Genomic DNA, 72,089 nt, shown 5'->3' with positions numbered 1-72,089 from the left:
TCTAGAAAATTCGCTAATATAAGTTTTCTTTATAGATTATATTCTAATAAACTTTAATTAAAAGAAATATATAATCTTTATTAAATAGAGAGAGATAATATAAAAGACGTTAAAGCTAATATTTAATCTCTATATTCTATCGATAGAGATTATAAAAAAGCGGTATTAATTATAGTAGAAATATACTATTACGTATAAAATAGCTTCGAGTTATTAAAAAGAATTATACGTTATTTTTAATAGTTATAAAGTTTATAATAGTATTATTATTAATAATTACGTAAATTATAGCTTTATATATAACATTATCTAAGAGATAAAATATATTATTAATATATTAAAATAATTATTATTAATAAGTATTTATATTAGAAGATTTATAATTATATATATTAAAATAGATATTATTTATAGAAAAATATTTAAGAATAGAAAAGTAAATAAGAAAGTGTAATTAGAATAGTAATATTTGATAATAAATAATAGTTAACTTAGCGTTAATTATTAATAGAAAATTTATCTAATTCGAATAGAAATTATTAATAAAAACGTTATTTAGTTTAAATAGGATATTTAAATTAAATAAGTAATCGAATTTAGATAGAGATTCGACGTGTTTTAATTTAAATAAATTAAAAACGCGTTAATTAATAGCCCTTCTTTTCAAGTTAATAACTTTCTTTTATTCTTTTATTTTTTTATCTATTTAAATATATTTACTTTTATATTTTATTTATTATCGTTTTTAATATTTAATATTAATTTTATCTTAACTTCTAATAATAATAGAAGATTTATAATACTTTATATCTTACTAAATAAGTCTATTGCGTTTAAATTATAGAGATTATAGAGACTTTAAAATAGAACGCGAAAAAGAGAATAGCGATAAAGAGAGTTAAAAATGCTAGAAGAGAGAAGAAAGCTAAGAAGATAGAAAATATAAATTATAATCTACTTATTCGCGAAGATATTATTAATTATATATTAATAAAAAGTAAATAAAATAAAGAAGATTAATAAGAGGAAAAGACGCGTTAAAGAATATAGATAAATAAATCTTAAGTCGCCTAAACGCCGTAGAATATATAAGCTTAAGAAGAGTATATATATAATATCTAACTACGACGATAATAAATTTTTAAATAACTTTATTAATTTATAGAAGATAAAGAAGTTATTAATAATTATAATTATTATATATAATAAAACTCTTCTTAATATTAACGATATTCTCTTAATTTTATATATTATTATAAATATTAAAAAAGATTTCTCTTTTAAAATCGAAGATAAAGGCGAAAATTATAAACTCGATATATTTTTATTTAATTTATATCTTCTATTAAGTTAATATCTTAATAAAAAATAGTAGAAAGACTCTTATCTGAATCTCGATTAAGTATTAAAATTATTAAATCTAGAATAAAGAATAGTAATATTAATTACTAGTTAATTAGTTTTAGAGTTAAATAATATTAATATAAACTAATTAATATAAATTATAGAATTTAGAGTAATTCTTATTAGCGATAAAGAATTAGAATTAATAAAGCGAAGTAAGAATATATTATATAATTAAATATTTAGATTAATAAATATATACTAAATTAAGATAGAAAATAACTTATTAAGAGAAATCGTCTTTATAATAATAAAGCTAGAGTACTTTATATAAGGCTTTAATATAAGAATAAGTATATATTTTAAATATAGTAGAATAATAACTAAATCGCTATAGATAATTTAATATTAAAAAGTATTACGCTAAATAAAGTTATTAGACGTTATTATATTAAAGCCGCGTTATTAGTATATAGCTTATTTAAGCTTCTTATCGATACGCCTATTAAACAAAATAGGGAAATTTAAAGCTTTATTAATATCTTTAATAATATCGAATTATATATTATTAATAAATTAGAATAAAGAAAGATATATAGATTATATTTTATAAGATAACTCGAATAAAGATAATTATTAGATCGCGCTTTAGGATAATTTAATATAATAAGAAAAGCGCGATTATAATATTAAGAAAGAGTATTTTAATATATTTAAAACGATAAGAGTTATTTTATTTATAATAATTATAATTAATAAAGATTTTAAATATCTAAGTCTTTAAGAGCTAAGTCTCTAATTAAAGTATTATATTAACGCGCTTAATTAAGTAATAATTAAAATATAAAAAAATTAGAGATAATAACTCTATAAGAATATTTAATTTATGCGAAGTGTTAATAATTAATCTATAAATTTCGAGATAAGAAAGATATTAATATTCTTAACTAATTATTATTATTAATATTTTAAACTCTTTCTAATAAGAATATAGCTTTTTAATTATATAGGCGATTTTCGTTTAACTCTAATAAAGAAAATTCGAGATATTATTTAATCTTATCTTAAGATTTATATAACGTTATTATCTAAAGATCTAAAGACGATAGTTAGCGACTTATTAATCGATCTTTAATTTACGCGTTAAGATTTATAAAATAAATAAAATATAATATATTTTATAGAATTTAGATCGATTAACTTTTTTAACTAATAATCTCTAAAATAAAAAATACTTCTTATCTTAATTAATAGTTATATTATTATATAAAATTTTCTTCTATAATAAGAGAGTATTTCTTAAATTTAGATAAAGAAGTAAGTATTTTTAATTACTCTTATTTAGTAATATTATAATTTTTATAATAATCGTCTTTTATTATAATCTAAAGAATTATAATTTTAAATATTTTTATATTAAAAGATAGAATAATAAGAAAGTTAAAGATAAGCTTTTTATTATTATTTCACTACTCGTATAATTATAATACTTTTTAGAAATATATAAGTATATTAAGAAGTTTTAAAGAGATATAAAATAATAGAAAAGGCTTATTATATACTATATATTATAATAACGTATTTTAAAGATATACTCTAGATTAATAAAAAAGGTATAAGAATTCTCTAAATTAAATAACTTATATAAGAATTCGCTAGATAATATTATCGAGAAATCGAGCTTCGTAAGCGCTTTAAGAAAACTTATATTAAGATTTATTAATATTAAATTATTCGAGAGATTAGATTTAAGTCTAATTAAAGATAATAAGAAAATCTTATAGATTATTAAGAAATAATTAATATATAAAATAATTAAATAGAAAGAAATCGATTTAATAAATAATAATTAGAACTTAGATCTCTCTAAGCTTAAAGTATAAATACTTCGCGTCTTAATAAGTAGAGAGAATAAATAAAAAATATTAAACTTTAATATATCGTCTATAGCTCTATTATAGCGAATAAGAGAAGAGATAATCTATAAAGAGAATAAGTATTTATAAATTAGTAAAGTTATATTAAATAGAGAGGAAAAATATAAAGAATATATAGTGTAGTAGATAGAATAGAAAGAATTAGTCTCTTTATTTATTAAGCGAATTAAATAAGAATTAATAAAGAATTAAGTATCGCTATAGCGCTTAAAATTCTAATTATTTAAGAATCTATATTTTAGAGATTATAAATATTATTAATATTATAATAAGATATCGCGATAAATCTTAAATTGATAATTTTTATTAGATACTTAAGAGTATTAAATTCGATTTAAATTAAATATTTTAAAGACGTTATTATAATCGACGATATTATCTAATTTAAATACGCTATAAATATTAATATTACTAGCGAGACTAGTTAATCTAGAATTTTTATAAATATTATTATAATTAATAATACTATTTAGCTTAAATAGTCTTAAAAACCTCTCTAATATATATTTAATTAGTCGAATTAAACTTTTAATAGATATTATTATTATTAATAATATTATTTAACTCGAATAATCTAGATAATCTATCTTATATATAGTTTCTCGAATTTTTAGATATATACTATTAAATTAATAGCTTATAGTCGCTTTAAAATCTAATCGATCTAAATAAATACTATCTTAGCTTATTAAACGCGAAGTTTATTATATTTAATTATTAAATTAATAAAAAGAGTTAAATATAAATAAAGTCTACTTAATAGACTAAATCGTACTTATAATACGAACCCGGCGGAAATCGTACGAAAAGAAACTTTTTAGATTTATAGATGTATACTATATAAAGCTAGAAAGAACGACTTCGTAGAAAGTATCTTTCGACTTAGGCCGGGCGTTATTGTTAAAAGTAGAATATCTAATATATTAGAAAGAATAATTATAACTAAAAGACTAGTTATTAATTTATAAGATATATAAATATTTATATATATAAAATAGATAATTAATAGTAGCTAGTAATTACTAGCTCTGATAATAGGCGATATATTATACGATAGCCGAAGGGGCTAATATTGTAATAGTTATTTCGAGTGCTTCGAGTGCCGTGCGTGGTCTTGCTATCTATAAGTATCTGCAGAGTACGTTAATCGTAGTTCGACTATTCGCTCCGCTTATAGTAGTCCGTAACTCAAAGACGTACTAGTCTCAAAGACGCGTTTTTTCGCGATTTGATACCCTATATTATAATCTACTATTATTTTATTATATTATATCTATATTTTATTCTAAGTAAGAGAAACTCGTCTAAAAGACTATTAATAAGTATAAGAATAGTTATTTTTATAGCGCTATAGCGGCCGTAGAGTATTATAATCTTAAATCGCGATAAATATAAAGATAGCTTCGAGGATAAGCTTCTAGAAGTACTCGAATATTTACTTATATACGTCTTACTATAACTTAAAAATAGTTATTATATAACTATATTAATTATCTAAATAATATCGAGTATTTACTTCGATTAAATTATATTTAAAATATTATTAAGTATATTCTAAAAATCGCTTTAAATTTATATTATTCTCTTAAATTATTCGATAAAGATTAGACTATATAATTTATAAAATAATATTTTAAATATTATAAATAAAAGTAAAAATCTCTTAATATCGAGTATAAGAATATATATAATATTAAGAGTATACGCGTAGCGTATAAGAAATTTCGATAAGGCTATAAAGAGAAGAGTATATAATATTAGAATATTTAAAATATAAATAAGACTAACTTTCGAAATAATTATAAAATCGTCTATTATATTATTATTTTAAATAAAAGTAAATCTCTATAATTCGTAGATTTAGATAATTGTAATTATATTATATTCGTAAAATATATTAGCGTCGAAGACTAAAGTATATCTTTATTCGTAATTTTAAAAGATATTTATATTCTATATAAATGAGATAAAAACGACTTATCTTCGAATACTATATTAGTCGTTTTATTTATTAAATATTTAAATAATCGACTAATATACGACTAGCTATTATATTTTAATATATTTTCTTATCGTCGTTAAGTAAGAGAATAAAGAGTCTTAATTCTAAATAACTTCGAATCTTACTATATTTACGAATTTCATATATTTACCTAGTAATTAAAGATCGACTTATTTATACTTTTCTCGTATTCTATATATATTATATAGTTATTAGATATAAAATACTTTTAATTATTTAAATATTATTATATAAAGACTATAGATTCGACTATATATCTTAAGAGTAGCGACTTTAATAGGCTCGATTTTCTCGTAATATTCAATTAAATAAAAACTTAAACCTTTACGCCTAGTACTATATATTCGACCTTTTAAAAGATTAATTTCGTATTCTATAACTCTAAAGTAATATTTAAAAAAATTAGAAATCTAATACCTCGCGCTATAACTCTAGATGAATCTATATCTCTTATTTTTATTAGAACTTTTTATAAAGTCGAAGATGTTATTAAATATAATTAATAATTTAAAGTATTACTTATTACTTAGATTTTTATTATTTTAAAAAATATATAATAGCTATTAGCTTAATTTATAAAAGAATTTATTATTAATAGCTATTCGAGATAAATTATTAAGCGAGATATTAAAACTATTTATAAAGAGGCCGTAGTTAAGCGGATATATAAGATATTTTTAAAGATAATTATCTTAAAAGAAGAATAAATATTAGTAGATTAAATACGTAAATCTCTAACTGTAATAAAAGAAATAGTTATAGAAAAAACGAAGAAGGCTTTAAAGCGAGCTACTCGAGCTAAGGAAATTTAGTAAGAAAAGGTCGATAAGGCTATTAAGGCTTATATTCGAAAGCTAGATTATAGTCTATAAAAGCTAGTATATATATATTAGAATATATTTATTAGGATTCGAGTTATAGGTCGAGATCTATATAGAATTAGGAAGGAATAATGGATTTTCGCGTCTTTGAGACTAGTACGTCTTTGAGTTGAGGACTACTATAAGCGGAGCGAATAGTCGGACTACGATTACTCGTGGTCAGGATCCTCCCTTCCTTCGGGAGACCCCTCCTGTACGAACTCGCTCTTACACACGTTCGATGCGCTAAATTTGAAATAGAGTCGCCCTCCGGGAGTTAACCGTAAAGCTGATCGTGGAGACTACCCTTAAATGCAAAGTAGAGTGTATCGAGTCTAATTAACACCCTTCGTACCCGGAACCTCGGAAGCTATTCCCAGATATGACGGGAGGTGTCAATGTATCAAAATGGGGTGTACATGTATCACTTGCCTTTTGGAATACTTTTAGTTACTTCAGTCTTTATCTTCTTTCATTCTTTCAAACTTATATGCAATCATGAAGCAAAGATTCTCCTCTCTAGACGTCAAGGTGAGCCTCTAAAATGCCCATAATTTTCGTACTAGCGATGCTGAGTAGTCCAAGGTCATTGCTCAAGAACTGTCACACGCTCTCTGTACGCTGCGTCTTGCCAATGTCTATGATCTCTCATCCGTACGTGATTCTTCTGAGTTGGCCTACAGCTCGCGCTGATACAACATTACGAAGCGTATCTTCCTCCTGAAATTCGCCAAGCCGGACCAGCGTGAATCCTTGGTCATTGACTCAGGTTTCCGGTGTCATCTCACAAGCTTTACCAGGGCTACAGCTGCTGCCCCTTCGGCTTTTGTGGCACGGTTACGCAAGTTTCTGAGAACGCGAAGGGTTACTGCCGTTTCACAGGTCGGTGAGTTGTGTTCTCCAAGCCTGTTCTGCCTAGTCCATGCTACATCGAATTGCAAGACTTGTCGCGGGGTTTTGACACACCCAGCACCACCGGGACCTGTTTCATGATTTAAGTTTGGTGCCAAAAGATATATGCTGACGCTGGAACCATCTAGGTACTGACAGAATCATTGAAATTCAATTTAGCGATGGCCAATGTAAGCAACTTTTTTACAGTCAATGCAAGCCAAGTTGGACTGATATGCAATTGCGAATTATTCGGACTGTTGTTTAACTGGGGAACTTCTCATGGATCGACTTCAGATTCTAGAAGAGAGAATGCTAAGTGCTTGCACCTACAGATCGTCTGTTTCTCGAATTCTATGCTGGAGGCAACATCGTTCTCACAGACAAAGATCTGGGAATTATCAGCTTGCTTCGTGTAGTTGCAGAGGAGCAAGAACAGCTGCGTGTAGGCTTGAAGTATTCGCTGACGGATCGCCAAAATTACAATGGTGTTCCAGCTTTAACGTCAGAGAGGATCAGTGCAGGTTTGCAAAAGGCTGTTGATAAAGTAGGGGGAGAGATCACAGCGCATCAGAAGAAGTCGAAGAAAAAACCAGGTGATGCTCTGCGCAAAGCTCTGGCAAGTTCCATGGGCGAATTTCCACCAATGCTGATCGACCACGCGCTACGAGTAGCTGCATTTGACCCCAATACTCCTGTTGAGGACGTGCTAAAAGACTCGTCGTTGAGGGAAAGGCTTGTTGTAACCTTGAGGGAAGCGCAAAGGATTGTAGACACGAGTTCCGTGACGTGCAAAGGGTACATCATTGCAAAACCTGCAAAGACAGCATCCGCCGCGGTCCAAGACCCAGTCCTGAATGATGGGACAGCTACGGGACACAGTCTCATGTATGAGGAATTCCATCCCTTCCGACCTCAACAGTTCGAGGACAATTCCGAGATCACGATGCTCGAACTTGACGGCTATAACAAGACTGTCGACGAGTTCTTCTCCTCAATTGAGTCACAAAAGCTCGAGTCGCGTCTCACGGAAAGGGAAGAGAATGCGAAGAGGAAGCTTGAGACAGCAAGGCTGGATCATCAGAAACGTCTCGGAGGATTGCAGCAGGTTCAGGAGCTCAATATCCGGAAAGCGCAAGCTATAGAGGCCAACTTGCGGAAGGTACAAGAGGCTCTTGTAGCGGTCAATGCCCTGATAAGTCAGGGCATGGATTGGCAAGAAATGGCACGGTTGATAGAAATGGAACAGGAACGACACAACGTTGTAGCAGAAATGATCAAATTACCCCTGAAACTTTACGAGAACACTGCAACCTTACTCCTTTCAGAGGCAAACTATGAAGATGAAGACGATTATGATGGAGATGAAACCGGAAGCGATGTCTCAGTCTCAGACAGCGATGAAGATCTGCAAACCAAGACGAAGGTTCACAATGTCCCAAAGCCTGCTGACAAGCGTCTTGCTGTAGACATCGACCTGGCGCTTTCACCATGGTCAAATGCCCGGCAGTATTACGAACAAAAGAGGTCTGCTGCCGTAAAGGAGCAGAAGACACTCCAGTCGTCCGAGAAGGCTCTGAAGAGTACAGAGAAGAAGATCAGTGCTGACCTCAAGAAAGGTTTGAAGCAGGAGAAGGAGGTCATGCGTCCTCAGAGGAAGGCTATCTGGTTTGAGAAATTCGTATACTTCATTTCTTCTGAGGGTTACCTTGTACTGGGTGGGAAGGACGCCCAGCAAAACGAAATCCTGTATAAGAGGTACCTCAAAAAAGGAGATGTATACATTCATGCTGATTTGCATGGGGCCGCGTCTGTAATAGTCAAGAACAAGCTCGGAATGTCAGAAAGCCCTGTACCGCCCTCAACGCTCTCACAGGCAGGCACCCTGGCTGTAGCCACTTCGAGCGCTTGGGATTCCAAGGCGGTGATGTCTGCGTGGTGGGTGGATGCAAATCAAGTATCCAAAACAGCTCCCACGGGAGAATTCCTACCAACTGGTAGCTTCGTCATCCGAGGCCACAAGAACTTTCTTCCTCCAGCTCAACTGCTCCTTGGTTTTGGGATCATGTTCAGAGTCAGCGAAGGGAGCAAAGTACGGCATCTTAGGCATAGGGTTCAAGATCCCGTAGGTCCTACACCCTCAGAAGTTGGGAAAGATGTTGAAGATATAGGAGGCGACCAAGATGATGCGGATGGAATGGAAAGCCAAGCGGAAGATCAACAAATTGAGGCCGATGATGATGAAAACCAAGAACTTGGACATATCCAAGACGCAGACGGAGCTGAAAGCAACGGCGGAGATGACAGCGAGGTTGATGGAAACTCAGACCACGTGCGTGATAATCCGCTACAACCCACCGGCCGCCAGCAAAGCGCATTACATCCGCCAGACCACCCCAGTGATGTCCTAGCCAAAGACTCAGGCACTGAACCCGATCAGGCAACGTCGGGCGAGAGTAGTAATGAGGAAGATGAAAGTGAGCAGCGGGAACAGACTCCCAATTGTGAGAACTCGTTCGCAGATACTGATCAAAGGCGTCACCTTTATGCTAAAGAGCGCCGGCTATTACGCAAAGGTCCTCTACCCTCCACGATGGATCCCGCAGAGACAGCACCTACAAGCACGGACTCGGAAGGCAACGCAAACCCAGCGCAAATCTCGAATCCATCTACTCAGCCCGACACAAAATATCTGCCGCCTCGAGTCCGTGGAAAGCATGGCAAACGCCAAAAGCTCAAGACCAAGTACGCCAGTCAAGATGAAGAGGACCGTGCCCTCGCCATGCGTCTTCTTGGATCAGCTACCGCTCAAGAGAAGGCCACAGAGGACGCAGCTGCTAAGGCCGACAAGGAGAAGATGCTTGCGACACAGAAAGAGCGACGACGAGAACAACATGCTATGGCTGCTGAAAAGGGCAAAAAGGCTGAAGAGTTACGCAAACTGAATTTTGAAGAGGGCATCGAGACGTTGGATGACCATGAACTTGAAGGATCAGATGGCCTGGACGCGTTTGTTGGGAATCCGCTTCCAGGTGACGAACTCCTCGATGCGCTAGTCGTTTGTGGTCCTTGGGACGCGATTGGGGGAAGATACAAGTGGAGGGTAAAATTGCAGCCAGGGACTACGAAAAAGGGCAAAGCCGTACGAGAGATTCTTGGAAAGTGGAATGGCATGGTGACAGAGAGAGAAAAGAAGAAAAGACCAGGTAGTGGCGAAGGAGATGAAGCTATATCGGAGGAAGAGACGTTGAGGATGCGGGAGGCACAGTTGATCAAAGCTATCCGTGAGCCTGAGATTGTTGGTGTCGTCCCTGTGGGAAAAGTAAGGGTTGTCATGGGACCAGGAGAGGCAGGTGGTAAAGGAAAAGGTGGAGGAGGAGCAGGAAAAGGCAAGAGAGGGGGGAAAGGCAGTAAGAAGCAGAGGTAGCTTAGATCAGACCCAAAGCATGTCGACGTTTTGTTTAAACAATGATTTCTACTTCTGCAGCTTTCCGAAGTCTGTTCATCACTGCAGCTGCTGCAGCGCCCTCATTATCGTTTATGCCTTCTACGCAAATGATGTTGACACCTTTTTGATCGAGTTCTCGCAGGGCAGAGAATAAGCCTCGAGCTATGTCTGCCGTATCAGGACCCAGGCCAATAGTCCAGAGATCGGTCAAAAGTTGCTCGGGCTCATCACCCAGATGCACTTGAAAATGCTGCGCAGAAGAAACGGATGAAAGCGTGTTCTGCTGTCTCTGATCTTCGATTTCCGTTCTAGCTTCTAGGCTCTCCGTGGTCTGATGATCGTCTCCGTTACGAGAATGTGGATGACCGTTTGTTTCTGTTATTCCAGTGGCTTCGGAAGACTGCAGGTTCATCCGCAAAAGCCCTGCCTTCCACGTCTTTGTCCTCAGAACACCAATGCTTCCTCCCTTGAGGTATTTCTTCACGAGCGCGGCGTCTAACTGGCCATGAAACAGGAATAGTTTTGCATTTGGTGAATAATGTTTGTATTTCATTCCAGGCGCTCTTGGCACACCAGTCTCTGCTCCGTCTTTGTATGCGACCCTCACATCCTCCCAACCAGGGAAAGCTCTCAACATATCTATTGACACCCCTCCAGGCCTCAAGATCACTGGTGGACTTGTTAAGCCATCCACAACTGTGCTCTCCACACCAACAGTACAGGGGCCTCCATCAAGTATCAAGTCGATACGTCCGGAGAGGTCGTGCAGAACATGGGCAGCGGTGGTAGGAGAGGGTTTCGAAGAAGCGTTTGCAGATGGTGCTGCAAGAGGAACACCGACGAGTTGAATGAGAGCAAGGGCAAGTGGTGATGATGGCATGCGGACCGCGACTGTGGGGAGCGACGAGGTGACTTCTGATGCTAACGGTGACGGTGTACGCAAAGGCAGCAGTATGGTGAGTGGTCCGGGCCAGAAGCGAGAGATGAGAGGATGGTAGATCTGTGGAACCGGATCTTGGGGAGAGTTGGGAGAAGCAGCAGTAGAACTACTGGGGAGGAGAAGATTGCGAAGCTGGGAGAGTGAGCTGATGTGGATGATGAGAGGATTGTCAGATGGTCTCTGCTTCGCATTGTATATTCCGCGAACGGCGGAGCTGCGAGTTGCGTCTGCTCCTAGGCCGTAGACAGTCTCCGTAGGGAAAGCCACCGGTAGGTCACTGTCTCGAAGCTGTGACACGGCTTCCAACATGTTGGCGGCATCGGGACCATCGCCAGACAATTGAACTTTCCAGTTTCCGAGGAAAGACTGCTGGGGATCATCAAAGACAAAGCGGCCAATTTTGGATGCATCCACCTTGAGTACTCGAGTGCTACGCTGCTTCGTCTGTACAGTGGCACCATTTCCTGGCGCCATGGTCCGATAAACGAGAGGGTCTTTGATTGCGTAAATTTGTCTTGAAGGCCTACAGACAAAACAGAATCGTCGCCTTCAAAGCTATGAAAGATGTACTCGTATGGAAGTTCAGTGTCTAGATCTAGACAACCCTCAGACGTCAGTCCGGCCGTCAGTCCGGCCGGCCATTAATGATATTTAGCACGCCAGCATCATAAAGAGAGATCGATGGCCTCAGGAGACGGACACCGATACGTTTCACAAGGCAGCACCAGGTGTGGACAGAAGTCTGAACACCGAGGTTTACCCGGCTACTGGAGGCTTTCCCACCACTAAAACAATTAAATATTCTTCTTAATTGTCCACACCACACAATAAATACACCTCACACGCCTCCGCGTAATCCTCCCCCTAATTAATCATAAAAGCTACTACGCGTCATAAGACTAAATTCTTTAAGACTATAGACTTTCAAGCTTCGGATCGATTAATTAAAGATATCTATTATAATAAAAATATTAAGTCTAACATAGGCTATATATAACTATAAAGACGAAAACTATAAGAATTCTCTAGTACTAGATATTCTAGAAAGTATCGCTTTAGACGTACTTCGAAGATTATAATTAAAACTCTTAAGAAAATAATCACTCTAGCCGAGAATTCTATACGCCGAGAGCTATTTCTTATTTAATTAAAATATTTTAAAATCGATATAAGCGAACGAATACTTTTTTAAGCTTAAATTAATAACTCTTAGCTATATAAATATACTTAGATTAAGATAATTAGCGAGTTAAATTTAAAAGAGCGTCGAGAATATAATATATAATATCTCGGGTAAATAGTAGATAATCTTTAGCAATACGTAATATTTATAAATAAGACTTATTATTCTCGTAATATAATCTCTTAAAATCGTATATTACGTAAACGAGATACTCGCTATAACGTTAAAAATCTTTAAAAACTACTAAATCTCGAATTATACTTAATTTACGTCTCGAGAAGTATCTTCTAGTATTATAAAGAGATTACTATCTATTATAATAAGAATAACTCTCTCGCTATAAAGATTTCGAAGTCTTATAAATCTATAAGACGTTTTAAATATAAAATTACTTTAGAATACGAGTAACGTATTAAAGACTAAAAAGAATCGCTATTATATACTCTCGAGATTAAAGAATTTAATAACTTAATAACTTAAGAATACTACGTTAATAAGCTTCTACTAGACTATATCGAAAAAATATATTATTTATATATATAATTTAGTCGAGATATCTTAATAGAGAATAGTAATAGAAGTTATAATAAGAAATTTAAATTAATCGAACGAGCTAATTAATTACGTAAGATTAATTAAATTAAAATACTTAAGTATTCGATCTAATTATATAACTTAAATTCGAAAGAGAATATTTAAAATATATATAAAATTAGAGTTTATCGCCGAGGATATCGAAATAAGACGAAGTTATTATAGATTATTTTCGAGAAATTTAAGAAGATTTTTTATATACGAAGTTCGAGTTCGTATCGCTAAAATATCTTAGCGATATCGACAGCTAGTAGAAACAGGTGGTAGACGTATTAAACCGACATTATGGTGATGTAATGAAGGAATATGTATATTAGATTCTCAGTTTTCTTTAAATGCGTGCAGTAGCCGGGTAAACCTCGATGTTTAGACTTCTGTTCACATCTGATGCAGCATGGTCTACAGCATAAGCCTGCACATGCCAAGACACATGCGCCAAAATCTCGGGTAACGCCTGAAATTCTGGTGCTCCCAGGAAGTACTTTTAGGAGCCAGTTCGGTAACCACATATTTTGAAAATAACCTCTACTTATTTTTTACTAAATAACGCCACCTCTTAGCAAATGAAAATATGGCTTAAAAATGACACTAATTTATATTTAAAATATATAAAATATCTATACGGTTCCGTTTGATAACCCTATTTTTAAGGCTGAGTTAGAAACGTCGTAAAAAATTGAGAAAATTATCTTCTTCATTAGTAACTATTAAATTTCTATTATTTTACGTTATTATAACGGAGATATCTGCTACTATTACTATATAGACTTTAACTATTATTTATACTTCTATTACCCTCGTTATTACTATTAATATCTCTACTAATATTCTTACTAATATTTCTACTAATATCTCTATTAATAGAGTTAGAATTAGAGTAATCTTAATATCTATATATATATTAATTATAAATATTTATTATTTTAGCGTACTTAGTCTTATTTTACTAAAAAATAAGACTTAAAACTTATTTTTAGATATTTTAAAAATATATTCTAAAAATATAATAATCGAATGATATTCTATATATATATGACGCTAAGTTAAAAATAAGTAGAGGTTATTTTCAAAATATGTAATTATCGAACTAGCTCTTAGTTCTACGAAGTAGAGAGATTTCTTATTATAAAGTCGAAAGTACTCTAGAGTTAGAGCTAGAACTAGCGCTAATAGAACTTTTAATACGATTATCTATATCTCGATATCTACTTATATCTAAGATATTCTTTATATGAGAGCGTACTTTATAATGCTAGAATTCGTATTAGAAAATCTAAGTGTGTTCTAAGAATTCATTTATTTCTTACGTTGTATTCTTTTATTAATTACGAAAAGTTACTCTCGAGGATATTAGAAGTTATTATCCTCGAATTTACCCGGCTACTACTAGCTTTCTCACACACACATATACTATAAATACTTCTAAATAGTTTATTATAGAGTATAATATACTCTTATATACGTCTACTTATAGATCTCGTTATTAGAAAGCTACTACTCATAAGAAAGTTAAATTCTATAAAGCTATTAATATTCGAAAGAATAGCGAAAAAAATAATAAAAGATATATGTATAGAAAAGGATATTGTATATAATACGAGTAAATATTAAGTGAAAATGAGATAGCATTTAGACTCTCCTCGATACTAGACGATATAAAAAATAGCGTTTTAGACGTTCTTCTAAGATTAATTAATCTATATACGATATCTTACGCGACGTTAATAATTCTATATATAATTAAAAGTCTAAATATTAGCTTTAATATTATACTATTCTAATCGCCTTTTATACGCTATAATAATACGCTTTTAAGTATATTTAGAATACTTAGATATATAAGTAACGACTAGTTAAAAAAGTCTCGAAGTCGAATATAAAGAAAAAGCTAGAATATGAGTATAAACATAATCGAGAGTATTATACGATAGACGATTTCTAATATTTTATTATATAAACGAACGAAAAGTATTAAAATATTAAATTTATATAGTAAGGCCGTATATTTCGAGACGCTAATATCGCTAAGAACTTTAAAAATATATAGTCTATATTCTTAAAGTAAGATACTTTAATTTATATATCCGCGGACGTCTTATAATATTATAAAGGCAAGCTACGATTCTATTATAACGAGCTCGATCGATCTCGAATTATAATCGAAAAACTCTTAAAATTACGTCGTCATTTAAAGAATAATAATAAAGAAGAATATTAAAAGCGTATTCGTTAGTAGAAAGCGAATTTTTTCTATAGTTTTAATATTTAGTTAATTGAAAATAGTATAATAATAGAGTATTATATTAAATATTAGCTTTTAAACTATTATTAGAGTATAAATTAATTATAAATTAGATATAATTATAATATTCTATAGAAAGACGATAATTTAAGTTATAAAATAATTCGAAGTAAGAAGAATATTAAGATTAATATGAAAAATATCGCTATATAGCTAAAATTCGATAATTAAATTAAGACTTTAGAATATCTTATATAATTATCTAATCTTAATCTAATTAAAATTATTTAGAATCTTCTAAATAAATAGATTTATTAATAATAATAAAATAATTAATATAAATATCGTATAATAATTTAGAAGAAATAAGATCGAATCGAACTTAGTGAAATTTAAATTCGAATTATTTATCTATAAATCTAAAAAGTAAATTTTCATACGATTTTCGCGGGTTCGTATTATAAGTATAATTTAGCACGATTTAATCTATTAAGTAGACTTTATTTATATTTAATTCTTTTTATTAATTCTATTAGTTTAGTAACTTTAAAAATTTTTTAATAACTTTAAAAATTTTACGTAATATACTTTAATATACTCTAAGTACTATTCTATATATATATAATATTAATATATATTATCATCAATATACGTATTATTATACGCTATATTAGAGTATTATCTACGTAACTAATTTTATTAAATTATCTAATTTCGTAGTCAAATTTAAGTTAGCGTTAATACTTATCGTCGTAAAATCTTATCATCGCAACGTCGATTATTAGAACTTTTCTTTTTTTATACGTATTACTATTAAACTAGTAGAACTAATAGAAAAGATTAAGATAATTACTGAACCGACGGAATTTAGAGCGAATTCTAATCAGATTTACTAATCCGACAGATTTTGTAATTTCCGCGACAAACGCGCGATCAGCAATTTCAAATTTTGTAGGAACTTTTCAGATTTGCAGATGCTAAAATATCTTAGCGATATAGAATACTACGAGAGAGTAATTATACTAAGCTTATTAAGTCTAAGCTATAATAGAAATATATATATTTAAAAGATAGAAATATATATATTTAATAGAAAGTTAATAGTAGTCGAGTAAATCTCGAGAGTAATAACTTCTAATATCCTCGTACTCGATAGCTCTAATTAAAAAAAAATTATAAATTTAATTTATAGATCTTTACTCGTAATATAATAATATAATAGTATATATATTATATTAAATAAGAGCTTTTTTATCTATTAACGTAATAATAGCGAAATCGCTTTATAAGTTAATAAAACTATTAATCGAGATAACTCTATACGAGTAATACTTATCTTATATTATAAATCTACGAGTAAAGATCTATGAATTAAATTTATAAAATTATAATTATTCTTTTTAATTAGAGCTATCGAGTAAATTTAATAAATAAACTTTTAATAGACGATATTTAAATTTCTTATCTTTAAATATCTATAAGACTAAATTTAATAATTCTTTTTTTATCTAAAAGTCTATATTTTATTCTATAATGTTAAAAAAAAATTAAAAATTTTAATAGAAAATAAAAAAGTTATTTTAAAATTAAATAATATATATCTAATTAAGACTATTCGACTATCGAGCGAACTTTAATAAGCGATATTTAAATTTCTTACGCTTTAATAATTATAAGACTAAATTTAGAAATTCTTTTTTTATCTAAAAGTTTATATTTCGTTCTATAATTTAAAAAAAAAATCTTAAAATTTTAATAGAAAATAAAAAAGTTATTCTATATTAATAACGTATATCTATTTTTTTAATAAGAGAGCTCGAAAGAACTAGCGAGCTAACTTAGTCGATCTAATTAAAGAGCGTAGCGAACTCGAATTTATAATTAACTATATATATAAATTTAAGATTTTTAAGCTTAACTCTATCTTATTCTTTTATATATACTAATATTATTTATTTTCTCTACTCTATTAATCGCTAACTTTTTATAGATATACGAGTAAAGATTTATAAATTAAATTTATAATTTTTTTTTAATTAGACTATCGAGTAAATAGATAAGCGATCTTCGATAAGCGAACTTTAATAAGCGATATTTAAATTTCTTACGCTTTAATAATTATAAGATTAAATTTAAATATTCTTTATTTATCTAAAAGTCTATATTTTATTCTATAATTAAAAAAAAGTCTTAAAAATTTAATAAAAAATAAAAAAGTCATTTTATATATTAATAATATATATTATAAGAGCGTAGTTTACTAACGATTAGCTAGCGGATATAGGCTATAAAAGACGTAGTATTATTATAGAATTTAATAGTATATTTAATAGTAGAACTAATCTCTAAGAAATATTAAAACTTCGAGATATATAAAGTAGATCTATATTCGCTAAGCCTCTAGATATATAGAATATATTATTAAAATTAGATTCTAAAAGAGACTTTAACGTAGAATATATAATATTAGCGTTTTAATATAAGTAGCGTTAAGATTTATAATATATTAAATCTAATAATTATCTTTTCTTCTAGATCTTAATTTCTAGACGCCTAAGTAAAAATAGAATATTTATTAAAAAACCTTTAAATTCTAATAAGGAAATAAGAGAAAAGAGTTAATTTATTAAGATTATAATATTATTTTAATAACGCGATAGAATTAATTCTTACGCGTTATAGACGCGTTATTAATATATTATATAATAATATTAATACTATCTTTAAAAATAATATCGCTTTTATAATATTAATTAATAATAATTTATAATAAGTTAATACGCTTAATATTAATATTTCTATAGCGCTAGTTAATAGCCTTTATAGCGAATAATATTAGATTTAGAAATTTATAATAAAATCTTAAAAATCTAATAAGTAAAAGAAGGGAGAAGAGTTTTTCTATAGATAACGTTATTTTTATAATATATTATATTTATAACGAAGTAATATAGTAATAATCTTTATTTATAGAAATTCGAAGAAAGTAATCGATAGAGCGACGCGTCCGCGATAACGCCTTCGATTATTAATTAATAATAATAGAAATAATAACGATAGTTAGACGACGCGATCTTATAGATAATAGCAAAATATTATCGTATCGCTATTATTTATATTACTAAATATTACCCGCTAGTATTAGCGCTATAATAAAGAATATAAAAATCTCTTTTAAATTATTTATTTTTATTCTTTATAACTTCTAATATCTCTCTTATAAGTATTTATTCTAGCGCTATAATATTAATATTAATACTAATATAAATATAATATATCTTATTATATTAATAATCTACTTCTCTTTATTATAAATATCTTATTATTATTAATCGCGTTAATATCTAGATTAATAATTTTATAATACTCTTTTTTAATAATAATAATAACTTTAATAATAAGTATATAATCGTTTTATAGACGTAACTACTAACCCTTAACTATTCCCGCTACTATCGCTTTATATATATAATTACTAATAAGTTCTAATATCTAATTTATTATATAGAACTTACTTTTATTAAGATAATAATTTATATATTTAAAATAAGTCTTTTCTTTATAATAATTATAAGATTAAAAAGCGCGATATTAATTACTATATTAAAATTCTCTTATATCTTTAAATATAAATAAGAAAATTAATATAATATTATCGCCGCGTTAAATAATTTTAAAAGCTATCTTATTAATAAACTAAGCTCGATAAAAAGATTACTTAATAATATAAGTTATAGAAATATATAATAATAATAATTTTAATCGTTTTTATTATAATTATAAATCTTTAAGACTAGCTTATAGCGATATATAAATATATAAAAAAATTAAAAAAAATAAATAAGTTATTAAAGAAGAAGCTTAAGAGCCTTTATCGATATATAATAAATATTAATAAATATTAACTCGAAGATTATACTTTAATTATCTTTTTATTAAAAAACTAAATTAATAAATTTAATTCGGTTTTTAACGTTAAAATAGCGGAGAATATTTAAATAATAATCTTTTTTTAATAATAGCGCTAGCGTAAAGTTTTTAAATAGTTCTTTAATAATTACTCTAAGTAAAAATATATCTATATTAATAGTATATACTCTAATATAATAAATCTTCTTTATAATAGAGTTTAATAGATAATTAAATAATATAATTATTTTATTAATTTATATTTTAATAATAGTAAGTATAGAGAAGTACGCGTATAGTATAAATATTATCTAGAAATATATCTAATCTAATTAATAATTATATCTTATTTTATCGCCTTTACTTACTCGCTATTAATTTATATAATTAATTAAACTCTTTAATAATAAGAGACTTATTATTTATTACTTAATACTTTCGCTTACTATTTATCTACTTATAAATTTAAATTAGCTTATTAATATTAATAAGTTCGTTATTTAATAATTATTAATTATACTCTTTATTTTAATTAGTCTATTTAACTTTATATTAAATATCTTTTTTATATTTAATCTTATTAATAATTTCTTTAATCTTTTAAAGCTTATTATTATTAATAAGATTAAAGACTTATATAAAGGCTTTCGCTATATTATTATAATCGCGAAAATAATAAGACTTAAATAATAATATATAAAAGATATTATAGATTTTATATATCGAGAATAGAAGTAGATAATATATCTATATCTCTATCTTATTTATAATTTAAAATAATTTTATAAATTTATAAGATAACTTCTTACTTAAGCGTTTCTACTTTAAATTCTTAATCGCTAATATTATTAAATTATCTATTTTATAGTTTTAAAATTAATATATTTTATTATAATACTTAAATTAAACTATAACCGCGCTATAAAAATACTCTATTATCTTATTTCTTAATATTTATAACTTCTTTATTCTATTATTTATAGCGAATATCTTCTTCTTAATAAAGTTATTCTTAATCTCTTAACGAATTTTAGAATAATATTTATATATTAGAAAGAATAATATTATTTTAATAAAGGAATATTAACTATTTATATAAGCGAACTCTATTATTAATAATTATTTTATCTAAATATTTTACTTATCGTTAGCGAATATATATAAGAAGTATTTTAGTATTTAATTTTATCGCTTAATTTATCTATCGATTTATAAGTAAAAGATAATATTTAAATATTATTTAATTTTAAAATAAAAGTAAATAGCGAATTAGAAGCTATTAATAAATATAGAGCCTTTATTATTAATAATATTATTTAATATATTATAGCGATATATTATTTTAAAATAAAATACTTTCGCTAGCTAAGCGATATCGATTATAATAGATATAGAAATATATCTTATTATTTTTATAAATTAATCTATTATAACTAGAATAGTATTATAGATAATATTCTTATACTTATTCGCTAATAAGCCGATAATAAAGTTTATAGAAATTTTCTTTTATAGCTTAATAGCGATAAGAAGCGAGCTTAATTCGCTATATAGACGATATCGCGAAGCTTTAATTTATTAATAAATATTATATATCTTAATATAGTCGATAATTTACTTTAGACTTTTATTTTAATAATATTTACGAGTAAGTAGTTTATACGTCTTCGTAGTATTAAAGTATTCTAATAATAAATTATTATAATATTTATTAATAAGCTTTTTTTTTAAAATCTTATTTCTAGAAATATAAAGGCGATTATTATATTTTAATAGTTTTTTAAAATTTAAGATTTATATTTAACTATATATATAACGCTTAATTATTAATTTATTAATATTAATTCGAAAAGAGTTTACTTAATTATTATAAATTTATAAATCTTAAATTAATATTTTTATTAGTCTTTAGAATACGTTATAAGTAATCTCTTATATAATCTTAAACTCTCTTTTAGAAATAATTATTTAAATATTAATAATACGAAATATAAGCGCTATCGCTATTATAATCTTTTTATTTCTTTATAATTACTCGCCGCTAGTTTAAAGTATAAATTTATTTTATAATATTAATAAAAGTTTAATATTTAATAACGAAATTTTTTTATAATTAAAGCGCCGCGATAATAAGTTAATAGAATTTAATTTATCTATTTAATAAAAAATCTTAAAGTTATAAATAGCTAATTTTAGCGCTTAACGAGTTTATCTAGAATTTAATTTCTTCTACTTTATAAAGCCTTTAAAATTATTATAATTCGTTAAAATCTTAATATAAAATATATTATCTTTTAGATAGTAATATTATTATTTTATAAATACTATAATAGCGAGTAACTCTTAATTATAGATCTTATAGTTTTACTTTATAGAAATTATTTTTCTAGATTAGAATACTATTAGTTACTAGTAGTTATTTTTATTTAATTATAAAAATATAATTCTTATATCGAAGTTAAAAGCGTTAATTTTAAGATATAGCTTTAAATTTAAATCGTAGTAATATAGAAATAGCGTAATTATAAAAGTATTTTAAAGCTATTAAAACGTTAACTCCGCGTTATCTATTTACTCTAATAATCTAGATTTCTTATTATTCTTATTTTCTTTAAGTAAGTTAGTAAGTAATATTATTATATTAAAATAGCTATAGATAAATCGCTAATAGAAATTAATAAAGTCTAAAAAGACTTATATATTTTAATAACTTTTTAATTTTAACTACTTCTTAATAATAGCGATATATTTTTAATTTATTATAATATTTTCGATAAATATAATAAACTTTAGAAACTTAACCCGCTTAATATAGAATTAATACTTTTTTAAATTAGCGTATAGTTAAAACTAATATAAACGCTTAAGTACTTATTTAATATATCGTTAATACTTCGCTAAATTAATATTATAAATTAGAATATTATCTAAATATATTATATACGTTATATTTACTAGATCTATAAGAGCTCTATTAATATATATTTAAAAAGTTATTAATATATTAGCGAGTTTAAAAGGTATAATTAAATATTTAAAGTAGCTATAGCGATTATAAAACGCTATTTTTCACTTATTATCTTCTTTAATTTAAATTTAATAATAGATATTCTTAAGATTTAGCTTCGTAAAGACTTTAACGTTATATAAATAATTTAGAGTCTTAATAATTAGAGATAGCGAGTATCGATTTTTAATAATTATTATATTTAGATCTCGATAATTAATATAAAGATAAAGTCTTTTATTCTTTTTAGAAATAAAAAAAATTAATATTTTAATTAAGAAAGTTAAATAATAAATCTAATTTTTCTAAAGAAAGTTCTTTAGATAATATCGTAGCTTTATTAATTCTATTTAAGATAGATTATATAAAAAGCTATATAGTAATTTCTTATCGCTCTCGATCTTAATAATATAATTCTTCTACTTAAGCGTAGATAAGACTTTTATCTTTTTATTAGAAAAAATATTATTAAACTCTAATAACTTTTAATAATATAAATTTATTTTAATAAGTTTAATTATCTTTTTTACTATAATAGATTACTATAATATTTTATTTATAATATATATATAACTATAAATAGATTACGAATTTAAATTATAAATTATAAATTTATTTATAATAAAAGAAATTAATAGAGATAAGTTTAAAGATTTTTTTTTTTTTTTAAACTCTCTCTAGAATATATTTATATATACTTATATTTAACTTAATACTAGAGAAATAAGATAAATTATAACGTTAAAATTTTAAATTTTCAAGATCTAATTAATTAACCTTAAATTTATAATTATTGAATATTTTATAATTTTAATCTTGAGCATTAAGAAAGCAAGCTTTCTAATTAGTATACAAATTTCATTTTAGAGACTGCAAAATCAGGGCATCTTGATAATGCAGAGTGCCAGAAATCTTGCAATTAGACCCCATGGATCATTTCCTTCTACGCTTGGTAGATTATTCGCCAACTGCATTCATCTCCTCACCATTGCACGAGCACGCGTACGCTCTTCCTTGTCGATCTTCCACTCGACGCCCTCCTCTTCTGCGCCTGCCGTGGATACAGCTTGCAGCTCCTCCCACTCATCGTTCTCCATGTTCATAACAAGGCAGATCTGTGTACACCTTGCAAAGGCGTCCCGTAATCCATATCGACCACCACTGACAACTATACTGACGATACTTGCAATGTCTCGCTCTAGTCGTACCGCTCCAAGATCATCGAGACGTCCATAGTAGCTCCAGATTCGCTTCTCCAGCACTTCACCAAGATATGAGATGACCGTTGCCAGAAGCCTTTCGTAATTTCGTTCCGTAAGTAATCTCATCACAGGCTTTGTCAAGATCTCCCAGCCCCTTTGAAAGTGGTGTTGTACTACGTTGTCGGACGGACTTCCGTTTCCATCATCGATCTCTGCATCTCGATGCATCTCCTCGAGCTCCTCCTGGCTTATTCGGTAGTCAACATCGCGGAACGCATCAGCGAGAATCGGGCGAAGACGGGGCTTCATTACATTCTTGAAAACCACAAATATTCCGTCGCTGATCAGCTCTGACGTCTTGCCTTCAAAGCTATTCTGCAAGGATTTCAGCGCATTGCCTACCATCATAGCATCATGATCCAGAGGAAATAGAGCCGTCAGCGATCTGGATGAGACACTTCCGCCACCGTTTGCCGAGGCTGCAGCGGGTACTGTCTCAACACGAGATTGGACTATTCGCTTCACATAGTCTGTAGCAACATCCAGGTTGTTGATGAGGACTAAAAACGATATGATCGTTTGCTCCCCAGGTGGGGCACCTTGGACCGTGATTTTTGGGTAACTCTCGTCTCGCATCTTTCTTTGAATCATACCAATGAAGTCGGAGCCAAGCACTCTCGCTAGAGTAGGGATGACGCTCGATATCACGTCTTTTTGGGATGTTGCAAGAGACCTCTCAACGACTTGGTTGACAATGTACATCACATCATCGACAGCTGAAGTGATGTAAGGTGGATTGGAGGGTAGAGATTGCTTGAAATTTAGAGAGAGATCTGACGGCTGCTCATCTAATTGGAATGCTTTCTCAACTGATCTCCGGAAGAAGAAAGTTGTCATGACATTAAAAGGCGTAGCTAGTCTATCGGCGACCTTTCTGTTCAAGCTCGAATTGGCTAGTAATGGTGGCACCAACAAATCCTGATTAACACCCTCAGGTTCTGAGGAAGATTCCTGTTCACGTCAGTGCCTGTTTCGGTCTCCGTGAAACATCATCTGTCTACCTTGCACTTAGCGGCTACGAAACTAGAGTAAAGTGACCATCGCCCTAGCATTATGGCGATTTCGCTTAGGACGCCATCAACCTCCTTCATATCCACCCCTTCGTCTTCACGGGCCTGTGACTCTGCCACTGAGCCTCTGATGGCAGGAGACCCAGCACGAGGGGTGCCACTTCTCGCTGGCTGCGCCGGGAGAAAGCTTTGCACCAGAAACGTAAATGCGTAAGATCTGATGTCGGTGAGCTTGCGGTCCACATTTCGTTCATCGCTCCAAGTATCTAGAACAATGCCACCTTGGACATCGGCCTCCAGCTGTAAGCGCTCGATGACCTTCACCATTCGTCCGGCACCATAGTGGCGCTCCACGAGTCCCCCATGGTGCTCCACGATCTGTGCAATATGCTCAAACAATTTTGTCAAGACATTGGCATAGAAGAAGCCTTCCCGTCGCTGATTTCCTTCCGTGCCGGCGTTCAGATTGGCACGTGCACGGGATGCAACTCCTTGACAGACATAACGACCATAGACATCAAGGCCAACCTCGGGTTTTCCGATGAGAGGGAACAACTTAAAGAAGCGAGTGACTTTGGCCCCGTTGCCTTCTTGCGCGGCTTTCTCAAACTCGCGGAGGAAAAGGCCACGCAGTGATTCTGCAGCATGGTCCAAGGTCACATTGGGTGGGTCCGGGACTTCGGCAGTGGGCACGATCTCTTCGGCGAAAGACCCGTTCACAATCTCTTTTGGAATCTTGGAGGCACGATTGAGATACCCAGCAGCTGTTTCCCAATCTTGAGGAGCTCCCATGGACCCAGTCACCCCCAAGACACATGCCTTGAGCTCAGCGACTTGTTCTACAACATTCAGAGTACTCCGCACCCGGGCTTGCTCAAGGTCGAGTCGCTTTACGGCACCGGAAATACGCGTCGCAGTAGAGGCAGCACCGGACAAAATGCCGTTACTGATTGATCTCGTCGCCACTGCCTGAGATCCAATCTGGGCACGCAGAAGGTCCAAGCGACCAAGTTCGCGTGAGAGATCTTTTTGGAAAGTTATGAGATTATTGAGACGAGCTGTCACGGAAGCCTCCTGCTCGCTCAGATGAGAAAGGCTTTCCCTAATCTCAGCGATCGACTTCCCTTGATAAACATCTACGCTTGATGATATGACATCCTTGTCATGATCATCTTGCAATTGACCTGGGAGACGATGTCTAGAAAGCCCGTTCGTGTTCCGCATCTTAGCAACAGCGAGACGCACAACCTTCGGTCTCTCCTAAGAGGAAAAGATTTGCGGTTATGAATACCATCCTTCGTTGGATGAACTGTTCGTAGGACTATTGTGATATACTAGCAGAAATAGTAAGGTATGCAGAAGAAGCTTCTCCGTAGGAAATCAAAATTACAGTACGATCAGCCCTACGGAGGTCTGCACCAAAAGTCCTCCACCCTGCCACCTGCCAAGCAAAGGGCCCAGATGTCGGATATCGCCCCACCTCAAGGGTTGCCTGGACAATGCCCTTAGAATTGTGTCGGAATTGCACCTGACCTCAGCCTACTCTGGGGCTCAAGGACCCCATAGAGCCTACAAAGATCCCTAAATGTTCAACGTATGCGCTCCCGAAAAGCTAGTTCTAGGGTTCCCACTGCAGGGTCGCCTTCCGAAGTTAGGGTTAGAGCTATCACTAGCGCGGGTGCAGAACTTTTGGTGCAGACCTCCGTACTCTAGAATACTCGTATTAGCGACGCGTAATGAAATCAAAGTGCTAGGCAAAATGACGTCTTCCGCATTGATTCGGAACACTGAGTACTCTAAGATACAATGCAACTTGAAATACTCCACCACTAGCCGGGTCATCAATTAGTAGAAGTATCGACGGTTAAAACAAATTTATCATATATCTGCCTTTTACTGCACCGCAAATATAGGTCGTCGGAGAAGAGAAAGGCATTCAAAGCCTGGCCAAGGCCGACAACGTCCATTCGGGATGGGACAAGAGCAGTCTTCCCCCATTAATGACAGCACGCCACCCCAAACTCTCAAAGAGAGGTCGGTGGACTCGGTTGCCACGTACATCAGAGAAGGACATGCCAAGAAGATAGTGGTCATGGTGAGTTTTCGGGGAGGGATTTTCTTGACAAGAGTGAAGGGGATATAGAGCTGTTGAATTCGGGTCTAACAAAATGTCACGTCGATTTGACAGGCTGGGGCTGGCATCAGCACATCTGCCGGTATCCCAGATTTTCGATCCCCAGATACCGGCCTCTACGCCAATCTCGCGCGACTCGATTTGCCCTATCCGGAGGCTGTCTTTGACATATCATTTTTCAGAAACAACCCACTACCCTTTTACACGCTCGCCCACGAAATGTATCCCGGCAAATACAGGCCAACCGTCTCACATTCCTTTGTCCGGTTGCTTTCGGATAAAGGCCTCTTGCTGAAACTGTTCACCCAGAATATCGACTGCCTTGACCGGGAAGCCGGTGTGCCAGAAGACAAAATCGTAGAAGCTCATGGCAGCTTCGCTCATAACCACTGCATAGAATGCAAATCGTCCTTCTCAGACGATATCATGAGGCAGGCAGTGAGCAAACGTGATATTCCTCATTGTCTTACACCTCAGTGTAATGGTCTGGTCAAGCCCGATATCGTATTTTTCGGTGAGCAGTTGCCAGAAGAATTCCATCGGAACCGGTCGCTTCCCAGCTGTGCTGATCTGTGCATTGTCATTGGGACTAGTTTGACAGTGCTGCCTTTTGCTAGCTTGCCAGGCTTTTGTTCGGAAGGTGTGCCAAGAGTCCTCATCAATCTCGAGCGCGTTGGTGGGCTAGGCTCTCGGCCAGACGATGTCCTTCTCCTTGGCGATTGTGACGCTGGAGTGCGGAGACTTGCAGCAGCCTTAGGCTGGGAGAAGGATCTCGAGGCGCTCTGGGAGGGCACGAATCAGGAGAAGCCAACCACTGGTGGGGATCACAGAGTAGCACAACGGGATAATGATGAATTGCTCGACGATCAAATCACTAATCTAACGCGAGAGGTTGACCAATCTTTGAAGATCTCCGACGATCATACAGCACGACTCCGACAACAATTAGCGCTAATCGAAGAGGAAAGCAAGCCGTCAAATGAGGCTTTCCCCCTTCTTGAAAAGCCTATCACGAGAGACAACTCAGAGGCCGAAGCGCTAACAGCGACTGGCAAGCGACAGACCTCAGAGGAAAGTTCACAATTCTCCAGCGCGGCCAAGCGGGATGTTTCGTCGACCACCGCTCCCAATGGGCTTGAGAAACCTCCCCTATAGAGTTATGAGATTTCTCAATCCATATTTGTACAGAATTCAATTCGGTCTGATTTCCCGTGGATGTCCTCAGTTGATGTAAAGTCGAGGAGATCTGAATTGCTTTGACAAATTGTAAATGTGTTCGCTCCTTCTCTGCAGAGTTGATCAGGTCCAATTCAGCGTCGTGTTGCACTTTCTTCTTTTTGAATGCCTCTGTCGCCCGATCCTTCCCACTCGTATTCAAGCGTCCTGATAACAATCATAGTCCACATAACTTTTCCCACAGCCTCTAGTCAGCATTTCATAGCTTCCGAACATTCTCTTTCAAGTGCATTGTTATGCTGAGTTCTCACAACTCGACGTCAAAGTAATCAATAAAGAACGCCGGCATGAAAGGGGATACCAAAAGAAAATGGCACTGGAGCTCCAGAAGCCTTATTGCTTCCAGTCAGCCCAAAAAGGTTCTTGTTGTCGATCAGTCGATGCTCGATAAACACGACGGCGCTGCCGATCGATTCGCTATCAACGAGACATCTTTGGATGGATGTAGCATGGAAGACGGCGACGAGCGATCGGGAATGGCAGAGAGGATGCGACGCCATGGCTCGAGGTTCCTTTCCATCGTAGGCTTACAGAGGAGCAGTGGTATGTGCTCTTCTCTGGTTGAGCTTCTAAGATACCCACTAAACGCGGTCAGACATGCGGAATACCAAGCACTCGTCACTTCACCCAAGTGAGCGAGAGGTTGCCCTGACTATCGTCAAGAATGCTGCAACTTCCTCGACCTCGACGGCAGCTCGTAGCCAAAACCTTAGTCCTCTTGGCCTGTCGGAGTCACCTTCTGGCAAGAGAATTCCTGCTCCTATGCTGCCAGACCAGTCACAGACTCGGCTCTTGCCCTTGATTGAGACTGAAATAGCCCAAGCGAGTGTTGCTGACGAACCTTGGGCATCGAACAAGCCGGCTCAGTCTTATCTGGTCCCGGATGACACCCACATCAAGCGTAAAGAGCCAGGGCTCCGGAAAAGTAAATCTAATTCAGGCTTTGCTCACCAGCTCTCTCATAAGCTGTCTGCCACTTTTGGAAACCCTACAATAATCCACCGCCCGAACCTTCGCACGAGGCCAAGCCTCCTCTCAATGCATGAAGACCTTCCTCAAGAACCTGGTGCTCAAAGTGACCAGGAGCTTAGCCCTCAGGTGAGCACTGCGCCTTCGAGTTACAACTATAGTGGCAGTGTATCCGTAGGTGATCCATCTACCGGCAAGACCTCCCTTGAGTCAAACGTCGCCTCTTTGCGTTCTACCAAAGCTCCGGACGGCAACGAAGGACCTAGTGATACAGCAAATCTCGCCACTGCAGAGAAAATCGCACATGAAAAGCCACTGACCCCAATTCAAGAAGCACCGCCAGTCATTAATCCCACTGTGGTCACCGTAGAGACAACAGCGAATGCCAAGATCTTCTTCGAGACTCATTTCAATTCATTGTTAGCAGGTCATACGAGTCCGCGCTCGATGAGACGAAATGATCTCGAATTTCGTCTAGAATCTCAGTCAGTGTCCGAAGAGCAACGCCAACAAGAGCGTTCCGCATGGGCAGCCCATGAGAGTGAGCATCTTCGGCAGACTCGTGTATTGAAAAGCAAAACCAATGAGGTAAGCAAAGGCTCGGGTTCGGGCGTTGCTGTTGCCGGCTACGAAGTGGTCAGAATCCTTGGGAAAGGCAGTTTTGGGGTTGTTAGACTTGTGCGTGAGAAAATTGACACAGTTTCGGCCCCTCAACCGGTGCCAGCTATGACCAATTGGAGACAATCGCCACGCGAAGAATTGAATAACTTAAGGGCCACTGCCATAGAAGCCTTGAAATCCACTCTAGACGGTCCGAGAAGTTCTCATCGATGGGGTTCCAGGACGCCGCGAAAAGAAGTTTACGCAATGAAGGTTATTCGTAAATCTGATATGCTCCGGAACTGTCAAGAGGGTCATTTGCGTGCCGAGCGGGATTTCCTTGTTGCTTCTGAGAAGTCTAGATGGGTTGTGCCCCTCGTTTCCAGCTTCCAAGACAGCACCAACCTCTACTTGGTAATGGAATACATGGTCGGGGGTGACTTCTTGGGCCTACTGTTTCGCAAGGATATCTTGAAAGAAAGGCACGCAAGATGGTACATAGCAGAAATGATTCTCTGCGTTGAAGAAGCTCACCGACTCCGATGGATTCATCGAGATGTCAAACCGGACAACTTCTTGATATCCGCATCTGGTCACCTAAAAATATCGGATTTTGGCCTTGCGTTCGACGGTCATTGGGCACACGACCAACGTTACTTCAAGAATCATCGACAATCCTTGATGGAGAAACTAGGCATCGAGGTCAAGGGTGACTCTCAAGACAAAGAAGAAGATGCTCTGAAAGAAGTCAAGACCAATTTGGCTGATATTCTCACGGGCCGGGGAGCACGGCACGAAAAGCCACAGGTCGATGGCCCAAGCGAGCACGAATCAATACTGCAGTGGAGGAATCGCCATGGCAAGCGGAGATTGGCCGGAAGCGTAGTTGGGACGAGTCAGTACATGGCCCCGGAGGTAATCCGTGGCGACCCATATGATGGGCGTTGTGATTGGTGGAGCATTGGTATCATACTTTACGAGGTTAGTCAGATATCGGAGGTCATGGGTAAAGTTCGCGCTGAAACCAGCAAAAGTGTCTGTACGGCTTCACACCTTTTGTCTGCGAAAAAAGAGAAGACACCAAGGCCAAGATATTAGTACGGATAGTGACCTACTTTGCGAAGAATGGTACTGACTGCTGCAGGACAACGCGAAAACATTAATATTTCCTGACGAGCGAGAGGTGGATAGAAAAGAGAAGGTGTCTTTTGATGCCATGGAGCTCATCAACAGCCTCTTACAGGAAAAGGAGCATCGACTTTGCTCGAAGAAGTATCGGCTCAATGATTACCAGCATTCGAAACGCACTCCAGGTCAACTGATAGCAAGACGTGCAGATCCACATGCGCAAGACTATCAAGGTAACTATGTCTATCCAGACGATGCGGCTGATATCAAAGCCCATTCTTTCTTTCGTCGTATCTCCTGGGATCGACTACACTTGACAAGACCCCCTTTCGTTCCCGACGTAAGTGGCCGCGACGATACCAAATATTTTGATGAAGAAGAGCCGATCAGCGATGTCGATGATGCGGCTAGTCAATCTGACCCGCGTGACGCCTCGGATGAGGAAATGCGTGATGCTGTTCTCGGCACAGCTCGTATGACACAGGTTGATGGCGCACAAGGTCAGGACAATTTTCTCCCGAACCCTGCTTACCCTGCTCGCGCTGGGAAAGACCAGGCTGGCGCTAGAAAGGACGAAGCAGGCAAAGTAAAAGAAAAGAAAAGGGCGCGAGATCGGGTCCTCAGGGACAAAGATTTGGGCAGAAAAGTCCTCGAAATTCGGAAGAAGGGAGCTTTCCTTGGTTACACGTACCGCAGGCCCAGGCTTGTCTCATTCGAGGAAGAGCGTGGACGGCAGCGTGGTGCAAGGAGCATGATACCTAGCTTTGACTGATCCGCTGCTTGAGCTGCTTGAACTCGGTGGCGTGGGATATTTTTCTACCCTTTGACCCCTTCCTTTATTTGTCAACTGGTCGAGCAAGGCCGGGCTCAATTCAGAGATTGGGATTGGCGGCGACCGAAACCCCGCGTATTCCTACATCAACGAGAGTATGGCTATATTGCAACTGGAAGTCTCCAGCTGAGTGTTAGTAGGGCAAATGAATCGTGCAAGCAATATCTTTGACAAATCGCCCTGTGTGAGCGTGTGAGATGTCTGCGATCTTGCACGATAAATCATGTTTCCATTGTGGGCTGCTTGGAAAGCCCGGGCTTGCCCAGATCCACACGGTTGTCTTGCTATTTTCAACGTCTACGCAATGCAACACAGGGCCATGCCATGTGAAGGCCCGCTCTCGAGGCAAAACACGAGGCGCCTTGAGATGCAAGCACGTTAGTCACTGGCTCCTCCATTATCGACCCAACATGGCTTTCACAAGTCGGGGGTGCCAATGGTGAACGCGGAACTGCCAAATCCTTCGTCTTGCTTCATCGTACCATTGAGCATGGGACAAAGCCTGAGTCCGATAATAACCCAGTCAGCACAGTGTCACAGAAACTCGATAGAATGACGCAAACTAGCAACAAGCATGGAGGACAACGAGCAGTTTAAAGGAGCATCATAAAGAAGTCGGGAATGGTACTTTTTGTTTGTTTTGATGTGGCCAACTTGACCACAATTTGCGCACTTGCGTTGCGTGCCAGCACTTTTCACCGGTACGTTGGCCGGAGATGACGGCGAGCCTGGTTCATCAGCAGCTCCATCCAAATGGGCCACTTTCTGCTTGTCACGAGCAATACGACGCTCTTTATTGCGTTGTAGTCGTGCCAGCTCTTTTTCCAGCCTGAATAGCAATCAGGATTTCAATTCGTGCGATCATGAACAAGGATGTACCTCTGTTGGTTACGCCGGTCCTGCTCAGCAATTCCGGTCGGTTTGATATCAGTGAGCCTGGTACAGTCAGCCTTGCAACTAATAGCAGTCAGGTAGCTCTTACCCTGTGGTCTCTGCCTCCTTTGCGTGTCTTCGCTTGAGGTACTGCCGTATCACTTTTGGTGCTCGTACAGTTTCGGTATGTGGTTCGACATTGCCGTATTCATCTTGAATGTGACGTGTGATCTTGAGAATCTTCCCTGCTTGGCTGCCGGTACTAGCCTGCGTAAATTGACTGGTAGTCTCGTCATCTCGACGCCGTAAAGTGGCAGGCGTCTGCGCTTCGGATCGTGGAGTCTCTGCACGGAAGGCACTATTCGAAGCCTCTTCGATCGGATTCTCGTCCATGTCGGATTCTGACTGATCGACTGCCGATGACAGACTTTGTTTTTGAGCTTCCCATATTTTCCGAATCGATTCTTCGTACGATCTTTGCTGATCTTGAACGTTGTAAGCGTGGCCACCAGACTCTTTCATTTGCCTCGCATTCATTTTCTCATTCGCGCTTGCTCCCACAGGCTTGAATCCTCCTTTCATAGAGGTCTTGATGAAGCTAAAAGCCTCACCACGGCGTGTCGGATCTCCTTCTCCATGCAATGTCAACATAGCTTTACCCTGCGTAGCATGCAGAAAATTCCGCGACGTGTACCAAGGCGCAAGTTGTTGCTCAATACTTTGGCCTTCTTTGGACTCGTCACCCTCAGACTCGTCGTCCTCTTTGTTGAAACCTGCGTCCTGTAGATGCTGCTGACCCACCTGCATTGACTCGAGTAGACACACGTCTTCCGGCTTCACCATTGTCCTAATCGTTTCTTCGTCAGGAATTGCTTCCCCAGACCGCATTTGCCATTCCTTGTGCTCTTTGTTGAATTGCATAAACTCTTTCATCTTCTGCCGATTTTGCATATCGCTGGTATCGGCGAAATGACTCGTAACTTCGCCTACGCTAATCCTGTTGTTCTTGCTCTTTCGGATCAGGCGGTAGGATATCATCTTCAGGCGGTTCTTGGAGGCTGTGGTGACTTTTCGCGAATGAGGACCCGGAACGTCTACCGACGGAAACTCCTGGCCGACTAGGTATAGGTTTTCGATGTTTCTCATGTACCAGGAGGAGCCGTCTGTTCCGGTTGTGTTTTTCACTACTAAGAAGTCGTTGTGTCTCGCTGTGTGCTTGAAGATTGGGGCTCTGTACATGCCATTGTGAAGCGTTGGGGTGATATGGCTGGGGTCGACATGACCAAAAATAGAGAAAGGGCTCTTGTCCTGGGGCAAAAGGACAGCTGTCTCGCCAACATCTAGCTTGGGCCTTGATGTGTCGTCCATAGTCTTTCTTCTGTAATAGTTGATGACGCGATTACCCATGCCAACGTTTGAGAGCATCGTTGGGTACTCCTCGGAATACTCTAACAGAAGCACATTCGAGTTGTCCGCCAAAGATAGAGCTTTGCTGTCAGGGAACAGCTTCTGCGTATCTTTTCCCTTCGTGTGCTTCTTTTTCGTGATTGCTGGTTTGCTGAAAGCGACCTGTTCGTTGCGGTTGACCTTCAAGCCTGGTCGATGGAAGGATCTTGCATCATGCTTGTCCAACTTTGTTTTGTACTTTGCAATGTTAGCTTTAGTAACAGGGTAGCAAATGATCAGGGTAGGTTCGAAATGCTTACGAATGGCCATTGCAGCCTTATGGCAGGTAGACTGTGCTCCACAGCCACATTGCCAAGCATGCTTCGAACCTTGCTTTGGTGATTCTCCTTGAGTAAGTCATATGCGTCATCGTTGGAGATGTTATATCTTTGGCTGAGACCTTTTGTGAATGCTCCACGCCCTGCTCTCTTGAGATCCGATCGCCCAAAGACGTTTCTAGATATGGCGTTGGGCTGGAGATGATCGATCAGGAGTCTCGAATCGTTAAGGTCTAGTGTGATAGTCTTTGCAATCTTTGAAGTAGCTTGCTCAGGATCCTGGAACGAGGGAAATGAGAATTGATGAGTGTGGATTATGTTTGCCTCTAAATGGTCTAGTTTCCGTCGCTATGTTTAAATGTGAGCATGTTTTCCCATTGAATACTGCCTCGTACTCACTTTTGCAGATGGGGATCCATGATCAGGATCATGATTCAGGTCTTCGTACTTATCGGGTTTGCCAGCTTTGTGGCTGCGAGACGAATCCTGTTCAGTTTCAAGGGATTCTGCCGCACTACGAGTATCCCAGTCCTCGCATATTACTTGCAAGTCTTCCCACGAAATCTCTCCAACCAGCTCGTGTTCGACGTCAGATTCCATGTCTACGTCTTCTCCATTGTCGTTGTCAACAACGATGTATTCTTGTATGGTCACGATTCCCGGGATACTGGTCTCCTCCATGTTAGGCTTGTTGGGCATCGATGAGACCTTGAAGCTTTTCTCCTGATCTAGGGCAAGCTCAAGATTGACTTTGGTGGGAGTGATTGGTTTCGGCGGTTTAGAAATGGACTTGCCAAGGTATCTTGCTCGTTTTGGTGGAAGCAAGTCCATGAACTTCGGTATTGTGTCACGCTCGAACTTGGGCCACAGTGATGCCAGTAGCTCCTCGCGATTTTCAGGGGGGGCCGGTAAGCCATCGGTATTCGCGGCGCCATTTCTGGACATAGCAAGCAGCTCTTGTTGGCGCTGTAGTTCCTTCGATGGCGGTGACTCTTTGGAGCTGAGAGTCGTTAGCCGCGAGACAGACTTCCCCTGAGCTTCTACTTGGCGTGATAAAGGGGACGCTGGAAGAGGCACAGGCTGAGCTTGAGGCGACGTGCTGTCGTCAAAGTCTGATAGGCCATCTTGATCATGCCCCGTTTGGGTCTGTCCCATACCTGTTTTGGTTTCCACCGGAGGTGATGAGTTTTCGCCAAAAAGGTCATCATCATAGGCATTGTCTTCAAGGCCGTTTCCGTTTCTTAATGCCGGAAAGTCGATATCTTGCGTGAACGCGTCCAGGCTTCTAGGAGAAGCACCAGTCTGACTCCCATGCCCTGTCCGAGACCTTCGCTCCCCTTCCGCATCCTCGTCATCCGCCAGATCATCATCACTGATGTCTTCATAGTTCTCAGCATCCTCCGCCTTTTCACCCGGTTCAAGCTCGCGGTTGAGGCCGAAAGTATCCTCTGTAGTCTGTGCATTGATGACCTGCTGGATCAAGATGTCATCATGATCATCGCCAGAATGCTGTTCCGTTGTCGCATGAGGCATGGCAGCTCTTCGCTCTTCACCCTCCGGCGAATGTAAGTGTAGTGAGGGCGCTTCAATAGGTCGCGCCTTCTTCGTGCCGAACGAATCACTTTTCGATCATGCCATACGAAAGATGATCAGATCCAGGTCAAAGATGCTGTCACAGGAAAGCTAAGGAAACAGGGACAGGTGTTGTTGAAAATTCTGCTCCGCACTCAAGGGTAAAGCCAGACACGGAGCGATGTCTGTACTATTACTTGTAAATACCCCGAGGCCGATGTGACTTTGGAATGCAGCTAAATGATGAGCTTATAATTAGCTTTTTAGCTCCGTCTCCACAATAACACTAGTCTCAGATTTGGCGAATGCCAATCACCACTTGAACTTAATTTCACATTCCATTCATTGGTGTAATAAGTGCATGCTGTTAAGATTGTGTATTTAAATTAATTGACGTCTTGATAGCTCGGTGTTGCTGTTCTCGACCTCAAATACTCTTCACCCGCACACTCGTGATCTGTTTACCCGCCAGGCGCACCAGCCCTCGCTCACCTCGTAATAGAGCCTCTAGTTATCAGCATCTTCCATATCCATTTGCATTTTGCATGCTCAGTGAAATGCGAAAGCACCGTAGTACGCGCAGACCGCCTATAGTTTAGTCAAAATTTGGACGGGCCAGATCGGTATGTGCGACCGACCTTACTAGCACCCTCCATACAGTAGTGCATCACAGTCGTCTTCCTCCCTTTACCTGATTTGTTCGCCAGTTGTCGAACGTCAGAAGTCCTCGGTAGGTATAGAACTACGTCTTCAGTCAATTGTTGGAAGGGATGTAAGACATCTGTCAAGGTGTAAGGCTGCATCTTTGCGAGGTCAAAGACTGTGTCCGATCTGTATCCTGGGCCTGCATTCATTAGCGACGCTTCGTGTCTTACTAATCGTAGCAAAGTTGACAGACCACCCCATGGAGGACTGGCAAAGAGGATGCTGTGTTGGCCTAATTCTGCGAGCTCGTTCCTCAGAATTTCGAAACAATCCCCTTCATACCAAGATATACTGTCTCGGACACCGTAGATCTCGGCGTTGTGCTTCGCACATGCCAGTGCTCTCGAATCCTTCTCAATGGCGTAAACTCTCTTCCATCTCTCAGACTGGGCGAATGCGATAACGTTGCCACCAACGCCTGCAAAGCAGTCGATCAATATTGCCTTGCTTGCAGAGGCAGCTCCGGCAATATGCTTTGCAATGGTGCTTAAAAGCTGTCAACGCGTTCAAATCATGACTTTGTTACTATAGCTTACCTTGCAACAGGCTCCGGGGTTACGCCAAACCAAGCATCTTCCGTCATCCATATACCCTCGTCGTATTTCGAGAAGATGCTAAATCGCTGATGGTAATATCTGTTTAAGATATTATCAGTAACGCTATGGTTGAAAAAGCAAGATTGCATAACACAAACTTCTGAATATCCCACGGCATCTCGGTCAAATCTGCGTAATGCTGACACCCTCTCGGTGGCGCCATTGCCTCACTGTCATCTTTCGTCTCGATATCCATACAACTTAACTCGGGACAGTCGCCCTCCCACAGTCCCCCGTCCATATTAATGCAGCCTCCCGCCCACGATCTATACATTAAGCTTTCGGCTCTATCTAAGTTAGATAAGAGGCTACGCTGACCCTATATATCTCACGATAAAAGACTTTAAGTTTAGATAATATTCTTTACTTTATTTATATCGAAATAATTCTTTATAGCGATAATATAATATATTAATATTAATTTCTAAAGAAGATTAAAACTTCGTTTAATAAGCGATATTATTATAGATATAATAGAAACGAGAAACGAAGAGATAGAAGATAGCGTCTTAATAGCGTCTTAGTAGAAAATTAGTATATATAAAAGAATAAGATAGAGCTGAACTAGAAAACCTTGAATTTATATATACAGCCAATCATCAATTTAGAGTTACTACGCTCTTTGATTAGATTAGCTAAGTCATCGCGGGTAAATAAATTAGCGTCCGCAACCATCAAAATCTCGCCCTTCCGCGCCTCCCATATTAAAAAAATAGATGTACGTTATTCACAATAGTAATAACTTTTTTATTTTCTATTGAAATTTTGAAATTTTTGTTTTAAATTTTGAAGCGCTATTTGCGCTTTCCGAATTTTTCGAAATCTTAAAAATTTGTCTTATAATTATTAAAGCGCAAGGAATTCAAATATCGCTTACTAAAGATCGCTTATCTATTTACTCGATAGCCCTAATTAAAAAAATAATTATAAATTTAATTCATAGGCCTTTACTCGTTAGTATATATAAAAGAATAAGATAGAGCTGAGCTAGAAAACCTTGAATTTGTATATACAGTACGCGGGTGATAAAAGTCGTTGCACACTAGCCCCAAATGGCGATTTGGGGCTAGTGTGCAACGACTTTTGTCACCCGCGTGACAGCCAATCATAAATTTAGGGTTACTACGCTCTTTGATTAGACCGGCTAAGTTACTGCGAGTAAACAAATTAGCGTCCGCAACCATCAAAATCTCTTACCCTACTTTTAACCCTTTAATAACTTTACTATTTTCTATTAAAATTTTGAGATTATTTTTTTAAATTATAGAGCGTAGATTGCGCTTTTGAACGCTTTAAGAATTTCGAAATTTGGTCTTATAATTATTAAAAGGCAAGGCATTCAAATATCGCTCATCAAAGATCGCTCACCAAAGACCGCTCACCAAAGACCGCTCACCAAATTTACTCGACAGCCCTGATCAAAAAAACGGTTATGAATTTAATTTATAGGCCTTTACTCGTACTTTATAATAGATTAATATATAGATTAATATATATAAAAGAATAAGATAGAGTTAAGCTAAAAAATCTTAAATTTATATATATAATTAATTCTAAATTCGAGATTATTATATCTTTTAACTAGACTATCTAAGTTCGCCCGCTAGCTCTCTTAAGCTCTCTTATTAAAAAAATAGATATACGTTATTAATATATAGAATAACTTTTTTATTTTCTATTAAAATTTTAATTTTTTTTTTAAATTATAGAATAAAATATAAGCTTTTAGATAAAAAAAATTAATTTAATCTTATAATTATCTTAGAGAAAATATACGATTAAGATATATTACGTAATTATATTATTAACTCGATAGATATTATAACTTTTAATTAACTTTTAATTAACTTTTAATTAAATTTTAATTAACTTTTTATTAATATTAAATTTTTAATAATAGTAAATTATTTGATATTATAAAATAAATAGATAGTTATTTCGCAATTTTCTTATTATATATTAAGATTTATATAATTTCGAATATCTCGCTTCGCTTATAATAGTCTATTTATTAACGTTATATAATTTATTTTTCGATTTTTCGATTTTTCTCGAAATTTAATATATAAGTAAGATATATAGCCCTATAGAACTATAGAACTTAAAGAAATATTCGATTTTTTTTATATATTATTTCTATTTATTAATTCTCTATTAGTAATATATTAATATATTACTTTATAGCGTAGTATTAAAATAATAATAAATCGATATCTCTTTTATATTTTATTAACTATTCGTTAACTATTTATTAATAATAAATTTAACTTAATCTTCTATAGATAGAAAGTTTTATATAAATCTATTTAATATACGTTATATAAAATAGAAAATCTAAATATATTCGATATATAATTATTATTATATAAATTATATTATTATCGCTAATAATTTATCTATTTTCTATTAATAGTAAATTCTTATATATAGTAGCTTCCGTAAGATATTAAAGCGTAAGGAATTTAAATATCACTTATTAAAGTTCGCTCGATAGTCGAATAATCCTAATTAAAAAGTAGATATATATTATTTAATTTTAGAATCACTTTTTTATTTTCTATTAAAAATTTAGAATTTTTTTTAATTATAGAACGTAGATTAGGCTTTTAAATAAAAAAAGAATTTTTAAATTTAGTCTTATAATTATTAAAGTATAAATATTATAGTAAGCTACTATTCTAATTATTACTAAAGATATATTATCGTTATATAACGATTCTATAATTAATAATCGATAAATAATCGATATATAATCGATATAAAACTTAATTTATACTCGTTAGAAGAATTATTCTAATTTATAATTTTACGTCGATTATTTAACGATTACGTAACGATTACGTAATAGTTATCGAACGATTATAAAACGATTATAGAACGATTATACGATTCTTATAGAACTATAAATAATCTATATAATAATTAAAAATAAATTTTGAATTTTAAAGTTCTTTATAGGATTAAAAATTCGCTTAGTATATATAAGCTTAAATATTAACGCTAATAACTTAAAATTCGTTTTTTTCGAATTTTAGCGAAATTTTTATATTAGAAGATATATTATATAATACTACTAGCCTATTCGAGACTTAGTATAAAAAAATTTAAAAAAAATTATTATAACGATTATAAAACGATTATAGAACGATTATAAAACTATAATCGTTATAAGTTCTAAGAGAAGAGATTTATAGTTTACGACTATTATAAAACGATTATAAAACGATTATAAATCGATTCTAGAACGATTTTTCAACTAGTATAGAATCGTTATAATATTACTAATTAATAAAACTCGAAATTATAAAATTTATATAGATAATTAAAAAAGTTAGATATTTAATTAAATCTTCGATATACGTAATTATTATTTAATTTGAAAGTTATTTATTTTATTCGACTATTTAGCTAAGATAGTTATCTTAACGAAGATATCTCATCTAAAAATCTATAGGGAAACGGGCTCTCTTAACAGTATATATAGAGTATCGCGTAAAGGTCTTTATAGAGAAAGATTATATTGAAGTAACTCTATTAAATTAACGCTAAATTAAATAAATTAGAGATAAAAGAGTATAAATAAAAAATTAGAAAAACTATTTAAATAGTAGATTTAAATTTATTAATTTATCTTAATCGCTAATATCGCTAATATCTATATTCTAATTCTTCGTAGTATTATTTAACTTCTTAATTATCTTTACTATTCTTCGCTTAATCTAACTTATTATTATAAAAAAATTAAATATTAAATAGATAAAATCTCTTATAAATCTTTATTTGATTAGAAAACTCGTCTTAAAGATTCTTAAATATCTATATATTATACTCTTTAATTTAATACCTCTTATAGAGATATAAAACTCGATTTATAAGAATCTACTTTCGAATTAAAGTTTAATAATAATTTTAAATAATATTTAAGAATTAGTATATAACTAAATCGCTAAAACTATATAATAAATAATATTTTTATAAAGATTAAATAATAGTCTAATAGAGGATATTTTATTATTTTTTATTTATACTCTTTAGATTAAGGTTAAGTATTATAAAAGTGATTATCTTATTAATAATTTTTATTTTAAATATTAAATTAAAAATTAATCGATTTAAAATAATAGAAAACTCTTTTTATATCGCTTTTAATACTATATATTTAATTTATATATAAAATAAAAATTAATTAATACTATAAATAGAATATAGCTATTATTATATTAATATTTAAATAAAATTAATTTTTAATTAAATCTTCTTATAAAGTAATTATTAAAGAAGATCTTCTATACGCGATATTTTAAACTTATTATAAATTATAATTTATATTTTATTTATTAAAACTCTTAATTTATAATAGCGTTAATAAATAAGAATAAAGCTTTTAATTCTATCGCTAAAATTAATAGCTTTTAATCTCTTATCTAAGATTATAAAATAGATTTATTAAAAGCTAATCTTCGATAAAAAGATAAGATAATTATTAATCTCTATAAAGTATTTTTATTAAAATATATCTAATTTTTATATATATAAAGATAAGAGTAATAAATATTAATTTAATAGAATAGCGTTAAAAATTAATTTATTAATAATATAGTTAATCTAAAAAGAGTACTTACTATATATTATTTTAACTAAAACTATTAAGACTATATATATTAAATTTTATATATCTTTTAAGACTCTAATATTCTTATTTTATAAAGCTTACTAAATCTCGAAGTTAAACTTTTTTATATTCTCTAAATCGACTTTTCTTAATAATAAATAGTAGAATATTAATATTATTAATAATTTCGTAATAATTTAAAAGAGTTTAACTTTAAAAATTTATATAAATATCTTTTTTATTGTCGCTATTAGATAGCTCTATATTAACTTTAAAATATAATTAAATTAATTAAAGAATCGAGTTATTTAAAAGTTAATAAACGCTAAAATATATAAGAGAACTTTAAGTATATAATACTAGAATATTTTTAATTAGAATAATTTATATTAATTTAAGAGAGTTAATTACTCTACTAATTATAGCTATAATACTTTTATTAATAACGATTTATAGATTAATTATTTTAACTTTATCTTCTTTTATTTAATAATAAGTATAAAAATCGTAAATAATATCTTAGACTTTATTATCTTATATTAACTTATAATACTTCTTTTCTAATTTATTATATATTACTAAAAGTATATATAAAAATTAAAAATAAAAATCGAAAATTTAAAAAGGAATATTATAAAGATAATTTTAATTATTATTTTACTTTTAAGAGATAAATAAAATCGCGATTAATTTCGTACTAATTTTTTAGTCTTTTATAGAATTTTAATTTAAAAATTATTTAATTAATAATTAATATCTATCTTAATTAATATTTCTTAGATATTTATAAAAGTTATTAAAAAAAAAAATTTTTATATTAATAATATAAATATAGGCGATATTTCCTATATATAATATATATAATTTATTTTAATTAATTTTTATACTAGTTATAGCGTAATAAACTCTTAAAACCGCTATTATAATATTTATCTCTACTTAAAATTATATTATAATTATTATATTATCGATATATATTATTATCTTTAATATTCTATTTTTTACTTATATTCTCGAAATTTAAGGATTATAAATAATATATTAAATAAAATCTTTAATTATAATTATGAATAGAGAGTAACTTAAAAAATCTCTCTATCTTATATTACTTTATACTATAATTATTTTTTTAATATAATTATTAATATAAATCTTAATCTTAACTTTCTTATAAATAAATTATATTTAAACGATAAATTTCTTAAATATATTTAATTCTTTTAAAATCGCTAGAAGAAACTTTATAGCTAACTCGATTATATACTTTTTTCTAATCGAGAAAAAGAATAACGATTTTCTCTTACTTCTATAATAATTTTTTAATAAATTTATACTTAATTATTAAATATTAAATTATTTTAATATTATCGTCTATAAGTTTTTTCGATAAGAAAATTAATTATTATTTACTAATTATCTTATCTAGAGCCTTTATTAAACGTTATATTAGAATATTTATAAAGATTTTATAATCTATATTTATAATAAATAAAGGATAATAATTCTTAATATCGATTTATTTATCTTTATTCTTAAAAAGAATAATAAAAATTTTATTTATTTAATACTTCGAAAGTTTTTATTTTTGCTATATTTAATTATAAAAGAAAATTAACTACGCGATAATAGTCGAGGTTTTCTCTTTCTTCTTCTTCTTATATTTTATAATAATCTTATAAAACTCGCTTAAGAAATCGTTTTTATCTAGCGAGATTTTTAAGAATACTTAATAAATAGTAATTTATATCTCTTAAGCTTTAATAGAGATTCTTTATTTTAATAGTATCTATCGAACTTACTCGATCTATTATATATTATAAAATTTTATCTTAAGCGCTTTTATTTAAAAGTTTTATATTATAAAGATTTTAATAATAATCTATTACTACTCTAAAAATATCTTTCGAGTTTATATATATCTCTTTTTAATTATTTTTTAGAGTTTTAATAAAGCTATAATTTATATATTTAGCCTTCGCGAAAAATTATTTTATTAGCTTTTTATTAAAAATAAGATATTTAATTATAGTATTATAGAAATAGAATTAATTATATATATCTATAAGCTATTTCTTACGTATTTTAATAATTACTATTCTTTTCTCTAATTCGAAATTTAATAATTTAAAATATCTTTTCTTCTATAGTTATAGATAATTACGCTATAAATTATATTTAACTTTCTAATTTATTCTATAATTATTCTTTATAATATATTTTATAAATTATATTATTAATATCTTATAAATTATTTACTCTTTTATTAAGTTTTTCTTTAAGAGTATTTATAATATTTTTAAATATAAGGTTTATACTTAATTTCTTTATAGAAGTAAAGATAATAATTTTTATCGTCTAGATTCTTAGAATAGTTATAAAGATTATTTTTATTATAATTATTATAATTTTATAATTAATAAATAATTTATTAAGCGCTATCTTTTAATTCTTTAACTCTTCTATTTAGTTATCTTAAATATAAATTTAATTAATTCTAAAAATTAAAATTTTATCGTCTAAGAAGTATATAAAGACTTTAAAATTTGAGTTTTAAATTCTTTAATCGTTTATTAAATAATATACTTTATCTTCTTTAAGCTTTAATAATAATTTAAATAATACTTATAGCTATAAAGGAGATAAGAAAGGATTATAAAGACTTTATTTATAGCGATTAATATAAGATTTTAATCTTTTTCTATTATATTATAAAGCGTTTATAGTAATATTTATTTAAGTATCTTTATATTTACTTTTAGTTATAATAATTTTATAACCTCTTTAATTAAGATATATATCGATATTATTATAAATATATATTTTTTATATTTAATTTTATAGATTAAAATTCTTTTATTATTTCCTTTATAAAGAATATAATTTAAATCTCTATCTTTTTATTATTTTATAAATTTAATATTTATAATAATAGCGACTTTATTCTTTTCAACTCGATAGATTATAATAATTATCTATAAAAATAATCTTTTATAATATTTTATAATTTTATTAAATAGATTTATCTCTTAAAGTAGTAGAATATTAATCTTATAACTCTATATTATATTATATATTTTTCTAAAATAATCTAAATTTAGAATTAAATAAATATTAAGTAAGATTATTTATATCTTATATATAGTTATAATTATAATATAATAAATTTATTCTTTATAAGAAAGAATTTTATAATATTTATAGATTTTAATATTTATAATTCTCTATATTTAATTATTAAATACGCTTCTTTATAAATATTATATATCTTAATTAAATTTATTAATCTAAATTTAACGTTAAATACTTTATTATATTTTAATTTTAATTATTTAATTATAAACTTAAAGCTTTTTTTTAAAAATAATTATAATCTTACTATTTATAACGCTCTTAAACTTCTAATATATTAATTAGAATTTTAAATTTTTAAAGTTTTTTATCTCTATTATTTATATAGCTAGAAGATAAAAATCTATAGCGCTTAGCGAATTCTTATTCGTTATATATATTTAAGGCCTTTTTATATAATATTTAATAGTATTTATAATTAAAATATTAATATAAAAGCTTTAATTTTTAGTTTTTTTAACGATTATAGAAGAGTAATAATATATTATCTAATTTTTAATGTTATAGAATTTTATAAATATTATATTTTTAAACTTTATAATCTCCTTTAATCTTTTTATAATTTATTTTAAAGTTAATTTATTCTACTTTTTTTATAATTTAAATAATATTTTTAAATAAAGTTATCTATTATTTTTAAAAGTCGATATTACTAAAATAGCGATATCTTTCTCTTTCTTACTATATTAAATAAATATTATCTTACTCTTTTATATTAATATATATAAAGATCTTAATTTAAATCTAGATTTCGATTTAATATAACTCGATAGAGTTACTTCTTTTAATATCTTACTTTTTATTATTAAAGATAAAGTATAAATTAAACTTATCTTCTATAGTTAAATCTTTTTTATCTTCTTTCTTATTAATAATTAAAGAAAGTTAAAAATATTAATTCGCCTTTATTTAAAGATTAATATTTTAAATAATAAAGATAAAGAGGTTATTTTTTTTATTAATCTATCGTAATCTTATAATTAATAATTCTATTTATAGAATTTATAAGATTAAAAAATATCTTTCCCCCTCCGTCTTAACTCCTCTACTATCTTATATCTTTTCTTATACTATTTATTCTTTTTAACTCTTCTTTACTTCTTTCTCTTCTATTTCTTTAATATATATTAATTAATATTCTTTTTATTAGTAATTTATTCTCTCTAAAAAGCTTAAATTAAAATATTTTTTATATTAAGAGAGAGAAGATTAATAGAATTTAATAGATATTAAATTTACTTTACTATTAGATTATAACTTATTTAAAAATAAATTACGCTTTAATAATATACTATTCTTTTATATTACTTTATTACTTAGCTAATTCTTAATAAATTATTTATTAATAATTTTAAATTATTAATTTAAAAAGACTCTTTTTATAATAATTTTAATAGAGTTAGATATTAATATTATAGTATTATATTAATAATTAATATAATATATTAATTATCTATATTATATTTTAATTTAAATTTTTTAAAATATATCTTTTAATAAAACTCTTAACTCTTAAATTTTAATCGTTATTTCTTTTAATTATCTTAATTTAATAAAAAAGTTTTTATATTATAATATATATACGCCTTAAAGAATAATATAATAATAGCGAGATATTAAGTAAAGTAGTCTATTAAGATAATAAAAAGACTTCGTCTATTATATAGTTATTCGTTTTTTTTTTAAATATTTAATAGAGATATAAAAATATTTTATTAGAAAATAATTAAGAATTTATAATTAGATTCCTTAGATATTAAACTCTTAAAGTTATTATATTAAAATATTATATATAGACTTAAGTATTATTAACTAGACGCCGCTATTAGCGCCCCTAGAACATGTTACTATCGCCGACGATACCTCTAAAAGATATACGTAATTATTATTTAGACGAATTATTTAGTAATTCTTAATATTATAAAATAAATTTCTATTATTTTAATATTCTTTATAATATATATAAATATTCGTCTTATGTATATTTCTTAATTTCTTTACTAGATTAAATTAGATATTAGATATAAATTTAAAAAGAATTATATTATTCTAAACGCGCTATTATAACCAATAAGTATAAATAATAATAAAAAATTCGCCTCTCTCGATTATATAAAGTTAAATATTTTTTACGTAAGTACTTATTCTTTAATAAAAATATTTAAAAATCTTTAAAAGTATATTCTTAAGAGCTATAAATTTATTTACTAATACTCTTATCTAATATAATAAATTAATAATAATAAAAATCTCGACGAGAACGTTATAATACTTTCTTTTATCCGCGGGAATTTATTAATACTACTTACTTATAATCTTTATTTAAAAATTTCGCGATAAGAACTCTAAGAATTTACTTAAGAAACTCCTCAGGAATTATAAGTAACTTCGAATTCTTAAGAATTTTAAGAAACTTTTAATTTTTAATCTCGGGAATTATAAGTAACTTCGAATTTTTAAAAATTTTAATATAAAGAAAATACGTCGTTAGTAATTTTAGAATTTCAAGAATTCTAAGGATCTTAAGAAACTCTAGATTCTTAATTTTAAGACTTAATCTATTATATCGATAGGGTTATTAATTATTAACGACTCTATATTCTATTAACGATTATTAATAAAATCTTATATCTAGCCTATAATAATAGTTATTTAAGATTTTAAAGATATTATAAAATTATATTAATATTCTAATATATTAGAAGTCTTATTAGTTAGTTACGAGAATTTATTCGCTATTATTTAAATTATTAAATTCTTTAAATTAGATATTATTAATTATATAAGTCGTTAAGTCTTATTAACTCGCTGTTAATTCTCTTTTATACGCTTATAATTAACTTTATACTCGCTTTATTAAAGTCTAAAAAAGACTTTAACGCGATTATATTAGTTATCGATAAATTTATTAAGCGAGTAATAAATATATCTAAAAAATCTATATAGTCGATAATTTAATAGATTAATATTTTATTTAATAGACTCGAGATAGCTAACTAAGATATTTCTAAAATTATTATCTTAGATAAAGATTATAAATTTCTTTTAAAATTATAATAAGCATTATTTTAGCGTTTCAATATTTCTTTACTTTATTTTATTACTTATTATCTATAAATCGATAATAATAATAAAAAAACTAATTAGACTATAAAAATCGCTATATATTTCTATATTAATATAATACTTAATAAGACTTCTTTATAGCTAAGGATTCTACTTTAACTTTAAAAATTACTTAATAATTCGACGTTATTAATAACTAGAAATACTTCTAATAAAGTCGCCTATAGTTTTACTTTAAATATATCTCTTAATCTTCTTAGATCTTTAGATATATCGAACTTTCTTTATATTCGAAATTTAGCGAAGAATATTATTACTTTTATTAATATAAATATTAAATATTATTACGATAGATATTATTAGCTAATATTTCTTAAGATTAATAATTATATATTTCTACGCCTTTATAAAAATTATAATATTCTTATAAATCTCGAAATTATTAAGAAACTATTTTAATAGTATATTAGCCCTTTTAAAATTCTTAATCGAGTTAATTACTTAATATATTATCTAAATATTTTCGAGAATTAGCGAGTATATTCTAGATTTATTATAGCGTAATTAAAGCTTATATTATAGAATAATTTCTTTAATTATTTAAAATTAAATTACTCGTTATCGATCTTCGTTAAAGACGATATTAAGAAATAAAGGTTTTATAAAATTAATTAACTATTTAATAAAAGAATTATAGTTAAAGATTATAGCTTTACTACGAAATATCTTATTAAATAGAAAAATTATAATTTAATATATATTAAGTAATATAATATAAAGAATCTTAATAATACTATAAAGCTTATTAAGGAATATAAAGATAAATTAGAACGTATATATAATCCATATTAACCCCGCTAGAAAACGCCTTCTCGCTAGAATCAAAAAACACCGCGGTGAGAATCCGGATATCTCGTCGGGTATTTACTTTCTTATAGATAAAAAGAAGAAAGTTATTATTTCTTTAAGAAGGAAGTTAGCTTAAGTATAGATTTACTTTCTTATTTTATTAACTTCCTTTAATTTCTTTAGAAAAAAGATTTCTTCGAAAATTTCTTCGAAGATCTCTTTAAATATTTCTTCAAGAAAGACGTTTCTTTACGAAAGACGTTTCTTCAAGAAGTTTTAAAATAGACATTTACTTCTTACTTACTTTTACTTTAACGAAATTACTATACTTTCTTCTTATCTATAAAGATATTATTACGTAAGATAAGAGAAAGATACTTACTTTACATCTACAAATCTAAAAAGTTCCTATAAAATTTGAAATTGCTGATCGCGCGTGTGTCGCGGAAATCACAAAATTCGCCGGATTAGCAAATTTAATTAGAATCCGCCTAAATTCCGTCGGTTTAATAACTATTTTAATCTTTTCCATTAGTTCTATCAGTTTAGCAGCAATACACACCAAAAAAGAAAAGTTCTAATAATCGATATTACGATGGCAAGGTTTTACGATAACGAGTATTAACGTTAACTTAAATTTAACTACGAAATTAAATAATTTAATAAAATTAATCGCGTAGATAATACTCTAGTATAGTATATAATAATACGTATATTAATAATAATATATATTGATGCTATATGTATATAAAATAGTACTTAGAGTATATTAAAGTATATTACGTAAAAATTTTAAAGTTACTAAAAATTTTTAAAGTTGCTAAACTGATAGAACTGGCGGAAAAAGTTTAGATATAAATAAAGTCTGCTGAATAAACTAAATTATGCTAATCGTACGGACCCGGCGGAAATCGTACGAAAATTAATTTTTCAGATTTGCAGATGTATCTTACTTAAATAAAAAGATTACTAATTATAAAGTAATACGATTTCTAAATAGAAAGAATATTAAGTTTCTTAATAATACTATAGAGCTTAGTTTATGAATATCAAGATATATCTATAAGATCTGAAAAGTTCCTATTAACCGCAAAAACGATTTCCGCCGTTCGTACTAAAAATACGATTTAGTACGATTTAGTCTATTAAGCAAACTTTACTTATATTTAACTCTTCATTATAGATAAAAAGAAGAAAGTTATTATTTCTTTAAGAAGGAAGTTAGCTTAAGCTAATAGATTTAACTTTCTTATTTTATTAACTTCCTTTAATTTCTTTAGAAAAAAGATTTCTTCGAAAATTTCTTCGAAGATCTCTTTAAATATTTCTTTAAGAAAGACGTTTCTTTAAGAAAGATATTTCTTTAAAAAGTTTTAAAGTAGATATTTACTTCTTACTTACTTTTACTTTAACGAAATTACTATACTTTCTTCTTATCTATAAAGATATTATTACGTAAGATAAGGGAAAGATACTTACTTTATTAAGCTTTATTTAAGCTTACTATTATTATAAAATAATAGATTTCTAGATAGAAAGAATTAAGTTTCTTATATTCTATAATAACTTATATATCTATTATAATAATATAGTAGTAATATTAATACTTACTATATATAATATATATATATATAATATATAGTAGCGATGTTACTATATATATACGAGGTATATAATTACGATATTATTATATATATTATAGCGATAGTAGCGATATTAATATTATATATATTTACGCTAATAGAAGAATAGAAGAATAGAAGAAGAATATAAAGAATTTTAATATATATTTAATATATATTTAATATAGTAAGTAGATATCTTCTTACTACTCTTTAATTCTAATATATCTAATATTTAGAGTATTAATTATAACGACGGAATTAGACTTTAGATACTTACTTTAATCGAATATAATATTATAACGAAGATCGTTACGGCTATTATAGAAGTCTCTTATTAAATTATTAATTATTTATAATAATAAGTTCGTAATAGAGGATATAATCTTATTATATTTAAAAAGCTATTATTATTATATATATCCGATATCTTTAAATCTAGATAATCTTCTATTATTACGTCTAAGCTTAAGAGTACTATTTTAATCGCTATATAAAAGAATCGCTATAGTTATAAAAAAACTTCTTTTATACTAACTATTAAATAAGAAATCTTCTTAATAATAATTCTACGAGTACTTAAACGTAATAACTTTCGATTAATTAAAATTATTAAAAAATCGCCTCTTTCGATAGTCTAAATAAAAGCTTAATATTAATTCGCTTTACGATATAAAGATTAAACTATAGAGAATTAAAAGAATATAATCTAGATCGACGAGATTAATATAGTTTTAAACTCTCGATAAAAACGAATACGATAATAGCGTTAGCCCGATAAGATCTATATTAAATTCACTATTCGACGTTATTTTATAAACGTTTTAGAGTTTATATTTTAAAGGTATTTCTTATACGATAAGAAGAGTTTATATTATATTTAAAAGGTCGAAATAATAATTAAAAAGAAGAAATATACTTAGAAACTAGCTATTATTAATAAGATCTTAAAGCTTAAGATTAAATTATAGTAGAAACTTTAAATTAATATAAGATATATAGACTTATATAATCTTTCTAATATAAAGCCTTAGTAAAGATTTATAGTAGAAATTAGAAAAGTTATTATTATAGAAAAGAAAGGGGAAATTAACTAGTATCGCTATTAGAAGAAGATCTATTTATATATATTTCTCTAAATTCTCTAACTTCTTTCGCTAATTAGATATAGATTCTTTTTTTATTACTTCTAAAATTTATCTAGAAATATAAAGAGAATAAATTTAATATAGTAATTATAAAAGATAAAGTTTTAGTCTATATCTTAAAGTTTTAGAAATTAATCTTTATATCTATAAATATACTTAGATTATTATAATATAAAAACTCGTCGAATTTAAACTATATTAAGTTATATTAATCTTAAATAAAGCGATATACTACTTAAAACGATCTATTAACGACTCGAAAAGAGACTAAAAAGCGATAAACTTATTACTAGAAATATCTTTTATAAAAGAGAATTTAAAAGTAAATAGAACGTATATCTAGATATATTATCGAAGTTATTTATTTAAAAAACGATAACGAGTATAGAGAAGATCGTTTTAAAGGAGATATACGACTATATAATTTAAATAAGCGAGTTAATAAGTATATATATAGTTATATAAAGAATTATTAAGAAAAATAAAGCTATTTAAGAAATTTATTAAATTGCCGGAGAATGCCAAGAATGCCAAGAGTTTTAGCGCATGTGCAGGACTTTCGGTGTAGACCTCTATATCTTTATATCTATTAAGAAGATATCTTAATAAGAATCTTAGCTTAGTAGTATAAGTAATTACTTCTAAGTAGAATAATAATTATCTTTACTATATATTATTTATTATATTTATATTTTTATATTACTATTATAATATAGTAGTAATATTATTATTTAATATTAATTAACTATTAAATAATTTAGAAGCTTCTCCATCATTATTCATTTATTTAATAATACTTTATTTACTTAATTCTTTATAATTATTCTACTATTAAAAAGCCTTTTACTAACACTCTTTTATTTATTAATTAAAGTCTTTATTATCTTATTAATTTAATAAGTAATTTTAATCTAATAGAATATCTTCTTAATATCAACGTCGTTTATATTTATATTATTTAAAGAATAATTATATTAGTCTTTCGAATTAATAACTTTATTAAAATAATATATTTATATTTTAATCTATTAAAATCTTTAATAGTATTTATAATTTAATACTTTATTATTTATACTCTTAAGTCTTTAAAGCTATTAAGATTTTTATCTATATTATAAAACGATAGAGTAAGAATTAAATTAATTTTTTTAAGATTTAAATTATTAATATTATAACTATTAGATTAAGTCGTTAATAAGCCTTTCTTTTATAAAGTAGTTAGAGATTTTAATAATCTTACTATATAGTTAGTAGAGTTATTAAAATCTTTATTAATCGATATTATTCTATTAAATTTATCTTTATTAAACTCTTTCTTATTAGCTATATAAAAAAAAATTTAATTTTATTTAAATAAAAAGTTTTATATTAATAAGTTTATCTAGTAGATATTTTTTTATATATTTAAGATCTCTATAGAGATTACAATTTACGATAATATTATAATTTCTAATTCTTTTCTCGATTATTAATAATTTTAATAAAATATTAATAATATTATATAAAGAGTTATAGTTTAAATATTATAGAATTTATAAATACTATTTAACTCTATAGACTTTATAGAATAATTAGAGTTATAAGATCTATCTAGAGAATTATCTATTTTATTAAGTACTTCTAATTAATAAAACTTATTAAATTTTAATTACTTTAATTTTTATCTTAATAAATTTTATAGAGAAGGTGAGATTATTATAATTAATAAAGATATCTACTTTTATATTTTTTTAAAAAAAAATAAAAAAATAATAATAAAAATTTTTATAATTAAAATTAATTTTAATATAATATTAAATATAAGTTGAATTCGAATCACGTGACTCTTGGCGTCTTGGCGATTACGTGATATAGTTATATAATATATCTTAATATATTTATATCTAGTCGCTCTTTTCTTTTATAGAACTCTCTAATTAATATAATTAAGTATTTTATCTTATATTTTAATAGATTATAAACCTAAACTCTATACTTAATAATTATTTTAATTATTTTATAATTTATCTATTATCTATCGTAACTACTTTTAGCGTATTTATTATATTAATATTTATTAAATAATAATAATTATAATCGCGGAGAATCTCTTTTATTAATCTTTATAATATAGATATTTTTTATTTTAAGATAATTATTCTAGCTAGATAATATATATTAAATATACTTTTAATTAAAAGAATAAAGATAGCGAGTAAGAGGGGCTATATCGAAATTATTAATATATTAATATATTATATTAATAATTTAGTATATAAACTTTTATATTATTTTTAATATAAGATAATTTAGAATAAGCTAAGATATATCGTATTTAATTATATAATATCGAAGCTATTATATATCGTAATAGAATATTATATACTTATACTTTTTTGTTATATAATCGCTATAATTATTAAAATATTATTAATTTCTTTATATTAAATAAAATACGCTAAAGATAAAAAATAATATATTCTTATTCTTATATTTTATTATATTAAAAATTAATAATAAGTAATTAAACTCTAATATTTTATTATATAATTTTTATAATAAAGATTAAAATTTAATTTAAGATAATAATATAATATTAAAAGAGAAAATAATTTATATCTTATATATTTAATATATTAATATATAAAAAGAAATTATTTTTTATTATAATAATTAAAGAGTAATTATTCTCTATATTTATAAAAATAAGATAATCTTATAAAGAAGCTTTAATTAAATTTAATAAGCGAGCGAAGTAAAATTATAAGTAATCTTATATTTAATTTTAATTAATTTTTTTAATAAAAGAGTTAATTAATAGAAGATATTATATTATAAATATAATAAAGAGCGATTAAGATAATCGCGATAATAATATAAGAGATAAAATTTAATTAAACTCTCTCTTAAATATAAAGAGAAATAATTTTCTATTAAGTTATTATATATTTATATTATATTTCCCTCTAATATCTATAAATTAAAGCTTATCTCTTCGAGATATTATTAATTATATTATAGATTATAATATAAAATTTCTTTTTAAATAACGCTTTAAATTATATTAAGTTAATTTTAAAGCTTAATAAGATTTCTTCTATACGCTTTAAATAATTATAAATATTTTAAATATAAATAATATCGATAGCGAATATACTTTAATTTCTTATATTAATTCTATTATTATATCGAGTTAATTTATTTTTAAATTATTATTAAAGCTAATTTTAAATAAAGAGCTTTTTAAATTTAGAGCGAAGTTAATTTTATTAATATTATTTATTTTATTTACTTTATTAAGCTTTATTATATTATAAATTTTATTTTTAAATTTAAACTTTTATTAAAGCTTTTCTTTATTAAATTTTAAAAATTAAATTAATTCTTTATAAATAGTATTATATCTAAATATATTAATATTAAGCTTTTAATTAATTTAAATTAATTTTATTAAATTTCTATATTTAAAAATATTTTTAATTATTATAAATAAAAGTAAGATATATAAGATTTCTTTATATTATTAGATCTTTAATATTATATTAAAATTAATATTATTTAATTAATCTCTTATTTAGCGATTATTATAAAAGCTATAATTAAATAATAATTTATAAAAAATATTTTTAAAATTATTATTAATATAGATATTATAATATAAATTAAAGTATATTATAAACTCTATATTATAATAAAAACTCGCTATAAAAATAATTTACGCGATTTTATTAAAAGTTATATTAATATTATAATTATTTAAAAAAATTTAAAAGAATATAAATCTCGTAAATTAAATATTCTTAATTTTATTATTTAAAGACTAAAATCTCTTATTTTTATTATTTATAAAAATAAGCTATAAATCTATATTAATTAATTTATAAGTCTATTATAAGAGGTTAATCACTTATTTAAAAAATATCTCTTTATTATTAATAAGAATTAAAAGATTTATTACTTCTATAAGAGTTTAAATAATTAATATATTTAATATTATAAAATTTATAATTAAAATTATAACTTTTATAATAAGAATAAATCTTTTAAATTTATATTAATTTATATTAAAATATAATAACTTAATATTATCTCTAATTTTATTATCTTTATTAAATTCTTTAATATTTATATAATAACTATTTATATTAAAATAAATATTTATATTTTTATTTCTATAACGTCTATATTAATTAAATATTATATTTAAAATAATATTAATTCTAATAACTCTTATATCTAAATATAGATCTATAAATATTATATTATTTATAATAAGAATTTTTATTTTATTAAAAAATATCTTAAATAATTAAAGTATAAACGCGTTTATAAAGAATTTTAAGTCTTTAAAAATAAAGATTATAATAATTATAATAATTAAGATAAAAAAGATAATTAAGAAAATAATAATATTAATATTAAATTTAAATTTAAAAAGTTTAAAAAAGAGAAGAATTAATCTTTTAGCGTTAAAGTAATTATTATAATTATTTAATTTATAATAGCGCGTTATTTTATTACTTATATCGCTATTATATTTATTATTAATTTCTAAATCTTAAATAATAAAATTTATAAATCTTTTAAGATTAAATTTTTAAATAGAGTTTTTATTATTATACTTTTTATTATAGCGATAATATTCTCTCTCTAACTTCGTAACTACGTATATACTTAATATATTATTTATAATTTCTTAATTTTTAAAATCTTCTCTAGATTTTAAGAATCTCGCTTTATTAATAAACTCGTCGATAATAGTTATATAACTTTCGACTTTAATAATATTAATCTTAAATATAAAATAAAAGATATTAAGCGTATTTAAACTCTTAATAATATTTAATATATATTTAAATATAATTTTAATCTTATTTTTAAAAGATAATTAAAGAAGTAATAATACTCGCTTTCTTTTATTTCTAATAGTCTTTTTATAGAAAAATAGTAGTTTTTCTTTAAACGTATTTAAAGTCGTCTTTATACGCTTAATATTTAAAAAGATATTTCTCTAATTTTAATTATTATTAATAAAGAAATTCTCGCTTATAATAAGTTCTCTATTAAGTCTATAAAGCTCTCTAATTAGTAAGAATCTTAAATTTATAAAAAGACTTTACATATATAATATATTTATATAAATTATTTAAATACTTAAAACGTTAAAAAGATAATTAAAATATATATTAAAATAAATCTTTTTAAATCTTCTTTTAATAATATTTATAAGTTATATTTTATAATTAGTTTTAAAATAAAGCTTTATAAACGCTATATTATTCTTAAGAGATAGAAAAATAACTTAATTTATATTAATCTTTAGAGATTATTTAATATTTTTTATAATAACTATATATTTATAATTATCTTTTTAAATAATTTTACTTTACGCTTTAATATTTATCTTCTATTAAATAAGTTTAATAAGTTTATTCTTATTATATTTAAACTCTTTCTCGATAATATAAAATATAATAATTATTATTATACTCGCTTTCGCTTTAATTATAATATAAAATATTAAAATTATAAAATAAAAGTCTTTTATTTATTTAGGGGAATCGTTTAGAAAGATATTATATTAAGAAATCTCTAAATAAATAGTAAATTTAAATAATTAAGCGCTATTATTTAGCGTAAAGCTAGCGTAATATTTAAGAAGAGCGGTCTATTATAAAAGTATTAAATCGAGTTTATTTATATTAAGAATTATTTATATAATCGCTAATCTATAATTAAGCGAGATATTACTTCTTTTAAGACTTATATTAATTTCTCTCTTAATATTTCTTATCTACGTATTATTAAATAAATAGATTTCTATTAGATTATACTTAAAGCTATTAGTTAGAAGAAGTATTAAGATTATATAAGAGTAATATAGAAATATAAGTATAATAAGTAATATGTAATAAAGATAATTATTCTTCTACTGAGAAGTAACTACTTATAATACTAAGCTAAGATTCTTATTAAGATATCTCCTTAATAGATATAAAGGTAGATAAAACTATATACCTATATAGTTACGATAACTTACTATAATAATATATTATTAATAAAAAGTATAGCGATCTTAATATATATATAAATAAGAAGTATATAAGTAAAGAAGTTATTAGTAAGTAGTAAATATAGATAGTAAGACTCTTATATAATTAGTTTCTTTTTTTTCAATATTATAATTATAATAGCTTACTCCGTGATAGGCTTTAAGGGTTTAATTATAAAAGATTTTTATAATAATAATAAAGGTAGTAATAGTATAGTAATAGAAGACTTCTATAATATTATTAATAGTAAAAATAATTAATAAAAAGATAATAGCTCTAATAGCGAAGGTAGTAAATTAGGCGATATAGCGGTCTTATAATCTTTTATTAAGTTCGAAATATTGTCTAGCTATTTAATATTATATTATTAATTATATTTAAGATTATATTCTTTATAACGTACTAGATATTCGATTAACTAACTCTTATTATAACGTCTAATACGCTTATTAAGTAAGAATTATAGCTTATATAACTTATAATTATTAATATTATCTTTTATATAGATTGAAATTAGATTTCTTTAATAATAATTTATAAAAAGAATTAATATTAGCGGGCTATAATTTAAATTATACTATCGAAAATATAAGATAAACTCTTTAATAATTAGATATATCGAGATAATATATTTACTTATCTATTTTAATAATAATTTTAAAAGAGTTAATATAGCGTTAATTAATCTTATTTATCTTAATAGTATTAATAAATTATAAGATAAAATAGTCTTTATATAGGCGTAAGAGTATCTTATTTTTCTTTTTAAAGTATATAAACTAATACTTATAATTATAGTAGAATTTCTAAGATATTTAAATAAAGCTTATTATATTAATAACTTTAATTCTAATAATAGCGTATATTTATTATAATAGTTTAAATAATATAATAAGATTAAGGGCTTTATTAAGAGGGAATTTATAGAAAAGCTTATTCGATAACTTAATTATAATAATCGACTATATATTATTAAGTAATACTTATATATATAAAAGAATAATAGATTATATTAAAGACTTTTCTAGGATATATAAATAAAAGTATAAAGCGATTTTAGTCGTTTAACTAATATATTTATTACTATTATTTATCTAGGGATAATAAGCTATAGAATATAATAGTTTAATTTTTAATTTATCGAATATAGCTTTTTATAGCTCTAATAGAAATTTAAAATCTCTATTAGATAGTAAGATCTTTAATATTCTTTAATTATTTATATAGAGGCGATTTAATAGAGTAATAGTTTACTCTTTAGTATTTTAAATAGATTTATTAGAGATATAAGTAATTCGCTTTATAAATTTATTTATAATAATTATTATATAATTAAATTTCTTATTAGATAGTAATATAATAAGAATAAAATTAAGCGTTAAGATATAAAAAGATAGAGTAAAACTCTTTATAGATTATAGATAATTATAAGATTTATAATAATAAGTTTATAATACTAGATATTTAGAATAATACTTAATATAGCTATAAAAGTACTTAAATAATCCTTATATATATTATAATTTAAAGATTATATTAAAAGATCTTTTAAAATCTAGATAATTATCTCTATAGGCGATTTCGAGAATATCTTTAATTAGCGATTAAGATATATATAATTATTTAAGATTAATAAATTTATTCTTATAAAAAATAAGATTAGAGTTTATAATATTACGAATAAAAGAAAGTTTAATACTCTTATTCTTTATTATTAACTTTATATTAATATTAATAATATTAATAATTCTTATCTAATATAAATTTATACTATATCTAATAATAAGCTTATTATAAAAGACTTTATTTATCTCTATTACGATAGTAGAGTAATTATAGATATTATTATAATTTATTATTTATATAATATAAATATATAAGATGTTAAGCTTTAAGTAGTTTTTAAATAGCGTTAATTTATCGATACTAGTAAGATATAAGAAAGCGTCTAATATAATATATTCCTTATTAAACTTATATTTTATATCGAGATAAAATTAATAAAGAAATTAAGAAGTATATATTAATTATATATTTAGTTTTATTATAAACGTTATAGAAGTAATAGAAGATTACTTTATAATATTAAGAATAATTAAATAATTAATTTAAATAATAATAGATCGCTTAGACGACTTTATAAGATATCGAATCTTCTTAATAATTTATATAAATTTTACTATCTCGAGTTCTATAGACTAATAATTCTTCTTAGCGAATATTAATATTCTTAATAAGTATATAATTAGCTCTATAGCGATTCTAGATAATTACTTAATATTAATTATAATAATATATTTCTTCTTAATATAAAATACTTATATACCGAAATCTTATTCTTTAAAAATATTAAGATTTATTTATAAATCTTTATTTAAATCGAAGTATATAAGTAATAAGAGCTTACTTAAAGCTTTCTATAGACTTTTAAAGCTTTATTTCTTTTATAAAGAAATCTCTAATAAATAAAGTTTAAAGAAGTAAATATAACGTAGATTACTTTTAATTAATATCTCTTTAAATAAGCGAGTTTTTAATACTTATAAAGAATTAGTAAGCTATATATAATTGTAAATTAAACTTCTTAAATAGCCTATTAATTTAAAATAGTATTTAAAATTATTAAATATATTAAGATAAGTGATCTTATTAATAACTTTTAACTTATTCTTAACTATTATTATATTAAAAGAATTAATTTAATAATCTAATAAATTAATATTAGAGTATCTTAAAAAGGTTTTTATAGGCGTAATAATAATATTATATTTAATTAAGATTTAAAATAACTTTTAAAGATATATAATATATTTCTTTAAGATTTTAGAGTCTAATATAATATTATCGATATATATTTAAATAAAATCTTTAATAAATTATAAGATTTTATTAATCTATCGCTATATATAAGCTATAGAATTTATATATTCTATAATTAATATATTAAAAGTTTCTTAATCTTAATAAGAAATTATAATAAGTATATAGTAATAATTATAGTAAATAAGCTATTAATAGAAGAAAGATATTATATTAAATATAAATAAATAAATATATCTTAATAATCTTATTATACTATCTAATTATAATAATATAAGATATATATCTAAAATAATAAGATTATTAAGATCTTTAATATTTATTATAGCTCTCTTCTTTTATTTATTATTTAATAGCGTTTTTTAAATTATAAATTTAGAATAATTAAATAGAGTAAGCTTAATAGTATATTTAAGCTTATTTTATTATTATAAATTATTAAATATATTATTAATTACTTCTTTATTATTAATATCTAGAGAATAAATCTTTATATAATTTAATTTTAATAATTTATTTTACTAGTTATCGCGTAGCGTAATCTTTATTTAATTATTTTTAAATATTTTAATAAAGTCTTTATCTTTTTATAAGATAGAAAATTTATTAATTAGATTTATTAGAATTTAAATATTATATTTATTATTATAAATTATAATATTATTTAATAGCTTAATCTCTCTAGTAAGATTTAATTAAGATATAATAATATTATAAATAAGCTATAAGAGGCTATTAATTATATTTATTAATATTATTATAATAAGAATAATTATTTTTTTAATTTAATTATTTATAATAAGTTTATCTATAAAAGACTTCGGCGAAGGCTCTATAAAGAAGATATTTTTATAATTAACTTTATATAATATATCTAGATAGAATTTCTTAAGAATTTAAATAACTTAATTAATTTTATTTTTAATTAGAATTCTAGCGATATATAAATTTATAAGATAAATATATAGAGTTAAATTTCGCTATATTATTAGTTTAAAAATATAATCTCTCTTAGATAATTCTTTAGAAGAGTTAATAGATATTATAATATTAATATAAAATATTATAATTAAGATCTTATAAATATAAATAATATATCTCTAATATAAATTATATTATTAATTAATAATATTAATAATAATAATATAATTATTAATATATACTTTAACTTAAATAATATTAAGTATAATCTTTTCGAGATCTATAATATTATTTTCTAATAATATATAAACTTTTAAATTATTAATAAGATAAATTTCTTTTTAAATATAATAGAGAATCTTACTATCGTCTATCTTACTAATAAAGATATATATTAAAATTAAAATATACTTATTAATATTATATATAATTAAATTTAAACTCTTAATATAAAGAGGTAAAATTATTCTTCGAATTTTTATAAAAGATAATAATACTAATAATTATAATTTATTCGCTAGAATAACTTTATAATCGATATTAATATAAATTTTTTTATTAATTATATTAGACTATAGACGTATAAAAATAAAAATATAGTTTTATTTTTAAAAAGTAACTTTTATATCTAGATTAGACTTTTTAATAAAACTAAAATTAATAATTTTAATAAAACTAAAATCTTAGTAATAGAAGACTTCTAATTAATAAATAAAAGGCTTTACTTAATTATAAAAAGCTCTTATAAATAACTCTTTTATAAATATTTATAGAGTTTTATTTTAAATATAAATAATATATCGTAGTTTTAATAGACTATATAAATATCGACGAAGTTAGTATAGACTTTTTTATATAGCTATTCTTTATAATCGTTAGCGAAGCTTTTCTTAAATAATTTATCTTAATAAACTTTTTATATTTTATTATATTTTTAAAAGATATTAGATTAATTCTTATTAATATAATTAGCTTAATTATAAATTATTTAATTATTATAATTAGCTTAATAAATAGTAATTTAACTACGATAAATATCTTATAATTATTATAATTACTTATTTCTATTACTTTAATAACCGCGATCATCTTATTTTAAAAATCTTTTATCTTAAAAAGAATTTAATTACTTAAATTAATTCGAGAATATCGAATTTAATATATTTAAAGGACTAGCGATTTAAAGGCGTAAGGATATAATAAATAAATAATTATCTTACGAAGGAGCGTATTGCTAATTTAATTAATAATCGTACTATTAATTATTATAAGTGTATTATCTTCTATTATAAGGTTTATTCTAATAGCTAGAAGACTATTATAAATAGAATTAAAACTAAAAAAAGTTAAAAATTTAATTTTTATAGTTTTATTAATCTTAATAATTAATATTTAATTAATTTTATCGAAGATCTTATTAAAAGATTTAATTAGGAAGGTGTATCGAGTGTGGAGGATTGATCCGTAATAATTGCCCATAAAAAACAGAGAAAGGCCATGTCCTTATGGCAAGAAGTATCGAAATACCGGAAAGAAATGGAGACAACATACCAATTAGTGGTGTGAATCCCACATTATCTCCTGCCGCAGTGAAATCTTTCGAATAATGAAATAGCTGTCAGAGCAAGACATCGGACGGTTTCAATTCGTCCAAATATGCATCGTTCCGGAGTGATGATTTGATGTGGAACCGTGGAGAGCATATAAGGTGGGATCTTGGAGAGCTGAGCCGTGTTCTTGACGATGGTGGCCTTGTTGCCGCTTAGTTTCTCCGCAGTGTTCTCCGCATTTGCCTGTTGTAGTTCCTCCTCTTGCTCCTTAATGCAGTGGGGATGATAGGCCAAGTTGCAGTGGTGTTCTCCGCTTGCTGAGTGATGATTTGATGTAGAACCGTGGAGAGCATATGATGTGGGATTTTGGAGAGCTGAGCCGTGTTCTTGGTGCTGGGGGCCTTGTTTCCGCTTGGTTTCTCCGCAGTGTTCTCCATAGTGTTCTCCGCAGTGTTCTCCGCATTTGCCTGTTGTAGTTCCTCCTCTTACTTCTTAATGTAGTGGGGATGATAGGCTAAGTTGCAGTGGTGTTCTCCGCTTGTTGAGTGATGATTTGATATGGAACCGTGCTTGGTGCTGGGGGCCTTGTTGCCGCTTGGTTTCTCCGTAGTGTTCTCCGCATTCGCCTGCTGTAGTGACTTCTCTTGCATTGGCTGAGTGGATTGGTGTGAGACCGTGGAGAGTAGGCCTGTTGTGTCACTGCTGCTGATGACTGTCTCCGCAATATTCTCCGCATTTACCTGCTGCAGTGGTTCCTCCTCTTACTGAGTATCGGGTTGGTGTGAGACCGTGGAGAGTAGGCCTGTTGTGTCACTGCTGCTGATGACTGTCTCCGCAATGTTCTCCGCAGTGTTCTCCGCATTCGCCTGTTGTAGATCCTCCTCTTGCTCCTCAATGTAGTGGGGATGACAGGCCAAGTTGCAGTGGTGTTCTCCGCTTGCTGAGTGATGATTTGATGTGGAACGGCCAAGTTGCAGTGGTGTTCTCCGCTTGCTGAGTGATGATTTGATGTGGAACCGTGGAGAGCATATGACGTGGGATCTTGGAGAGCTGAGCCGTGTTCTTGACGATGGTGGCCTTGTTGCCGCTTGGTTTCTCCGCAGTGTTCTCCGCATTTGCCTGTTGTAGTTCCTCCTCTTGCTCCTCAATGTAGTGGGGATAACAGGCCAAGTTGCAGTGGTGTTCTCCGCTTGCTGAGTGATGATTTGATGTGGAACCGTGGAGAGCATATGACGTGGGATCTTGGAGAGCTGAGCCGTGTTCTTGACGATGGTGGCCTTGTTGCCGCTTGGTTTCTCCGCAGTGTTCTCCGCATTTGCCTGTTGTAGTTCCTCCTCTTGCTCCTCAATGTAGTGGGGATAACAGGCCAAGTTGCAGTGGTGTTCTCCGCTTGCTGAGTGATGATTTGATGTGGAACCGTGGAGAGCATATGACGTGGGATCTTGGAGAGCTGAGCCGTGTTCTTGACGATGGTGGCCTTGTTGCCGCTTGGTTTCTCCGCAGTGTTCTCCGCATTTGCCTGTTGTAGTTCCTCCTCTTACTCCTCAATTCAGTGGGGATAACAGGCCAAGTTACAGTGGTGTTCTCCGCTTACTAAGTGATGATTTGATGTGGAATCGTGGAGAGCATATGACGTCCGGACGCGTTTGGTGTGACTACAATATTTGAATGTTAGTTTAACCCACTTACCGCTGGCTTGGGAGGAGTATATACCCTTCTACTACATATACACCCCTTTCTACTATATACACTCTATTATTTCAAAGAAGATTTACCGCACTAAGCTACCCCCCTAACGTCTCTAGAAAAAAACCCTCGAAATAAGTCGGGCGTAGAAGCAATTTAGGCGAGAAAGTAGCTAAATAAAAGGGCTAGAAGAGGGAGTAGAGATAGCGAAGAGGGAGAGTAGAGATAGCCGTTCTTCTAAGATAGTATTTAAAGAAATATTTAAAAGTAACTTAAGATTATTAAAGTCTCTTATATATAAAAAGTATTTATACGCGAATTTTAGGCGTAGCGTAGCTTAAGTATCTAGAGAAGCTTTCGTATTAATAAGTTAAATATTTAAAACATCTTAAATAGCACTATATTAAGAGATAAAAAAACGATAAAGTAAGTAGTTAATAGGGTTCTTCTAACTACTCTCTATAGCAGCTTTTAAAATTTTAATAGCACTTTAGATTATAAGAGACTATCTAAAAAAATTTGATATAGAATAAGTTCTTAAGGACTCTATAACTATACTCTCTATACGTCGCGATTATAAACGGCTAAACTATATTAGAAATACGTTATTAATCAACTTATTAATAGATCTTAATACGCGAGTCTAGAAGGATATAATAAAGTGAGGTTTTATTTAATACCCGCCTAATATCTATAACTTAGCCCACTTAGCCCACTTAGCCTACTCTTATTAGTATATACTACTAAAGAAATCCGAAGAAAGAGAATAAAGAGAATAAAAGGAAGAAAGAGAAGAAAGAGGAGATAGATGATTAATAATAAAGGGTTATTACTTAGTCGAGAGTTAATCGTAAAATAAAAGAAGAAAGAATCGTATAAAATCAAATAACTTAAATAGCTTAAAAATACTATATTCGAGGATTAGCCGAATCGTATACTAGTTCTTAATATTAAATCTACTTATCTATAGAGGTCTAGCTATTAGAGTATCGCCTTATTACTCCTATTATTAGACTAGCCTCTAAGCCTCTACGCCTATCTTCTAACCTCGCGAACCCTCTCTCTTTTAAATTTAAGTCGTCGCGGTCGCTAAGTAAGCGATCTTATTAATAGAGGATTCGTAGATATTTGATATTTAGAGTTATACTTCTTTTAGTAGCTAAGTACTCGTTCTAGCGAGTATCTTAATAAATTCGATTTATACTTCTTATTAGTATTAGATATCGCCTAATCTTAAAGACGCTCGACGATAGACCTAAATCGGTCGGGCTTTATAAATAATCTATCGATCGACGTATCGAAATAAGGAGGAGAAGAGATATCATCTATATTCGTAGCGTAACTATACTATTATCTAATAAGCTTATAAGATACTCGCAGAGCCTATTACTTTCGCTACTTAACTACGTCTTCTTTAATACCTTTAGAATCCCTTTATCGATTCTATATATAATTATTAAGAGACTTCTATAGATAACCGCCGAAGTTATCCACTTCTAAATCTCACTTATATCCTTTATTCTTTAAGCTAGGGGTCTTCTAATATAGCTAATTAAGTTATAAAATTAGATAAGAAGCTCTTATCGTTAGAGTCGCTAATAGCTATATTCTTATCGAATTTAGATACTCTAAGAGATATACGCTTAACATCGAATTTCGAAGTATAATTATTATCGAAGTCTAAGAACGCTAAGAACGCTAAGGACGCTAAGAACGCTACGGCGTCTGAGAGGTTCGATTATAGTACGCTCTAATAGGGCTGATATAGCTATATCGCCTCGCCCTCGCCCTCACCCTTATTCTTCTCCTTATTCTCGCTTTTTAACTTATTTAGATACTTCTTTATACTTAATATTATTACTCCGCTAAGTTAGATACGCCTTTAACTCCACTCGCTTAAATTACGAGGATACTCATCTTATAGAATTCTCGAATTCTAACTCTGTATAAGAAGAAAGCTTTTTTTAATTATCCGTAAGTCTATCTATTATAACTACGATAGCCGATTTATAAATAGTAAGAAATAAATTAATTAACTACTATAGATCCTCTATCTCGATAAAGACCTCTTATATAGAAAAGGCGGCCGGCTTCTTATATTGCTAATAAGGATATATATCGTAAAGCTAAAGTGTTTTAGCGCCTTCTATAATTCTCGTCTATACCCTATAAATATATAGTAGTTTAGAGACTATAATAAAACTATTAGTATATTCTTTTAGCTCCTCTTTATCGATAATCTTCTAATATTAATTTAATACTCGACGTAAGGCGAATAATGTTATATAAGTAATAATATCGCGAAATATCTTCTTTCGAAGGTTAATTAATATAGTCTATTTTATACTCTAAATATCGGCGATATATATAATACGCTAAATTGAAAGAAGCTTTACGATACTCTTAGTTATAGTCTTAAGATCTTCTACTCGATATTAGTCTATAATTATATAAAAATAAGAGAAAAGACCTCTTATTAGTTAAAAACCTAAGCTCCCTCTTTAGATCTATATTATTACTTTCGCCTTTAAAGCTTATAATATTAAAGAAATAAGGTAATTAATTAATATAGCATCGAACGTATTTAGTTTTATATAAATTAATTTACTCCTTAGCTAGATAGGCGTAAATTACGATATTATTACGATTATAAATCTTTTAAATAAACTTTTACTTAGCCTTAAAAGTAGTTATAGTAATTACGTATATAACTCGAAATTAGTAGAGCGTAGAACTTATTCTAATCTTTCTTAATATAGAAAAATAGCTTATATTTAGCGACTATATTTCTATTAATATATTAGATATAAAGTATATACGTAGAGTCTAAATAGACCTTATCGTAAGTATTAATTAGAGACTTCTAGCGGTCGATAATATTAATAAGAGAGTCTCGAATATTTAGCTTAATATATATATCTTAATACTACTATAGCGCCTATAGATAGTTCTTATCTTTCTTCATAGCTAGAAAGTAGAAGGTTAGTATAGAAAGAACTATTTAGCGCGATAATACCCGTGATAATAAGTAAAGATAGCTTATATCGATTTATCTTATACGTAGCGTTTATAATAAGTACCTTCTAATTCTCTTTCAGTATCTTATAATAGAATATTCGCGAAAAGAAGAGGTATATAACTCGATTCCTCGAGTTCTTTAGAAAACGAATATATTATTCGTTTAATATATATAGCTATTTAAGTAGAGCTTATATTAATATAAGAGGTTTTAATACTCGATAGCGAACTTTCGATTTCGCGTTATAGATATCTTTAAGCTTTTAAATCGAGTTCTTCTTATAATCTTTATTAAGATTATATAGAATATTATCTAATATAGTATATTTAATCGACTCTCTAATAATTACCTCTTCTATCTAACTAGTTAAGATAGTATTTCGATATACTATATAAATTACTCATTTACTAGAGTTATAATTATAAAACTCCTCTTTAATCCTTAAGCGCTACATATTCTTCTTCTTATCGAGCTTTAGAATATACTTAAACGGGTAATTATTAAGATGTAAGATTCTATACTTTCTCTTCTACTTAATTAATTTATAAATCTTACCTCTACGGGTATAGCGCAGTTAGACTTTATTCGTTTTATTTATTCTATTCTTATTTAAGCGTTTCTTAACGAACGGCGTAGTCTTACTTAAGAGCGTATTCTTAGATAAATAAGATAAGAAGAGTATTAGTAGGCGTAGTGAGGTCTAATAATAGCGAAACTAGATCTATAATAAAGGAGTAAAGAGTAAAGAGTAAAAATACCTTTAATAGATAGATTTAATATTTATAGAAATTTCAATTGATAAAGTGCGATACCAAGAAGAGAGTAGATACTAAGATCATTAGAGTTTCTATAAGACTTATATCGTATCTCGAATTTAAGAGGTAACTATATTAGATCGAATAGTATTAAGAAGATATACTCGTATTACTAGCCTATATTTTTTTTTTTTTTGTGGTTTTTTTTTAGTTGGTGGGTTTTTTATAAAGAGGAGGGGATTTTTTTTAGTTTTTAAATTTTTATTTTTTTTTTTATTTTTTTATTAAATTTTAAATTTTTTATTTTTTTTAAAATTTAAAAAAGGAAAAATTTTTTTTAAATTTTAAAAATTTAATTTATATTTTTTAATTTTATATTTTATAATTTAAAAGTAAAAAATTTTTAATTTATATTTTTTGGGGGGGGGGGGGGGGAGGGGTTTAAGTGTCTCGCTCAACCTAACAAACAAAAGAAGCAAAAATAAATTATTTTTTGTTTTCAAAAAAAAATTTAAATTTTTTTAAACCTTACCCAATTTTTTTTTATTAAAAATTATTATATTTTAATTTTAATTTTTTTTAATTTTTTTTTAAAAAAAAAAAAAATTAAATAAAAATTAAAAAAAAAAAAAAAAAAAAAAGAAGGAAGGGTAAAAAAAAAAAAATAAAAAAAAAAAAGAAAGGGGATAGTAGAGAAATTAAGATTAAGAGAAGAAGACTCTTTTTAACTTTATAAATTTTATAAATAAAATTATTAATTATAAAATTATAATAGATTAATAAGAGAAATAGCTCTCTTATCCTCGCTATTTAAAATATTAATCTTTAAATAAAATTAAGTTAATATTTTTAACTTTTTTTAATTATTAATAAAGAAGAAGATAAAAAAAGTTTAATTATAGGAGATAAGCTTAATTTATACTTTATTTTTAATAGTAAAAAGTGAGATATTAAGAGAAATAGCTCTATTAAATTATATTAAATTAAAATCTAAATCTAGATTAAGATCTTTATATATATTAATATAAGAGAATAAAATAATATCTATTTAACGTAGTAAGAAAGAGAAAGATATCGCCGCTTTAGTAATATTAACCTTTAAAGATAATAGATAGCTCTATTTAAAAATACTATTCGAACTATAAAAAAAGTAAAATAAATTAATTTTAAAATAAATTATAAAGAGGTTAAAGAAGATTATAAAGCTTAAAAATATAATATTTATAAAACTCTATAACGTTAAAAGCTAAATAATATATTATTATTCTTTTATAATTATAAAAGAAATTAAGAATTAAAGCTTTTATATTAATATCTTAATTATAAATATTATTAAATATTATATAAAGAGACTTTAAGTATATATAATAAATAAAAGTTTATTAGATATTATAGATTTTTATCTTTTAATTATATAAATAATAAAAATAAAGAATTTTAAAGATCTAAAATTCTAATTAATATATTAAAAGTTTAAAGATATTATAAGTAATAAGATTATAATTATTTTTAAGAAAAGCTTTAGAGTATATAGCTTTAAATTTACGATTAAGTAATTAAAATTAAAATATAATAAAGCGTTTAGCGTTAAATTTAGATTAGTAAATCTAATCGAGATATATAATATTTATAAAAAAGTGTATTTAATAATTAAGTATAGAAAATTATAGATATTAAAACCTACGAATATTATAAAGTTCTTTCTTATAAAGAATAGATTTATTATATTATAATTATAGCTATATATAAAATATAAATAATTTTACTTAATATTTATTTAATTTTAAATTTAGATTATTTTAGAAAAATATATAATATAATATAAAGTTATAGAGTTAATATTCTATTATTTTAAGAGATAAATCTATTTAATAAAATTATAGAATATTACGAAAGATTATTTTTATAAATAGTTATTATAATTTATCGAGTTAAAAAGAATAAAGTCGCTATTATTATAAATATTAAATTTATAAAATAATAGAGAGATAGAGATTTAAATTATATTCTTTATAAAGAGAATAATAAAAGAATTTTAATTTATAAGATTAAATATAAAGAATATATATTTATAATAATATCGATATATATCTTAATTAAAGAGATTATAAAATTATTATAATTAAAAGCGAATATAAAAACGCTTAAATAAATATTATTATAAATATTTTATAATATAATAGAGAAAGATTAAAATCTTACGCTAATCGCTATAAATAAAGTTTTTATAATCTTTTTATTATCTTTATAACTATAAATACTATTTAAATTATTATTAAAGTTTAAAGAAGATAAAGTATATTATCTAATAAATAATTAAAGAATTTAAAACTTAAATTTTAGAGTTTTTATATACTTCTTAAACGATAGAATTTTAATTTCTAGAATTAATTAAATTTATATTTAAGATAATTAGATAAAAGAGTTAAAGAATTAAAAGATAGCGTTTAATAAATTATTTATTAATTATAAAATTATAATAATTATAATAAAAATAATCTTTATAATTATTTAAGAATTCGGATAATAAAGATTATTATTTTTATTTCTATAAAGAAATTAGATATAAGCCTTATATTTAAAGATATTATAAATACTTTTAGAAAAAAATCTAATAAAAAAATAGATAATTTATAAGATATTAATAATATAATTTATAAAATATATTATAAAGAATAATTATAGAGTAAATTAGAAAGTTAAATATAATTTATAGCGTAATCGCCTATAACTATAAAAGAAAAGATATCTTAAATTATTAAATTTTAAATTAGAGAAAAAAATAGTAATTATTAAAACGCGTGAGAAATAGCTTATAGATATATATAATTAATTCTATTTCTATAATATTATAGCTAAATATCTTATTCTTAATAAAAAACTAATAAGATAATTTTTCGCGAGAATTAAATATATAAATTATAGCTTTATTAAGATCTTAAAAAATAATTAAAAAGAGATATATATAAATTTAAAAGATATTCTTAAAGTAGTAATAAACTACTATCGAAATCTTTATAATATAAAATTCTTAGATAAAGGCGTTTAAGATAAAATTTTATAATATATAATAAATCGAGTAAACTCGATAAATATTATTAAAATAAAAGGCTTTATTAAAGCTTAAGAGATATAGATTACTATTTATTAGACGTTCTTAAGAATCTCGCTAGATAAAAATAATCTTTTAAGCGAGTTTTATAAAATTATTATAGAGTATAAAAAGAAGAAGAAAGAGAAAATCTCGATTATTATTATATAATTAATTTTCTTTTATAATTAAATATAGCGAAAATAAAAACTTTCGAAGTATTAGATAAATAAAATTCTTATTATTCTTTTTAAGAATAAAGATAAATAAATTAATATTAAAAACTATTATCCTCTATTTATTATAAATATAAATTATAAAATCTTTATAAATATTCTAATATAATATTTAATAAAGGCTTTAGATAAAGTAATTAGCGAATAATAATTAACTTTTTTATTAAAGAGACTTATAGATAATAATATTAAAATAATTTAATACTTAATAATTAAGTATAAATCTATTAAGAAATCATCATAGAAATAAGAGAAAATTACTATTCACTTTTTTAATTAGAAAAAAGTATATAATCGAGTTAATTATAAGTTTCTTCTAGCGATTCTAAAAGAATTAAATATATTTAAAAAATTTATTATTTAGATATAGTTTATCTATAAGAAAATTAAGATTAAGATCTATATTAATAATTATATTAAAGAAATAATTATAATATAAAGTAATATAAGATAAAGAAATTCTTTAAGTTACCCTTTATTTATAATTATAATTAAAGATCTAGCCCGATATATCGTCTATAATCCTTAAATTTC

At 28.0% G+C, this 72,089-nt stretch overlaps 8 protein-coding genes across 8 annotated transcripts; 3 read left to right on the top strand and 5 right to left on the bottom strand.

The window, feature by feature from the left end:
* Positions 1-6,662: 6,662 nt before the first annotated feature.
* Positions 6,663-10,482, top strand: HO173_008742 (uncharacterized protein; the record flags this gene model as incomplete). The annotated part of the gene is made up of 5 exons (XM_037310638.1): positions 6,663-6,695; positions 6,750-6,818; positions 6,873-7,050; positions 7,205-7,246; positions 7,391-10,482. The coding sequence occupies 5 exons, from the start codon at positions 6,663-6,665 to the stop codon at positions 10,480-10,482; spliced, it is 3,414 nt and encodes a 1,137-aa protein (XP_037162408.1).
* Positions 10,483-10,516: 34 nt separating this feature from the next.
* Positions 10,517-11,917, bottom strand: HO173_008741 (uncharacterized protein; the record flags this gene model as incomplete). The annotated part of the gene is made up of 1 exon (XM_037310637.1): positions 10,517-11,917. One exon carries the CDS (start codon positions 11,915-11,917, stop codon positions 10,517-10,519), a length of 1,401 nt encoding a protein of 466 aa, XP_037162407.1.
* An 11,435-nt stretch (positions 11,918-23,352) lies between these two features.
* On the bottom strand, positions 23,353-25,874 carry HO173_008740 (uncharacterized protein; the record flags this gene model as incomplete). The annotated part of the gene is made up of 2 exons (XM_037310636.1): positions 23,353-24,591; positions 24,642-25,874. The coding sequence occupies 2 exons, from the start codon at positions 25,872-25,874 to the stop codon at positions 23,353-23,355; spliced, it is 2,472 nt and encodes an 823-aa protein (XP_037162406.1).
* A 748-nt stretch (positions 25,875-26,622) lies between these two features.
* On the top strand, positions 26,623-27,939 carry HO173_008739 (uncharacterized protein; the record flags this gene model as incomplete). The annotated part of the gene is made up of 2 exons (XM_037310635.1): positions 26,623-26,745; positions 26,839-27,939. 2 exons carry the CDS (start codon positions 26,623-26,625, stop codon positions 27,937-27,939), a joined length of 1,224 nt encoding a protein of 407 aa, XP_037162405.1.
* Positions 27,940-28,307: 368 nt separating this feature from the next.
* HO173_008738 (uncharacterized protein) lies at positions 28,308-31,489 on the top strand (the record flags this gene model as incomplete). Its single annotated transcript, XM_037310634.1, has 4 exons — positions 28,308-28,563; positions 28,616-30,570; positions 30,624-30,686; positions 30,734-31,489. 4 exons carry the CDS (start codon positions 28,308-28,310, stop codon positions 31,487-31,489), a joined length of 3,030 nt encoding a protein of 1,009 aa, XP_037162404.1.
* Positions 31,490-31,966: 477 nt separating this feature from the next.
* Positions 31,967-35,679, bottom strand: HO173_008737 (uncharacterized protein; the record flags this gene model as incomplete). The annotated part of the gene is made up of 6 exons (XM_037310633.1): positions 31,967-32,051; positions 32,178-32,378; positions 32,429-32,485; positions 32,532-34,066; positions 34,129-34,494; positions 34,546-35,679. The coding sequence occupies 6 exons, from the start codon at positions 35,677-35,679 to the stop codon at positions 31,967-31,969; spliced, it is 3,378 nt and encodes a 1,125-aa protein (XP_037162403.1).
* Positions 35,680-36,267: 588 nt separating this feature from the next.
* Positions 36,268-37,260, bottom strand: HO173_008736 (uncharacterized protein; the record flags this gene model as incomplete). Its single annotated transcript, XM_037310632.1, has 5 exons — positions 36,268-36,306; positions 36,357-36,562; positions 36,617-36,909; positions 36,960-37,058; positions 37,118-37,260. The coding sequence occupies 5 exons, from the start codon at positions 37,258-37,260 to the stop codon at positions 36,268-36,270; spliced, it is 780 nt and encodes a 259-aa protein (XP_037162402.1).
* A 26,269-nt stretch (positions 37,261-63,529) lies between these two features.
* On the bottom strand, positions 63,530-64,494 carry HO173_008735 (uncharacterized protein; the record flags this gene model as incomplete). Its single annotated transcript, XM_037310631.1, has 3 exons — positions 63,530-64,304; positions 64,458-64,463; positions 64,490-64,494. The coding sequence occupies 3 exons, from the start codon at positions 64,492-64,494 to the stop codon at positions 63,530-63,532; spliced, it is 786 nt and encodes a 261-aa protein (XP_037162401.1).
* Positions 64,495-72,089: the final 7,595 nt, after the last annotated feature.

The sequence above is a fragment of the Letharia columbiana genome (assembly GCF_014066305.1).
Source record: "Letharia columbiana isolate WasteWater2 chromosome Unknown Sc0000034_s0, whole genome shotgun sequence".
Classification (NCBI taxonomy): domain Eukaryota; kingdom Fungi; phylum Ascomycota; class Lecanoromycetes; order Lecanorales; family Parmeliaceae; genus Letharia; species Letharia columbiana.
The sequence above is the reverse complement of the archived record's forward strand: the minus strand, read 5'-3'. Positions and strand labels throughout refer to the sequence as shown.